The sequence below is a fragment of the Natrix helvetica genome (assembly GCF_964273705.1).
Source record: "Natrix helvetica genome assembly, chromosome: 3".
NCBI lineage: Eukaryota > Metazoa > Chordata > Lepidosauria > Squamata > Natricidae > Natrix > Natrix helvetica.
Genome location: NC_138549.1, coordinates 120,794,335 through 120,858,550, shown reverse-complemented (window position 1 = coordinate 120,858,550; position 64,216 = coordinate 120,794,335). Strand labels below are relative to the sequence as shown.

Genomic DNA, 64,216 nt, shown 5'->3' with positions numbered 1-64,216 from the left:
CAGGAACTTTCTCGGCTACCCTCCAATGTGCCAGGGACCCTGCTGGGGTCCCTGGGCATTACATAAAAACAGAAAATATCTAGACACTTCCCATCCTGACATAAACTGTTTCAACCTCTCTCCTGAGGATGCTGCTATAGGGCACTGCATGCCAAAACAACTAGAGACAGGGATAGTTCTTTCCCCTCATGCCATCATTCTGCTGAACACCTAATCCACACTTTTGTCTTATTTCTACCATGTTTCCCCAAAAATAAAATAGGGTTTTATTTTCTTTTGACCCCTGAAATAAGCACTTGGCCTTATTTTTGGTGAGGTCTTATTATTTTTGAGGTGCAGGAGGCGGCAAGTGTGGTCACCTCATGGCTGTTGCTGCATTGCAATATTTTCAGGGAGGGCTTATTCTCAGGGAAACAGGGTAAGTATATTCATCCATGTTGTATGGCTGTAGTATTATTATTATCTTCTTCTTCTTCTTCTTCTTCTTCTTCTTCTTCTTCTTCTTCTTCTTCTTCTTCTTCTTCTTCTTCTTCTTCTTCTTTTTCTTCTTCCTCTTCTTCTTCTTCTTCTTCTTCTTCTTCTTCTTCTTCTTCTTCTTCTTCTTCTTCTTCTACTACTACTACTACTACTACTACTACTATTACTACTACTATTATTAGCAGGGGCTGGTTGGTAGCTCAACAGCTCGAGTCCTAACCAAGGACCTAAGAACTGTTAAGGTAACATTATTATTATTATTATTATTATTATTATTATTATTATTATTATTATTATTATTATTATTATTATTATTATTGTCTATGGAGAGTCTTGGTCATTCAGGTCAAGGTTGCTCTAAAGGTGCTTTTTGAAGACGCAACTAGACTTTCCGGTTTTTCTTTGAAGACGTTCCGCTTCTCATCCAAGAAGCGAAACTTTCAGAGCTGAAAATTGGATGAGAAGTGAAACATCTTCAAAAAAACATATATCAAAAAGTCCGGTTGCCTCCTGAAAAAGTACCTTTGGGACATTATTACGATTGTTACTCTGTTGCATTTCATGTACATTGAGAGCTTCTTCACTGGAGACAAATTGTGTATCTAATCACACTTGGCCAAATGAAGTCTCCTCTCCTCTCCTCTATTCTCCTCCCCTATCCCATCCCATCCCATCCCATCCAATGAAAACAGAAGGGTGTGCTAGATAATGCTAGGGATCTAATTGCTCCAATTGCTCCTTTCAAAAAGTGGTTGTTTAAAGGCTTCAATGAACCTTATGATCAGTACATAAAATGAGAGTTTATTCACAGTACCAGATGCTGTTACTATTAAATATAATACTGCTCAATATATTTCATTATTTTGCTTAATCCCCCTTTAAATCTGTTAATGCCACCTTTTCTAGGAAAAGAAAATCTTAGAAATTGCTATGTTCTGTCTCAAAAAGTACTTTCTATAGTTCAAAATGAGTTCCCAATTTCACTAACTATTAATTTTAATATTAAGGGGGGAGAGTAATGACTTATACCCACATACTGCATTTACTTATCATCATTTTATAAACTCCTATCAAATCCCTGAATGATATTTTTCTTCCCGAATTAACAAACTCCAATGTTTAATCTTTCGGCATTTTCAGTTCATCGTCAGTAACGGAAGTTGTATATCAGCTTACAGATGCTAATGTAGATTTGCTTATAAATGTGGCTTTCAGCAGGTGGTTATTGCCTAATGTTTGATGAACACTTGGAAAGCATCTCTTAAGGCAGGGATCCCCAACCTTTGGGCCTGTACCCGGTCCCGGTCCATGGCCTGTTAGGAACCAAGCTACGCAAGCTCCAGGCAAGCCAGCAAAGCTTCATCTGCACATGAGTGAGATCTAGGTTGTGCGCAAAACCCCCACCACAGTCCATGGAGGACAATTTTTCTTCCAAAACTGGTCCCTGGTACCAAAAAGATTGTGGATTGCTCGCTCAAGGGATGACACTTCCAGTACTGCCTGCAGCTTTACTGCAGTCATCACTGCAGGTAAATGAAAACAACGATTGTAGCAATTCCCGTATCTTTAACAGATTCTGTTAACAGAATAGAATTCTAATTCTAATTTAACAGAACAACACAAAATATAAAACTATCATTTTTAAAAATTAGACAAGATGGTGAAGCTCCAAAATGGTCCCTGTCTCAAGGAAGCCAGAAATCCTTGTAAAGCCTCATAAAGTAACGATGCTATTTCAGACTGTAGTTTCACAACAGTGCAAAATAGCCTAGGAGAAATGTGTGGGTGTTAATATGTCTCCAACAATTGCAATAAAGATTGTGCAAGGGTGGGTTTCAGAAAGGGAGATTTCTTTTGAGCCAAGGTAGAAACAAACCCTGTTATTAAAGCTCACCACAAGCAGAGTGACATCCTGAAGGAGAAATATTGCTGTTTGGAGACTTTAGCAACAGCTCTTAAAGGGAGAAAATATTCATTAGGAAAAGAGCAAAGTGATGGATGAATTTACTGGACAGGCTGGACAGGAGGATGCTGGCTGGCACACAGGATATTGATCCACAAATGGAGGGAGGGCGTTTGTATAGCAACAGAAAAGCTTCTAGGGATTCAAGGGCTTCCTAGCTTGCAATTCTTCTCAAGCCCAAGGGAGCCTTTTGTCACCGTGACAGAAGATGCAGACCAGCTGAGCCTCAGTGCTCTCAAGAATAGATCAGTTGGGCTGTTTCTCTGAAGAGCAGACTCTTCCATGCACAGGATGAAGGAGAACCGTGATTTCGGCACTTGCGAGCCTTACTTGGAAGACACTCAGGCTGCAATCCCACGTAATTGAGACGAAAATAAGTTCCATTTAAATGCCCAACTCTTACCTACTTCAAAGCAAACATATTATAGGGTTGAAAGTGCTAATGAGGGCCTTGAAGGGTCATCTTCACTGCTTCTGGGTCCTCCCCACCTCTCTCAAGTTCTTTCAACATAATTGGCTGTCCTATTTTGATTTAGCTTGCTGGGTGCAGTGAGTGACTTGCTGCAATGGAAATATTGCATTTGTGCAAAATTACTGTACATACATCCTGTAGATATCTGCAGTCTCCAAGCATAAAGAAATACATGGACTTCTTCTATGAATAAACCTTTCTTGCAGCTTACTTTATGCTTGCTTGTTCAACATCCCATTATATTACTCATTGTTCCCTACTGTAAGATGAATGGGCGTAGAATAACGCTTTGGAAAGCTATATTCAAGAATATGTTCTAGATACCATTGAATGTAACTTTTTCATAGTGGCAGAAAGGGAGCAATTGTTTTAAAAAAGGAGGGGGTCATGTAATAATTCGATTGTTATCTTCAAAATTCAATTTATTCCTCAAGTTGTCCTCCATGTACTATAGCAGTTCTCTTTTAGGTAGGAGGGTTTCACATACTTATTTTGTTTTAAGAGATTACTTAGTTGCATAAATCTTAAGTGCTTCTATATTTGAACAACTACTCTACTGCAAAGACTTTCATTTGTAAGACTATTTAGAAATCAGTACTGAATTTAACTCTTAATATTACTATATAGTATAACAAGTATGCATATGTTTTGTTACATGAATTTAGGATTGGCTAGGTTAGCACATAAAATGTTATGTTTTTATGGGATGTCTCTTCTTTCTTTACATATAACAATTTTATCTACCTCTCTGTCAAACTATTTTTTTCCTTTTTTTTTGGTGACTTCAAGTCAGCTTAGTTTTGATTCCCGGTAGCTGCCTGGAAAAATCTCTGCAGTTTTCTTGGCAAAATTTTGAAAGTAGCTTACTATTGCCTGCTTTTTAGGTAAGAGAAAGAGTGACTGGCTCAAAGTCATCCTGCTGTATTTGTGCCTGACAGGACTAGAACTCAGGGTTTCAGTTTCTGGGGCTCCCCTTGAGATGCACCCGAAGACTACAGCTGGTCCAGAATGCGGCCGCGCAGGCTATCATGGGGAGTAGTAGATACTCCAGTGGTGGGTTCCTGCTGGATCGCACCGGATCGCGCGCGCTCCCTTTCAGCGCTCCACCTGGCTTGCGCGCTCCCTTTCAGCGCTCCACCTGGCTTGCGCGCTCCCTTTCAGCGCTCCACCTGGCTCTCGCGCTCCCTTCCGGCGCTGAAACCGGAAGTACAGTCTTGCCCCGCCCCTGGCGAAGCAACGACGCCTGCCTGCGCTCCACCAGCTCGGCTGGGAACGGAGATGTTTCCTCAGCGGAGCGGAGCGCCTGAAAAGACTTTTCAGGCGCTCCGCTCCGCTGAGGAAACATCTCCGTTCCCAGCCGAGCTGGTGGAGCGCAGACAGGCGTCGTTGCTTCGCCAGGGGCGGGGCAAGACTGTACTTCCGGTTTCAGCGCCGGAAGGGAGCGCGAGAGCCAGGTGGAGCGCTGAAAGGGAGCGCGCAAGCCAGGTGGAGCGCTGAAAGGGAGCGCGCAAGCCAGGTGGAGCGCTGAAAGGGAGCGCGCAAGCCAGGTGGAGCGCTGAAAGGGAGCGCGCGCGATCCGGGAGGAACCCACCACTGAGATACTCCCACATAACACCTCTCCTGCGCGAGCTGCACTGGCTACCTGTGGTTTTTCAGGTGCGTTTCAAGGTGTTGATTACCATCTTTAAAGCGCTCCATGGCACAGGACCTAGTTACCTGCGGGATCGCATCCTACCCCATACATCCCTGCGACCAATTCGCTCTCACAGGGAGGGACTCCTCCGGGTGCTGTCCACCAAGCAATGCCAACGGGCGGCGCCCAGGAGTAGGGCCTTCTCTGTGATGGGCCCAACCCTCTGGAATGACCTCCCCCCCGATATCAGAACCTCCCCCCGATATCAGAACCTCCCCCCCGATATCAGAACCACTACTGACCTCCGCTCCTTCCGTACGAAACTCAAGACCCACCTGTTCCAATTAGCTGGCCTAGCCCATTTATAGTCCCATTCTTATCCTCCTGGCAGTTATTTTAATTCTGGGGTAGTTTTTTAGGGGTAGATTTTAATGTTGCTTTTAATTTTAATTATTATTGTACAGTTTGTATGTCACCTCCTCTATCTACATGTATTTATGTTGTGTTTTTATTATGACTGTACACCGCCCCGAGTCCCTTCGGGGAGAGGGTGCAGTTTATAAATTAAATAAAAGTTAAAGTTAAAGTTAAAAGTCTAGCCTGTGTTTTAACCACCACACCCAACTGGTTCTTATCAGAAGACTACTTCAGGTAGTCCTTTCTTGCCGTGGTTAAGTGAATCACCGCAGTTGTTAAGTTAGTAACATGGTTGTTAAGTGAATTTGGCTTCCCCATTGACTTTCTTGTCAGGTCACAAAAGGGGATCACATGACCCCAGGACACTGCATCCATCATAAATATGCATCAGTTGCAAAAGTCTGAATTTTGATCACATGATGCTGCAACAGTTAAAAGTGTGAAAAAGAGTCATAAGTCACTTTTTCAGTGCTTCAAACAGTCACTAAATGAACTGTTGTATGTCGAGGATTATTTGTATGGTTTCATTTGTTCCTAAAGGATCCAGAATAGAGATGAACAGCAAAACACTTGGTGGATAGTTTGGGAGAATAAAAAAGGGATACCCAACGGGACCTTAAAATATTTCTAACATTCTCTCCAGTCTGGGGAAATGGGCAATAAGATGGTAGAAGAGATTCAGAACTGATTCTTGACAGTACAGTACAGTATCCTATCCTATCTTGGAATGCGGGAAACAGTTGCTCCATCTCAAAAAGGATTCATTTGTGTTAGAAAAAGTGTCACACAGAACAATGAAAATGACCAGTAGATTCTCATGCTACATCTGGAGGAAAAAAAATGTATCATATTCTGACCTTGCTGGGAAAAGATTGCATTGATTTAAAAAAATGATACAAAAGGTGGGGAAAGAGAAGGGAGGGAGTTTTCTCTCCTTCATATTGCTGCAATCTGGTTTGCAGCAGCTCCAGTCGGGACAGACGAATGGGCGAAACATATTTCTTTTCACCCTGGAGATGAGGTTACTATCTCGAGAACCTAGCTGTCAATAGATCGAGTCTAGTCATGTGGTTATTTCTTAGAATAGGATCCCTACTGCGCTGATGGAAAAGTCATAAATTTAGGATTTTTTCTTCCCCAAAGATGGGAATTGCTTAAATTATAGGCGGGGTTGTGGAGTCGTGGGGTGGACGAATAACTGTGGAAAGAAAGAGCGAACATGTCCCTCTCGGTTTTTTTTAATCGCTTTTCTTGGCATGCGCAGAGGAAAGGCGCCATGACCTTGTGAACTACATTTCCCGTGGTGCAAGGAGCAGGGCGCACATGCGCAAGATGCCGGCGGCGACGGGGAGGGCTGCGCGTTCTCGTGCGGTGATGGCGGTGCGTGGACGCGCGGCGATAGTAGCAGCAGTAGCAATGGCTGCTGTGGATCGGCGGCTGCCGAATCTCGATGACTTCGCGGGGCAGAGCTGGAGTGCTTGGGTGGAGAGAGTTGGGCCGCCGACTACCGAGACAGGTGAGCGCGCCTATCCCGCTCATTAACCTTTAGGCAGCGAGGAGCGGCGGGGGGAAGCAGGGGGACACTTCTCAGTCGCCGTTTCTGCTGCTGCCGCCGCCGACGAGCTTCCTCCCTCCCTCTCTCTCTCTCCCTCCCTCCCTTCGCCCGCCCTAAACAAAGGAGCCGCCGGGTCCTAGCGCCGCGGAAGTTCTTGCTTGAAGAATGCTTCTTTTTGCAAAACCACGTTTCCCCAGATCTCCCGAATTCCTAGAATTGATTCCTCTGTCGAGCCTGATGTATTGGAGGGCATACTGTGATCATCTTGGTGTCGACCATAATCTTTGTTCCCCGTAGTTTCCACTCACACAACAGTGTTAGGTGGTTCTGTCCTTTGCTTTGATCCCGCCTGACATGCGGGTACTGTAGTTAGTTATACTCTTATTCACAGGATTCTCCCCGACTTTTGATCTTTAGTTTTTTGAGTCCACAGTTATGTATGAAACAGTTTGTGTAAATTCCCATCAGTATCTTTGAGCCCTGCTTTAATTTCCCCCCTTCGTTTGAGAATTCTTTCCTCTGATTCTTTTACAGTCACTTTTTCTACTTTCTCCAAAATAGCATCCCGTACTTTGATATGCTCCCGTGGGGCTGGCAAGCCACAAAATACCTTGCTGTTCTTGAATTCTCACCTGGGTCCCTCTAGACTTGCTGCTTGGCTTTTTTCTCTAAATGTTCACATTTGCCCTTAACATTCAGCCAGCTAGTATTTTACATTAATTTTATTCTTTAAATCCCCCTATAGCTGCTTCTCAACCAGTTCTTCTAAAGTGTTTTCAGAAATCTGTGTTGGCTTTACCTACAGCTGTGCTGCTTCTCTGGATTTCCTCCTCTTCAAGTTATTCCATTTTATTCAGATCTTTGCCTTGGCCACTGAAACTGGTCCCCGCCCATCCATCTGTTTCGCATTCCTTGCACCTTCCTTCTATCTTCTATAGCAAGCTTCTTCTGCTCTGTTGACTTGGCCACTAAATTATCACCCGCTAGAATTTCCTTTCCTCTCTTACCAACCTGATCCCTGATGTCCTGATTCAGTGTCTCCACGCTCCTCCTCCTTCAATCTGTTGTATCCTTTGCTCTGCTTGCCCTCCCTTGTCAAAGGGGCAGGTTAAAAGTATATTAACATGGTGGGTGGATGGCTCGGCCTCTGGTGATTTTTATCCTTGGGAGCATTGCCTTTAGTCTCTTTGACTTTCTCAAGTGCAACCTGACAGCAGACTCCAGAAGGGGCGGTGAGAGTCTGCGGAGCTGTCCCTGGTGATGCTTTTTATATTGTTGAGCTTCTCCCTTCCCCCACCATTATCTTGATAGAGTTAGTGCCTTCATATAATTCCTGATCTACTTCCAGATCCTGCAGAGAGTTGGTACAATGGCTCCTGTATTTTCAGGGATTTAGAAGCAAGTTATAAAATCCCCTTGCTCACAGCTCTCTATCGAAGTGTTAGTACTTATTTAGCATCCACCTTTTGCCTTAATCCTGTGATTTTTTTTAAAAAAATGACATTAACTATTTTGAATCTCCTCTTCCTGTTTTGATGCTGAAGCAATTGATGCATTTTTAGCAGGTACACCTTGTCTTTGTGAATGCACCAGGTGGAGTGAAATCTATTAGATACAGAGCATTAAATGTTGGTTAAAGTCAGGAGTCTGGTCCTGATGACCATCTCTGTGACACATTCACATTGCTAATTTGAAGTCATATCTTTGATTTTGACCTCATTGCTAGACACTTTTGGGCCTTGCATGAATGTCTCTATAGTGCAAAGAGATTCTCAGGTGGAAAGTAGTAGAAGAAATATTAGTTCTAAATTCATTTATTTTATTCCTCCTGTACATGTGGAGACCGGATATGAGATCACAATATTAGGGTAACTCACATGCACAGTGGTGTAAGAAAATGTCCACTGTAATGAATCCAGAATATTCTGGTTTACAACATGACACCACTGTATTTTAGCATCAGCAAAATTTTGATTCCATGAGCTAAAATCCAGCAGCGTTTATTTACCTTGAAATTTGGGCATTCCATTTTGAAGTCCATCTTAAGGCATCTATTTTTTTTTGAAACTTGGTTTGACTGCTAGAAGAATAGAGATGCTGATCCTAAAAAGTGCATAGGTCAGGTACACAAATGATTGTTTTATGTGATGCAAGCATGCCTCTTTCATATTCATATTCATTTGACATATGTGCTTGTTGAATCCTGGTGGATGATGGCTATTTGAAAACTAAGTGAAAAAGAAAAGAATTTTCAAATGAAGCCTCACCATAGGAGTTGATGTTCTTATTCTATGGCCACATTGTTATAATTTGCAAAGCCTCCATGGCTGGAGCGGTACGCTTGTCACTATCTTCCACACACCTCTTGATTTATATAGATTGGCAGAGCAATTCTGCTGAAACAGCAGGCAGTGAAGTCTGAGATTCAGCAGGTCCACTACTATAAGCTCGCAGAAGCTGGAGAACATCTGCTGTATTAGCAGAGGTGATTTTTGGGATCCTTATTCTCTTGGCAATTTTAAGAACGGCTATGATTATTGCTTTTTATTAAATTAACTCCTTATCTTCGATAAAGCTCAGGGTGACCTTGGGCAAACCAGCCTTACCTTTTGCAAAAGGTGGTTACGAAGGTAAAAATAAGACAACACAGTCCTTTGCTTAAGCTCATTTGGAGGCAAGGTGGTATACAAATGTAATAATTTTCATCAAGAAATCAATTTGATATGCTTTTGAAGGGGAGAGGGTTATTTTTTTAAAAAAAACATCCATTGAACCGCAAATGTACTGGAGACATTGTGTTATCTGCTTGCAGATGGATCTCTTCAGTACAGTACTAGGACCTAATGTAATTGCAGAGTGCTGCATGGCAAGTTTGAGAAGGTGTGATGTGTAAAGGAGACCGAAGTTCCTTTTGCTACTTATTTGTCTTGAAATATGTTGTAAGCCTATTCAACCTACCGGCATAACCGTACAAACCCTAGTACCGTGATGGCGAACCTATGGCATATGTGCCACAGGTGGCATGTGGAGCATATTTGCTGGCATGGCAGCTCTCAGCAGCCCTCAGCTCCGACGCGCATGTGCGTGTGCTGTCCAGCTGATTTTCGGCCTTTCGGAGGGCCGGGGGAGGCCATTTTTGCCCTCCCCTGGCTTCAAGAAAGCCCCCAGAGCCCGGAGAGGGTGCAAATCCCCCCCCCCACGTGGGGGTCGCTCGTGCATGCACACGTGGGTAGTCAAGCGTGCATGCGCCATAGCATGCACACACACAGTTTGGGCACTGTGTAACAAAAAGGTTGTCCATCACTGCCCTAGTAAGCCTTACTATATAGTATGAACTAATTCTAATTGAGTGTGCTTTGAGTTGAACTTTAAGGGGTAGAAAGTATCCATTTTAATGTATCTAGATGCCATTCTTGTTAGCATTGAGAGAGAGAATGTATCTTAAGTAGCTTTAATTTTGGCTGATGGAAACAATTTCTTTTTTTAAATTTGCCTAGTGTCCGATCTGGAAGAAAACAGTCGGAATGGGAGAAAGAAGATTGATGCAATGACCCTCATTAAAGAAGGTAAGAAAACATCAAACACTCTGGTGAAACATGCACTGTAGAAACCTTTGCTCTACAAATATCAAAATCAAATCTTCCGGATTTGTAAATGCCCTGCAAAAAAAAATAAAAAATGAATATCACTATAAGTATTGTATATTCCACTGTCTGGAATGGTAATTATTACATTTTCACACAGCAGGTGATCCTTAACCTAGCCTATACAGACTTCTCAATTCTGCAAACAGAAGACTGTGGTTTTGCCTGCCCATGGAGCAGTAACATGTCCATAACTTTGAGTGACAGCCACAATAGGGTTTGCTGCATTAGGACAACCAACTCTAATTTCTCCAGGACACAAGATTTGTGGGGAAGGGAAAAGTTGGAATTCATAGAACAAATCCTGGGCAAATGCTTTGATATTGGCATTTTTGCCTTGCTACATCTTGGATGGCAGCGGTGGTAAAAGGTGTCTATTCCATGATTTTATTCTTGTATTTCAGGGAGGGCTGATGTTTTGCCCATTTAAAAAGTGATGGATTTTTCCTAATTATGGCATGAAACTTGCCATATCATACAATAAAAAGGAGAAATGCTCCTACCGTGTTTCCCCCAAAATAAGGCAGGGTCTTATTTTCTTTTGACCCCCGAAATAAGCACTTGGCTTTATTTTTGGGGAGGTCTTATTATTTTTGAAGTGCAGGAGGCGGCGAGTGTGGTCACCTCATGGCTACTGCTGTGCTGCAATATTTTCAAATAGGGCTTATTTTGGGGGGAGGGCTTATTGTAGCGCATGCACTCAAAATCCCGATTGGGCTTATTATCTGGGGAGGTCTTATTTTCAGGCAAACAGGGTACAATTTATTACAATTACAATTTATATTATCATCAATTTATAAGTTGATTAGGAAATCAATATAGTCTTGAAGGTACAGTATATCTTCCTTGATATCTCAATCGGTTTGTAGATTTTTGTCTTGAATCTTCCCATCTTGCCTTTGTAACCCTTTTATTGACCAAACACTTAATATGACCTTTCCATAGATTTGAGATAACCTAAACTAGTTTCAAAGCCTCTTTTGTTATGGTTTCATTTCTATGATTTCTAATAAAATGAAGTTGCATGAGCCCCAAGCAAAAGCCACTGACTTCCCACCATATTATGCCTAAAGATCATTTGTCCATAGTTTCCCTTATATTCATATTATACGATCTCGAGCATTTCTTAAAACTGAGTTAAATAGACCTTTATAGAGACTCCAGATGACTCATGCAAATGAGTCAAGGCTGCAGGGAGGGGCCCAATATGTTCTCAGACTGTTCTTTTCTGACCTCAAATATCAATCATACTCTGTACATCAGTTCAGTATTTTAACCAGGGCATTCCAAAGAAATGTTATTAAATGAAAACTATGCTAGAATCCATGCTAGAAGAGATAAAATCAAATCCAACTCATCTTAAGTCCAGTCTCTGTTAATACCAATAGTTAGAAAAATATGCCCTGAGTCACTAACTGCCTGTACTCTCTGCCAAGAAATCAGACAGCTTCCTCTATTTTGTGTGTGTGTGTGTGTGTGTGTGTGTGTACATGTGTTTCTAAAGAAATCCTGTTCTTTATTAGAGTAGAGAAGGCTACAGATGCAGATTAAAGTCCTACTAGAAGGTAAGAATGTTGACATCAGCAATGACATCAGGAACTGAAACCATTTTTGAATTGTTGGGGGCAATATGCTGACTCTGTAAACTGCTTAGGGAGGGCTGTGAAGCACTGTAAAGTGGTATATAAGTCTAAGTACTATTGCTATTTTTTTTTGGCTTTTTTTTTCCAGATTAGATTGATCATACCCCAAATTCTTCCTGCAGCTCCTTCTGCTTCTTTAGCAGACCTTTGGAAACGTGAATTGCATGGGACACCCAAGCCAGAATGTTTAGATGAACTTCTGCTGTGCTTTTGTCTGACTTTTGCAATCACTTTGAACCAGCCAAGCCCTTGGAGAGTCTGCAATTAGTTGGGCCTTGTCCCTCCCTCCTTTTTGGCAGCTTTCCTCTCTTTCCTGCCCTGCTGCCCTGCGTCTTTTCATGGCTTTCTAGCCCGTCTGTGACTCTTTGTTTTCCATTTCAGCTACCCCAGCTGTGCTAGGAGGTGGGGCTGCTTGCTGCCAATGTTACAGAGCATGGGACAGCATGTGAGAACCCCCTTTGCCAGATGATAGCCATTTGTTCTGTCACCTTTTGGGGTGTTTTTTTTTTAAACGTGTGCACATATTAGCAGGGAAAGGCAATATCCAGACTAGATCTGGAGGCCACATCACTAAATGGCACTTTTCTAAACCGAATAGCTGCTTGTGAAAATAACAACCTAAATGTGAATAACACATAAAATATAAAATGCATACAGATTGGAATGCCTAGTTTGGTGGTCCAGCATTAGATCTGTCTTTTTTCAACCTAATGCCCTCCACATACAATTGCTTTCAAGTCCCATTATCATCGGCTGGTATTATCAGGATATCATAAGAATCGTAGTCAACACTGAGGGGGGTGATGAGTTGGGCAATGTTGCTTTAAGGTACTGATCATTTAGCCTTTCAACTAAGAACTGGCACTTCTCTTGCTAAGTATCAGAGTATAGGCGCTGCCGTTCAGTGCTTGCAACTCCTGCCATTGTGAGATGACTAGCCAGTTACAGCAAAGGGCATTTGGCTGGTTGGACCATGGCCTGGCTTGATATAAACAACCACTTATTATAACCAAACAATGCACCTTACAAGCATTGGCTGTTCCATCTTGCACCCATACAAAGAATCCAAGAAATGCTAGTGTGTGAAATAATTGTGACAAAAATACAACTTTTTCTTCTCAGCTCCGTCTCTCTCTCTCTATTATTTTAAGTCAAGAGAGAGAGAGAGAGATTCTATGTTTCTCCAGGTGTTGCTGAATTGCCACTTCTTCCAGTTTCTATCAGCGAGCTCAGTGGTGTGGGGTGTTAATAGTTGTAGCTCAGCTGCACACAGACTTAATCTGTCCACTGGGCATCACATTCTGCTCATAGGTTTGCTTACGTGTTTCTTAGACTGCAAAATTAACAGGTTGACATGGGTCTCTTCCTTGAGTGTGCTCTCATCGCTCGCATCTCTTGTCCTTTCAGACATGTCTATCTTTGGTCATTGCCCGGCTCATGATGAGTTCTACCTGGTCGTGTGTAACCACTGTGGCCAAGTGGTCAAACCTCAAGCCTTTCAGAAGCACTGCGGTAAGCTAGGCAGTCGACATGCCAGTTGAGTGTCTGTAGTCTCTCAGGAAGTTTACTTGGGAGTAGTGCTTCTGTCTGTGGGCAAAGGGGATGATAGTGGTGCCTAAAAGGCATTCTTTTTGGTTTCTGTACTGAAGAAGGAAGCGTAAGGAAACTCAGCTAAGGAAATTAAATGTAAGAAATTTCCCTTAGGAAACATCTGTTAATTATTTATCTTCATCTCAATTTTCTACCTTTATCCAGAGCTGGACTGTTGCCTGGAGGGAGATGAGGGGAAGTAGTCATTTCATGAGGATTATCAAAATCTCTTTGCTCGCTACCAACATATGTTCTCAGTTGGAGCAAGCCAAGGGTCTAAATTTGAAGCCCTTTGGCGACTTGGAAAGTTGTAATTTAGCCTGTTGGCAAATAAGAGGTAAATGGGTGAATAGAATGACAGAAGTATCCAGCATGTGAGCAGAAGCCACATGACGCAGTATCCTTGCTGAAGCAAGATAGGTTGGATCTGCTCAGGGTTTCAGTGGGCAACCACATATATCGCTTCAAATTATATGATGGAAGAAATACCATTTTCATTTCTGTTGTACCCTAGGCTTTACGAGTCATGCCTAGAGGGACAGAATAATCCTGTATATGTTGCTAGTGGCAGTCACACAAAGAAAACTGTACGAGGTTTGTCTTTTGAGCCCTATGGTTGTATCTTGGTGGTTGGCTATGTACAGTTAATGAGTACTATTCCTTAACAAACAGGAAAGAGAGAGAGAGAGAGTAACCTCTTTTCTATCTCACAGCTATCTGGGACAAATTTGAAAAGGTGCACTTTGAGGGTTGCCAGCAAAAAAGAGCCAACTTGGTGCAGTTGTTAAAAGCACCGGACTAAAAACTGGGAGACCATGAATTCTAGTCTTCCTCCCTTAGGATGAAGCCAGCTGGGTAACCTTGGAGCTATCATTCTCTTTCAGCACTGTAGAAAGAAGCAATCATAACTGTCTTCTGGAAAAAAATGTCAGGAAAACTACGTGGATTTAACTATGTAATAATCAGAAATCAAGATTAGAAGTGACTTGTGCTACTAGTAGTAAAGAGTTAGGCCGAGGAACAGGAAGATACTTTTAATGTGGTTTAGTAAACCGGAGAGGTATGCAAATCTGCTTCTGAATTTTGGGCGCTCCAGACCCAGTTCTAGATGCTTTGGCTCTAAGGTTCTGGGTGAAAGCTCAAATTTAGTGACAACAGGCCTTTCCTAGGGCAGAATTGTATATATAAAATCAAGGGGGGGGGGGTTGTGAATCGATAAGAAAAGGAAAGATCCAGAATTTTGCAGTGAAAACTACCGTGTTTCCCCAAAAATACGGCCTGTCCCAAAACTAACACCTTGCCACATTTTTCGCATGGGCAAAAATATAAGCCCACCCCTGAAAATAACCCCCCTGGACAACCCCCCCCCTCTGGCCACACAGAGCACCGCTCACCGACCTAGTGGTATCCCAAAGTCACCAAGCTGCGGGGGTGGGGGAAAGGCACTCACGTTGCTGCTTTCGGGATACCGCTAGGTTGGGGAGTGGTGTTCTGCCTGGACGGAGGGGGGAGTTGCCGGGCGGCTGCTCCCTTGTGAGCGGGCTCCCAAAGAGCCGGGCGCAGCCTCAGGGGTGAAGCAACCATGAGGTGACCATGCTCACGAGCAGCTGCCCAGCAAATCCCCTCTCCAGCCGGGCAGAGCGCCATTCACTGACCTAGGGGTATCACTAAGGTGCCAAGCCACGTGGCGCTTTGCCCACCCCCCATCTCCCGCGGCTTGGCAAATTCAGGATACCCCCTAGGTCAGTGCTCTTTGGGAGTCCGCTCGCAAGGGAGCAGCCGCCCAGCAACCCCAAAACAATAAGCCCTCCCTGATAATAAGCCCAAGGCCATATTTCGTGGGGCAAAAGAAAATAAGACCCTGTCGTATTTTCGGAGAAACATGGTATCTAAATGATTTTTGACTGCAATGAAATACAGAATTGCATAAGCTCCCTCTGACTTCGTTGGCCTGTTGTGATCCATGGATTCAGTTTTGACTGGGAGGTGAGCGATCAGGCTAAAGTACCTATTATATATTTTTTACGTTGTTTGCATTATTTTTATCCCTGAGTAGCTTTGAGAAGAGAACAATATTTTGTTAATGGCTGATGAAAGAGATTGGGAATCATAGCATATTTGTAGTAGAATAACAGTGGCTAATTATGGAAAATATGCTTTTAAAAAGGCCCTGGCTTATTGTTGTACCTATCCCACTTCATACCTAAGGCAGACCTGCACTTTGCAATCTGATTGCTGATTCCTCACACGCTCCTTCACTCTCTAGCCAAGCCTTTTGGCTAACAGCATTGTTATTCCCACATAGAGAGACGCCATGGACCTCTCAGCAAACTCTGTGGTCGGGTGCAGCCTTCATCCAATTTGCAGAAGTGTCATGCAGTCAATGGGCGACCTCTTGTTGGTGGCAGTCATGGATCGACCAAATCATGGAGGGAAAAATCCCAGAGCTTCTTTAATCAAACCCAACATGTGCCAGAGAAGACAGAGAAGATGCCGAAGGACAACCTATGGTAAGGTTCTTCGTGAGATGAGTCCAACCTTTCTCTTTGAGAAGATCTCAGCTTATTATTCATACTTTAGAGCAGGGGTGTCCAAACTTGGGAACTTTAAGACTTGTGGACTTCAACTCCCAGAATTCCCCAGCCAGCCATGCTGGCTGGGGGATTCTGGGAGTTGAAGTCCACAAGTCTTAAAGTTCCCAAGTTTGGACACCCCTGCTTTAGAGAAAGCAATCCTAGTTATGTGTTTGTTGGTTGAAGTGCGGTAAGAAAGAGAAAAACAATCTCCTTCAGGATAGCTATAAAAACTGAGTCACACAGCTATAGAAAATGAATGAATGAATGAATGAATGAATGAATGTAGAATAACACTTACAATACATTCTGAGGTGACACAGGGAATCTGCAAGTACTTCTATGGTTCATTTATATTCTTGTTCTGTAAGGTTTATATTTCATGTAAATATAAGATATTTTTTTTCTTTGAAGATTTCTGGCTCCGGTACTCGCGTACCGCCTGCAACCCACCACTGAATACTATGTACTTCCTTCATGCCATTATGATACTTCTGTGACTTTCTATTAACTAATTAATGTTATTTATTTAATTACAAGTGCTAATGGAAATTTAGCATGGAAAAGCTAGCATGCAGCAGTTAAAAATGTACAGTCAAAACATAAATCCGTTTTCTGCATGATGGATGGAAACTTGTTCATTTATTTAATGATTAAGGTTGAATTCCATTAGCGAGATAACAGTGTTTGGAATTTTTTTGAAGTGTAGTGAGAAAATACGATTGCTCCCTTGGGTTCAGATGACCCCATGTTTGGTTTCAGAGTGTATTTATATTGAAATGGAGCATATTTACTAACAAGGTGAGCTGTGATATTTATCTAGTGCATTTAAACCAGAGTGTATTTACTAAAAGGTGACGCATGATGGCAAATGTTCTTCTTGGCTTGGTCTTTTGATGGCTGAAAGTGATCTAGAAGACTGTGTTGCTAGGTGCTGGGATCATGTGTGAAGTTATCAATGTTGGTACTCCCCACTTTTCACAGACTCTTGGTTTTTCCATCTGTTGGAAGCTGAGCTTTATTTTCACATCTTTACTTCTTCTACTTTCTCCTGCATCCCTTCTATTTGGCCAGCCTTCTCATGCAATGATTACATGCTCTTGCTTCTTTTTAATCCATAAATAAAATGCTAATAAATGAGGAAGGCAGCTCTGTGAATGAAGCTGCTGCAAGAGTTTGCCGGTATAGAACTCCAACCATCATGAGGGTCTTTACAAGGCCTCCAAGTTACTTTCTTTGGGAATTTAGATGAAGCAAAATTTGAGAAGATTGCATGTGACATCAACACCAAAACACGTGTGCTATTTTGCCCTCCAGCTTATTTGTGCCTGTAGTGAACCTAGAGAAGATCTCCAGCCTTCCAAAGTCCGATGGAGATGGAATCAAAACTCCCGCTCTGCTTTCTGACACGGCCATTCCCAAACAGTCTTCGGTTAATTCAAAAGAGGTTCTAGGCAAACCTTCCTTACTGGCGTCACCAAAAGAACTTCTGACATCAGCCAAATCTGGCAGCACCTCCGTAGTAACGGCTGACACCTTGAACAGGAAACTGGAGAATGCGTCTAGCCTGAGTGAGAAAGAATTGGGTGTTGTAAAATCTCTGAAGAAATTATCTCGTGAGTCTTGCCTTTCTAATTGTGTCATCTTCTGGCTGGAGACAATGTAATAAATAGTTAACCCATCAGAAATGATTACATAATAGTGTCTTTTTAATGGGGGGTATTGTAAAAATGAAAGTTGGTTTGGTAGCCGTATTTCCTAAGCAAAACATTTCCCATAAATCCAACCTTCATTTCATCTGTAAGGAAGGATGGGGTTGCTACCTAGGTCACAGGGCAAAGTTGAAAGAAAGTTCTTTGCGACTTTTGGCTTGCATCCAGCAATCCTGAAGGGAGAGAACCGATGCCAGCCTAGATGCCTCCTCCCATGTATATTTATCACCTCTCCCACTTCATCCTTTGTCAAAAGAAAAAGGGTGTGTCATAACCACTTTGGAATTTTTGCAAAACCAGTGTATCTACTGTGCAAAACCAGTTTATCCAGTTTAATTCCATGAGGTTGAACATTTGTCCCAAAGGCACCTGAGTGGATGGGAAGGGGAAAATAGTGCATGTATCAGCTCACTTTTAGGACCTGGGATTATAGGATTTTGTGAAGGATGTGTGATGTGAGCTACTTAACAGCTAGGGGAAGTGAGTTTGGAGGGAAAGAATATGGTCTTCTCCAAGCCCTCAAAGGATTTCTCTTTTCAGTTAAAGCCATATGATTACAATTCTGGGCAAAGACACAAAGGATGTCACTTCAGTGTCTACCCAAAAAGATATGATTCCATGTAGGCTAACCCTTAAAATAAAGCAAAGAGCTGCAAGAAAATAAATATAAAAATACAAAATGAGACATGCCATTCATTTACATAAAGAATTGTATTTAATGCACCTCTAACAATAAAAAGTGAATAATGGTTCCTTTGTTTTTGAGATACAGGTAGTCCTCGACTTACAACAGTTACAATTCACAATTGCAATGGCGACTTATGACTGTTTTTCACACTTACAACTATTGCAGCCTCTCCATGTCATGTGATCAAAACTCAGACACTTGGCAACTGACTCATATGTGTGACAGTTGGCAATGTTCCAGGGTCACATGATCCCTTTTAGCGACCTTCTGACAAGCAAAGTCAATGGAGAGGCCAAATTCACTTAACAAGTGTATTACTAACTTAACAGCTGCAGGGATTCACTTAACAACTGTGGCAAAATGGGACAAAACTCAGTTAACAAATGTCTCACTTGGCAACAGAAATGTTGGGCTCAATTGTGGTCATAAGTTGAGGACTACCTATACTGCATTTTCAATAAGGGGGCTGCCTTCATAAGGAAATCAAAGGGTTATTGGGTGGGGAGGCATGTCATTAGACCTGCAGAAATGTGACTCTTTGGCATCTAATTCTGTATTTTGTTCCCATAGGGAAAGAATGTGACTTAAACCGCCAATGTGGCGTGGTGAATCCTGAAACCAAGAAAGTTTGCACTCGGTTACTCACTTGCAAGGTAAGACGCTGTGCAATGTAAGTCTGCTTTCTAAAGTGATTGGAGAGATGGGAAATGCAGTGCAGCGAGTTGCCTTTATGACTGCCACTCTCATACTTTCTGGTGGGATAAGTTCCTTCTTTTCAAGAGGCTGCCCTCCTTTGTTTTTAATGGCAATCTGGCCTGGGGATCTCTAGCAGGTGATCTTGTATCGCCATGCAAATAATTGCTTTGTCTGTACATTGGAATAGTGGAGAGGTGCCTTTGTATAGGTCAGTGATGGCGAACCTATGGCACGTGTGCCACAAGTGGCACGCAGAGCCATTTGTCAAGGCACGCGAGGCGCTGCCCTGTCAGCTGGCCAGCGCGCATGCGTGCGCTGGCCAGCTGAGTTCACCTTTTTAAAAGCCATTTTTCACCTTCCCCAGGATCCAGAGGCTTTATAGGAGCCTGGGGAAGGCAAAAAGAGCCTCCCCCGCCCCTCCGGAGACCCTCCGGAGGCTTCAGGGACCGTCAGAGGCTTCCCTGAAGCCTTCGGAGCGCTTAAAACCACCCTCCGAGTGTGATTTTAAGCATTCCGAAGGCTTCAGGGACCGTCCGGAGGCTTCCCTGAAGCCTTCGGAGCGCTTAAAACCACCCTCCGAGCAAACCGGAAGTGACTTCCAGGTTGCTCGGAGGGTCGTTTTAAGCATTCCGAAGGCTTCAGGGACCGTCCAGAGGCTTCCCTGATGCCTTTGGAGCGCTTAAAACCACCCTCCGAGCAACCCGGAAGTCACTTCCGGTTTGCTCGGAGGGTGGTTTTAAGCATTCCGAAGGCTTCAGGGAAGCCTCCGCATGGTCCCTGAAGCCTCCGAACGGTCCCTGAAGCCTCCAGAGGGCCTCCGGGGTGGGGCAGGGGAGGCTCTTTTCGCCCTCCCCAGGCTCCTATAATGCCTCTGGAGCCTGGGGAGGGCGAAAAAAGCATGTAAAAATGGGGGGGTTGCGCGTTGTGCGCGCATGCGCACTATGGGTGCGGCACGCCCGCACACGACCCCCCTGCGCTCCCCCCACTTGTGACACGCGAGCCAAAAAAGGTTCGCCATCGCTGGTATAGGTGCTATTGTGTCTTCCTCGGGATATCTTATTGGATTGCCAGCAGGGATGTTCATATGGGAAATCAAAAAAATCGAAACGATGGTTTCAACCATGGGATCAAAGCCCTTGCACTTTGCGTGTGCAGGCAGTGTTGATGCAGATGTGCTTTGATTGTGTGTGGTAGTTGTGGTATGCAGACGGCAATTACTGATTTAGACAAAATATGTTATAAAGTGAATCTGCTTGAATGAATGTGGATATTCATTCAATATTTTTTGTGAAAATATGGAGTAGAAGATTATTTACTGATGGTGATAAGAGAGGTATATGAGGGAAACAAAACGTGTGTTAAAATAAATATGCTTGGAGAATGATTCAACCATAACTGGAGGTAAGACAACGATACAGGACTTCTCTAGGTTGCTTAATGTATTTATCGATAAATGTATAAGGAATGCTTGCAGTGACATTAGAGGAGTGTTGCTTTGGGCACATGAATATACATGTACTTTTGTATGCAGATGATGCTGTGTTAACTGAGAACAGAATAATTTGCAGTGAATGTTAGAGTGTATGATGCAGGGAGCAGTGTGAATGTGGCAATTATGTTTGACAAGGAAATGGAGTGAATGATTTTAAGTTATACATACATGGGGGGAAGAACTAGAGGAAGTAGATGGATTTGTGACCTTGGTAGGATGATTATTAAAGACAGGGAAATGGCTTGAGAAATTTTAAGATGTGTAAATACTGATAGAAACATGGTGCATACTGTGTATTCTGTGTGAGAAATCAAATACTTGTTGAAAGAATGAAGGTAGCTAGGAATAAAAGCATGCTTCTACTTGATTGGTTATATGAAAATGAGTGTTAGATATTTCAGGAGTAAAATATAAGGAAGTTGAATGGGGGGTTTAAGAAGGGCATAGGGTGAAACGAGAACACAACAGAGTTGAAAATGAATGCATGCTGAGTTTGGAATAAATATGAAAGTCAGTAACTGGTCCATAACATAGGCACTGTGGTGGCTTGATCGCTTAGAATGAAGGAGGATTGACTTGCAAGTAATACATGAAGGAAGAGCAAATAGATTAAGACAAAGGGGGAAATTAAGAAAGTTCTGGCACTCTGACAAATCAGTCATCAATAGACATATAGACATTAACAACTTCTATAGACTATGCAAAAGAGACAATCACCCAGCCCAAAAAGGAACAAAAAGACCCAAGCATCTCTCCACCAGCTATCAGCACCCAAGTCACCATAGATTAACTCCATCGTTAACATTAGATCAACTATCAAGTAAACAATACCCCATTCAAGAAACTGGCAAAGAAGCCAACAGCAAACAGCTCAACCAAGAATTTCTAAGACTGCCTCCACCAATACTGACAGGACAAGCCACCAGAATATAAACTGATAGCATATTGCACTCCTTACTAGCATTGATGAAGTTACCTAATTTGGGTAATGAAACATCTGCAAGAAAACAAGCCAGCTCAGAGAGCACCAAGTCATGTCAACCCTGAGCTACAAATATTCTCCTTTATTAACATGTTTCCCCGAAAATAAGACGGGGTCTTTTTTTTGACCCCCAAAATATGGCCTTGGCCTTATTATTTGGGGGCTTATTGTTTTGGGGTTGCTGGGTGGCTTCTCTCTTGCGAGCAGCTGCCCCCCCCCCGGCTCCTGTGGCTTGGCACCTTTGGGATACTGCTAGGTCAGTGAGTGGCGCTCTACCCGGCTGGAGAGGGGGATTGCCGGGCGGCTCCTTGTAAGCACGGTCACCTCACGGCTGCTCTGTTGCACTGCTGCGACAGTTGTTCACCCCTGAGGCTGTGCCAAGCTCTTTGGGGGAGGGCTTATGTTTTTGTCCACCCCAAAAATCTGGCACGGCCTTATTTTCAGGACATGTCATATTTTTGGGGAAACATGGTAGATATGTGTATGCTTAGTTATATTTTTCTTAGTTCATACCTTCTTTGTCTTTGTCTTACTGTTGCTTATTCCTAACACAACACAACACAACATAACCTAAACGTGTTACAGGTACAATGAATATATCTCCTTAACATAGCTTTGGATAAGTTCTCAGACCCTGTAATAATAATATGTTAGTATATGCAACTGTATGTAATCAATTTTTCTCTGCTTTGTAACAATAAACCAGAGGGGTTTGTTTCCTGCCAAACCTTTAGTAATTCCTATTTAATTTAGTATCTGTCAGAAGCCATGTGCATTCTCAGCAAGTCTTGGATTCAGATTAAGAACAAAATATGCTACTGAACTGTCATGTCTAATTGTGGCGGAAATGGAAAATTATTAAACGTAGGGTGCGGTTAATGTTTGAATTGAATGACATTAAGTTTGGCTTTGTCTTCGTTTTGATTCTAGTTTCAAGCAATCCCTGGAGTATGACCTCCTGGGAGCCCATTAAATTATCAGATGAGGTCTTCACCCCAAGAAAAGATTTATCTACTCCCATAGCAATAATGCTTTTCTAACCATAATGTCTGCTTCAGGGCCAGTCTCTCGGAGACTGGTTAAAATATTCACTAGAGAAATGGCACACATACTTTTCATAAGATTGTACCACTCATGGGGTTTTATGTGGGATGTTCTTTATTTGAAATTGGCCTGTCATCACATCCTCTCTCTGAGCTTGCTATTCCACCCGCCAGCTAATAAACCGAACCTGCCTCTCTCGCCTGTACTCCAGATCCATTCTGTGCATCAGCGTCGAGAGGTTCAAGGCCGCACAAAGGACTTCGATGTCTTAGTAGCCGAACTGAAGGCCAGCACCAAGAAAGGCGAGTCTCCCAAAGACAAGAGTCCAGTGAGGAAAGACATAGCTAGCGAACGGCTGTTGCAGGACTTCTCTTCCATGTCACAGACTTCCTTGGTTCTGTCCAATGTTTCTGCTTCTTCTTGTCACGCGAAACAACCGTATTCCCACTGTGCACTTTCCAGGTAACACACACTTGGGATGAGGGAGCAGATATGGTGGTTTCCACCGTACCTTCTGGAAATTCAATTCTCAGAAAGCTCAGCTTTTACTCTCTTTCTGCTGCTTCCAGGTCTGGGGTTTCCTCCGAGAGTGACCCTGATGACGTGCCTATATCTTCTAGTGAAATTGACAACCGTCTCTACCGTTCCCCAGCATCGAAGAGCACGGGCCGGGTGACAAGCGAGGAGAGTGAAGAGGATGCCACAGATGATTCCCGCAAGTTAGATTGCCGTTATGCAACACGACGACCCCATCCCCAGGCAGTAAGTGACAGACCGAGACCCGCCCTGCTCTTTTTCTTCGTTGTTTTGGGGCTTTGATGGGAGATACTTGGCAGGTGTTAAAAGTGGAGCTATGGGGGAATGGAGAGTTGTACTTGTGAAGCTGTGAGATGGTCTTCTGATGCCTGGGTTCACATGTCACTCTTAAGTCATCCTGTGATGTAGAGGTGGGTTCCTACTGGTTCGGATCGGTTTGGGCGAACAGGTAGTTATTTGGCTGCCTGGGTCACTGGAACTGACAGTGACCCAGGTCTGTCACGCCCCGAACTGGTTATCTCGCGGTGCCATGGGCAGCGCCATCTTGTTTTTGGCTTCTGCGCATGCACATAAGCATTTCTTTAGTACTGTGCATGGGTGCAAAGCGTGCATCAAGCGCGAATGCGTGCGGCGCATCCCTGAGTGAACTGACAGTGACAACAGCTGGAACCCACTCCTGCTGTGATGTATTTTGTTTTTGGCTTAACGTGATCTCTAAATCCAGACATTTTATGTTTGTTCAATAATGCTTAGCCCGATGTGTAAATTAAATCAATATGTCAAGCCCTTAGTCTACCTAGGCTGGTGTTTTGAAGGGCAGGAAGTAACTCTCCAAAGAAAAGGAACTCCTCTTGGCTTTGAGATTCAGTCAACCAGATCTTGAGTATTGGGATTAACGAATGCAAAGCTTCTCTGCTATACAGGTAGTCCTCGACTTAGAACAGTTGGTTTAGTGACTGTTCAAAGTTACAACAGCACAGAAAAAAGTGACTTATGACCGTTTTTCACTGTTATGACCTTTTCAGCACCCCCCCCCATGATCATGTGATCAAAATTCAGATTCTCGGCACCTGGTATTCATATTTATGACCGTTGTTGTGTCCCAAGATCATGTCATCACCTTTTGCGACCTTCTGAGAAGCAAAGTCAATGGGGAAGCAAGATTCACTTAACAACCGAGTTACTAACTTACCAACTGCAGGGATTCATTTAACAACTGGGACAAGAAAGGTTGTAAAATTTACTTAACAAATGTCTCATTTAACAACCGAAATTTTGAGCTCAGTTGTGGTCATAAATCGAGGACTACCTGTACTAATGAAACGTGGGTTGAATCCATACAAAATTAATTGTTCTTAGAAATTAAGATGATGGAGGTGACTTAATTTCTCTTTCTCACTAGCTGAAGAAATGGGGGCTAGAATGAATAACTTCCTTGATGTAAACTCTGTCTCCTGTTTGTCACTGTAGAATTTGAGAGTGTGCTCTTTGCATGATTGTGAGTTTCTAACACTTTGATCCTTCCATTAATCCTCCCCCCACCACAACAGTTCTGCACTTTTGGAAGCAGATTGATGAGCCCAGGTTGTTATGTGTTCAGTCGACGACTGGATCGGTTCTGCTCTGCACTCAGTTCCATGCTGGAGAGACATCTTAGCTCGCACATGTGGAAGTAAGTTACCCTAGGACAACGGCAAACAAATTGGGGAAATATTTGGAATGTGCTTCTGCCTTTGCACAGTCGTATGCATGAATTTGGGCATGGCATGCAATGAAAGAGAATTATGAAGTTTTTCTATATAAGAAGTCCATTCTAAGTCACGATATAATCTTGCATATTTCTTAAAACCAGTCCTGGTTTATTTATTTACATAGTTTGTATCTCACCTAACAGACTCTTGAGGGGTGACATAAAATTGTATTACTAAATTTGTACTCTTAAACAAGATTTAACAGCATCTATCAAACAAACACTAGAAATGTTTAGAGGTTGGGCCTGTAAGACACGAGAAGAAGAAAAAAGGGAAAATTGCAAAAACAGCACAGACCCTCCTTATTCCTGAAAATTCAATTATATCTACCGTTATTTGTTCATTTCTTTTTAAAACTACTATTTTTTCTGTCCAGTTATGGCTTAAAGACATATAACAGTTACAATGAAACTGGTTTGTAAAAAAAAAAAAACAGAATAAAACCACTAACAATTTAATTTAAAAAACAGCACTGGTAAAATGGTGCACAGATTAAAAGGCACCCAAAACAATTGTTGGAAAACTGAGAAATTGTCTTTACCTAGTACTATCAAAAAAAGCCCACGCAACAACAGAACATTGGTGGATTTTCATATAGAATATTGTTCCGCAATCCATTCATCATAAGTACAGAACGATAGTTTTACACTCTTCGTTATCATTGTGAAAACGTGAGAGAGGTGTCATTTTGGAAGAGAGTTTTTCATTTTCATCCCAAGCAAGACTGAAATTGTTGTATTGTACAGTTTTGTATCTCTTTGACAGAAATGGCATCTGAGAATATAAAAGGATATCTGGATCCTTGGAAACAAATAAGGATCAGTTAAATATTTCTTGTGTTCCAATAGGTAGGCTCACCTTTACATGTCATACATGTGTTTGATAGGAGGTGGTCATGTGTTTTTAGCTTTTTTTCCTCTGCTTCATCATCAGTCCTTTTTAAGCCTGTAGAAATATTTGTTGAGTCTCTGCTGCTGGGGGGGCGGGGGGGGATTCTCCAGTAGATGGCACTGGATTACCAAGTTTGATGGTATATCCTTCGCAGACAGAAAACCTATCTGAACAATGAGTGAGCCTCGCAGAGGAAGAGGTTGCGAGATGATGGAGAAGATACATGTATTTTCAGGCATCTGTTTTTGTAAAGACCTTTGAATTTGACAGCAAATAGAGGCAAAAGAAAAGAAAGAAAAGTTTTGAATCGGAAGGACAACAGAGATCCTTTATAATTTGGATATACTGTATGAAAAAACTAAAGCATAATGAAAAAGAAAAAAGTAGAAAGAAAAAGGCAACAAAGAAAATAATAAAGACGTTTTGTTTGTCCAGGATAGAATAAAGACACCTTCCCTGAGCAGATGACTGGACTAGGCCACCAAGGTCCCTTCCAGCCCAAAGATTCTATGATTCAGTACTGATATTTGGGTAGAGTAATTGAAAGCTGGTATGTTAAACAAGCTTTGTTTCTTAACTCTTGTTTTCTTGCTTCGACCCACCCAGAAGGATTCCTCCAGCTGCTGATCATCCAATTTCCACATCATCTCCAATGCTTTTGGGCTTCTCTACATCCAATACATCCCCAAATTACAATTCCTCCCTGGTTTGCAGCCTTCCCCACAGTACCCCAAGCAGGACCTCTGTATCCTGGGCAACTTCAGTAACCATGGCATCCAGAGACAGCCGTAACCACCATAGTGTGAACTATGCAGTTGGTTCACCCCATGCCGCAGCTGCCTGTAGCCAGTCAGACTGCATGGGTGGAAGCCAATCCATCACCTCCCCACTCCCAGCCAATACCCCATCACCATCATTCAGCAAGTTGCCTTCGAACAAGGCCAGCAAGTCCTCCAAAGCCAAGGAGATGGCTGGTAATGTGGAGCCAGAAGCCTTAGCTCGGAAGCGCAAACAATCTCCCAGTGTCCCTGCTAGCCCACCTTATAAACAATCTTGTTTCCTTGATCTGGGCAAGAACAAAGCAGTTGGCTGCCAGGTGTCCCATCCATCTGCCAAGGCCAAGACATCTGTGGTGGCTTCCTCCAACCTTTCCCTGAATGGGACAGTCTCTTCAGGGGCCAGGGTCAAGAGAGTCAACCATCTGGATTGCAGTGCACCTAGCCACATGCCAGTCAAAGCCTCATCACTGGAGAACCAGGGCTGCTCATTGAATGGTCCAAAAACACTGCTGACCAATTGCATCTCAGATGAAGAGGCCAAGAGACGCAAAAATTCAGCCACCTACTGTAGGCCAGTGAAGACCAAACATTTGCCCTCATCCATGCCTTCTTGTTCCTCATCTGATTTGGGCGGCACAATCAGAAGGAAGAAGCCAGTTGTCTCCTTTGAGGAAAAGCAGAACACAATGAAGGTAAGCTCATGCCTTGGACTTACTTCCTGCACTTACATACATGTACTGTAAGCGTATGGCTGTATTTTCCTCCACCTTGGAAGAGCTGTATTGGCGTTCTTTGTCTTCATCAGCTTTGTTTGCAAAGTCTGCATTCTGCCATTACAAGGCTGACTTTTTCATCAACAGGTAAACAGGTGTAACACTCCAAAACAAATAAAATCCGTATTGAAGGGGATAGTACCACATGCCATTTAGTTTCTGCTGTAGTGATATTTAAAGTATTCAGATGTGGTATTTTCTTAGGTGTGTTTGCATATATTTATTTATTAAATTTATATGCCACCTATCTTCTTGATAGAATGATCCCTGCATTGTTACATATTTGAAAAATAATGCACCAACACCGGACACCAATGAATGGTCACCATTTCAAGTCTGTATTTTTTTATTAGTATGGTAAGCTTTATTTAGTAAATTACCCAACTGAACCATGAGAAATAAGGACATGGAGCAGATAAGTGTGATTTTTATTTTCACGTAGTAAGAATAGGATTTTTAAGCAATGTTGTTATTATTTTGGTTATTGTTGAACTATTTTTAGAATTTCTGTACCACTCAATAACAAATATTTTGAATAGTTGTGTTTTTAAAATATTTTTTAAAAATCAGCAACATTGGTAGAGTAAGTCAGTTGACAATTACTGAAAAGTCAAATGATCATGGAAACTAATTTTATTGCTGGGGGAAATCTATGTCTTATTAAATTCTCAGGAGGGTTGTTTATTTTAAATAATAAATACAGAGGAAATCTGTGGCTAATGTGTGGAATACTAGCTTTCAAGCCATATAAAAGTGTTTTACTTCTGCACAACTTTGTAGAACAGAATACAGAGACATAATGGCTAAAATCACAAATCATACCAAGTTTTAGTGTGCTTCAGTTCTGGGCCATCCTGAATTATTTCTAAAACAGTTTATGGCTTGGCATTGTGTGTTCAATAACCATGGTTAAAACAAACCCGGGCTGTGATGTGTATAAAATAAGCACTACGGCCTTTCTTATTCTGCTCTTCAGTTTTATGCAGACTTTAGCATGTGCTAAAGATCCGGTTCTGATTCCTAACAGGATTGCTTGAGCATAAGAGCTGTACAGGAAGCAGCAGTTCACAAATGCAGTTTTTTCATCATATGAAATAGAAAAGCAGCTTTGTCTGCTGAATGTTCTTCTGTTCAGTTGCTGTCATCCTGAGGAATGGGTGGCAGAAAAATGGCAGCTAAGAGCTGTAAGAAGGGACAGGAATATATTTAGTCAAATATATTGGGAGAGTCAGGTTTTGATCAAGGAGACCAGGTTATACATTTTCCTGGAAACACAACTGAAGAAAAGAGACCGCACAAGACATTAGAAATGAACCTTTAATTTAAAGACTACATTTTTGTCTCTGGTATAATTCATATCTCATAACAACTTGCTGAAATCAAGCCTCCGGATACACTGATAGATGTTACTGCAATGTTGCAAATTAGTTAAATTTATCTTAAAATGAGCCGAGTGGAATGGGGAATGAAACCCCAACTAATGATCAGCAGCCCTTTTGATGTTTCTGTTTCTGCCAGGCACACCTCTGTTTTCTGCAACTCAAAGAGCTGTTAAGTTTCCTTTTGGGAGAAAGACATCTGAGCATTCAAGGCATCTGAGCATAGCTAATAATGGTGGTTTTATGGCGGGGTGTGAGTAAAATTACCATATTTTCCGGAGTATAAGACACACCTTTTTCCCTCAAAAAAGAGGCTGAAAATCTGGGTGTGTCTTATACACTAAATACAGCATTTTTTTTGCCTCCTGAAACCCCACCCCCTGCACCAAAATGGCCATGCATAGCTTGTAGAAAGCTTTCAGAGAGCTCCTGGGGGCTGGGGAGGGCAAAAATGACCCCAAAAGGGCTGCTTTTTGCTCAATTTCCACCCCCCCAGCCTCCAAGGTTCCTAATGCCCTTTTGTTTGACAAAAGACAGGTCCGTTTTCATGAAAAACGGCCTGGTTTTTGCTCATCTCCCCCCCCCCTCCCGAGGAACACTCTACAAGCCTCCTAACGGCTATTCATGCCCTTTTTTTGAAAAAAAAAAAAGCCCGTTTTCAAGTAAAAGGCCATTTTTGGGAGGTTTGCAGAGTGCAAAACCTTTTTTTAAAATTTGCCTCTTCAAAACCTTGGTGCATCTTATACGGTGCATCTTATACTCCGAAAAATATGGTATGCTTTGTTCTCCTGCTAAAAACGAAAAAAAACCTGCTTCTAAAACTTTTTATGAAAGGCCAAACAGATGCAGGTATTTTCAAATGATACTTAGATTAAGCTTACCTTCAGATAACTGATTTGAAGAAATGCTGGTATCGTATTCAGTTTTAAAGTAAGAAGGCTCTTGTCAGAGTTCATTGCATAAATTCAAATCCAGAAGCACACACAGATAACTCATGCAGCAGGATTCATGAACTTATTTTATATACATAAAGATAGATTAATAAATATACAATACCAACAGGTGGTTCTTCCAAGTGAACACAAGGCAGGAGAGTTACAGGCAAACACAAGCAGCTAGATTCATTTCAGCAGACAAGCCCAGATAGATTGCTTAAGTTTCTGTTTCAATTCCCTGCACAGACTCAGATCTGTTTAAACTCCCATTGGCTGACTTAGTTGCTATGCCTATTGATTGGTTGACCTTGTTCCCCTGTCTCTCTCAGTCATGAATATTTTAACAGACCTGCACATTCCTTATTGTCGATTTAAGGATCATATAATCCAACCCTCTGTTTGGTACCACCAGCCAGAGTTCCCAAAAGCTGAATTATATATTTATTAAATATATTATGCCACCAACTGTCGTTACATTGTGTTATGCTAAAACGGTTACCGATTGCCAACTCAGGAAGAGATAGGGATTCTTTCTGCTTTGAGTTAGTTTATTTCATTTGTCATGGCAATATATAAACTAAATCTAGTAGGGATTTTATTTTAAAACTTGGTTGTTCCTGAAAAATTAAGCTGCAGTTGCTCCTGATGTTCTCTGAGTGGGATTCCAGCCACTAGTGACTTGGAGGTTCAGTATATATGTCAGAAGAACATCCTCCCAGGTCCCCAGGCTCACTCTACTACATTTCAATTGAACACATCTCCCTACACTCAGAATTTCATATACTGTATGTTCAACATGTTCTTCCCATTCAGTTTAAGTCCCCTTGGTTAAGCAAAGTGGACTGGAAAAATCTTTCAAATGTTTTTGCAGTCACATGGAAGAACTATGTGGAAATAACTGTTTGCTTGCTGGAGTACGATGTGAGTTTTTTTGTGGGTTTTTTTTTTGTCTCTCTGGATTACTATGAACCTCTAATTATGGTCAATAAGGGAGTAATTCCTTGCTATATTATAGTCCAATGTATGCACATGTTGCAGAGAGTAGAATGGGGAGCATGTTTATTTGAAGCCTGATCCAATTTTTTTCAGCTAAATATCCTTGGTGCTATGACAATATACATCAAGTCCATTTGAGTTTCATAAAAAGTTATTAATAGGTATAGCTGATTGTCCTTTGGTCATTTCAAAACAACACTGGCTATACACTAAGCCACAGTAGATACATTTTTCTGTGGTTGGGATGACACGAACTGCCATATTCTGCATTGACTCTCTCTTTTTTTCTTGTCTTGACAGTCAAAAGCACATTAACAGCAAGTGCCTGCGTTCTGCAGAAGCCAGCAGTCTGAGAACTCTGTCCATGGATCCAATTCGAAGCCTCTTTGCTTTTTATAACTTTATAGTATTTTTTTAAAGAAAAAAAATGCTCTAAAATACCCAAAGACTGTGATTGGTTTGGTATTTTTTGGTGTTGTGGTGGTTTTCCCTAGAGAAATAAATAAATAAGCAAGTAAATAAGTACATAAGCAAGTAAATAAATAAGTAAGGAAAGAAGTAAGGAAAGAAAGACAGACAAAAACTGAATCAAAGGACACTGACAAAAATGCAGAATCCCTTTCCCAACTATATAATGACCGGAGGGGTACAGAAGCAGGGACCCCATAATTAGGATTACAGGAGATATTAATATTTTGCCATCTTCCTGCGTATGTCGTGGCACTTAACTTACAAGTCTGTTAATCAGTCCACCTTTGTACTCCAGATTTCCCCATCTAGGTCTCCTTGTCAAATTTTAGCAATAAATTTAGCCAGCACCATAGAACTTGTGGTTCAGCACATCTGGAAGGAGGCTGGTTTGAAAAATATATTCAGTGGCTCTGGATGCCTCTACAGTACGGGTGTCAAATTCAAGACCCAGGGGCTGGATCCGCCCTGTGGAGTACTTAGATCTGGCCCATGGGGCTGCCCTGGAAACAGTGAAGGACCAGCCGTGGTGCTTCTGCCAGCAAAAATGGGCTCCTGAGCTCCATTTTTACTGCAGGAGGCTGTGGCAGCTGAAAACGGAACTTGGGAGCCTGTTTTCACTGGCAGAGCTCTTGGGCCACCACAGGCGCCATGACAAGAGTGATGTTGAACTGGCCACACACCTCCAGGTCAAACACAACCCAGATGTGGCCTTCAATGAAATTGAGTTTGACACCCTCTGCTCTAGAGTAAGGGTCCTCAACCCCCGGTCCATGGACCGGCACTGGTCTGTGGCATGACAGAAACTGGGTCGTACAAACAAGCAAAGCCCCATCTTTGGGATGCAGGCAGCACATGAAACCATGCTCCCTCCAGTCCACAGCAAAACCTCTCTCCATGGAACTGGTCTCTGGTGGTCAAAAGGTTGGGGGCCACTGCTAGAGAGTGTTGCTAGTTGTGAAGTCGTGTCTGACCCATCACGACCCCATGGACAATGTTCCTCCAGGCCTTCCTGTCCTCTACCATCCTCTGCAGTCCATTTAAGCTCATGCCTACTGCTTCGGTGACACCATCCTGCCACCTCATTCTCTCTCATCCCCTTCTTTTGCCCTCAATCGTTCCCAGCATTAGGCTCTTCTCCATTGAGTCCTTCCTTCTCATTAGGTGGCCAACATATTTGAGTTTCATCTTCAGGATCTAAACTCAAAGATGAAACTTAAGAGTAATGTAAAGCTCTAGAGTAATGTACATTATTTGCCAAAGGAATACCAAAACTTCTATTTTTTATGCATACCTTTTTCTTAGTAACAATAGGGCTGGGCCAAAACATTACAGTGACAATGGCTTAACCCAATAATGAGAGATTTTTCACTCTACAATACGTCTAATTCTTGAGCTGCAGAAAACTTGTAAGAATTTGAGGAATATCTTATTGAGCCTTAATTAATTGGGGTTTGCGCCAGAGAAACTCAGGTAAAGGAGTACTCCTTTACTGCTTAAAGTTCTAGATACTGAACATAGCTTAAATGTCAGCAAAGATTAAGAGATGTGGGAACTGTCATTAATAGAAAAATATGTGTGAACAAAGATGCTAAATTCCAGAAGCAAGAAATACCTCAGTTTTCAGAAGTTGTGGAAGGCACCAGATAGTGTTGGAAGTGTGACTTGAAGGAGTAGAACCCAGAAACGCTGAATATACATAACTTACAATGCAGTAGTAATATATACAAATGGCCATTTAACTGGTAATGTGGCTTCTACTTTGTTTCACTGAACTTCGGAGTAAAAAGTTAGATAAATCTCACTTGGCCATTTGTAAAGGCAGAACTGATCTTTTCAGGCAAATCTACACCCCACTGCTTCATTGTTTCTCAGGCACAGAGAAGTGACCTAGAGCTTTCAAAAACAGCAGGAAGAATACAGATGGATGCTTTCCGTGTAGCTTTATCCATATCATGAAGTTGAGGGAAGAGAAGAAAGATACATATGCTCCCTGCTAGTGTGTAAGAAAATACAGATATTTTATTAATCATTTTTTATATGCCGCACCCTCTCCACCAAGGGACTCGGGGCGGCGTACAATTTACTACATACAATTTACTAGATACACACTTAGAGATGTTCACCTGGAAAATTATGAAACTGACATTTAGAAGTATCAGGTAAGAAACTCCAGAATAATCCCAATTCTTGGGATCTGCAACATCTTCCTTAAAAAGTGTAGCTTGAAAAGAGGAGATGTTAGAATGACATTAAAAAGGGAATGATGCTTAGGCTAACTCCAAGCCAGGGTAGGTTGGGTTCAGGTAGTCCTTGACTTCCAACTGCAATTGAGCTGAAAATTTCTGTGGCTAAGTGAGACATTTGTTAAGTGAGTAATACCCCATTTTATTACCTTTCTTGCCACAGTTAAGTGAATCAATGCAATTGTTAAGTTAGCAACACGGCTGTTAAGTAAATCTGGTTTCCCCATTGACGTTGGATCTTGGATCCAACTAGGATCTTGGAGTCCTAGTGGACAACCATTTAAATATGAGCCAGCAGTGTGCAGCAGCTGCCAAAAAAGCCAACACAGTTTCTAGGCTGCATCAACAGAGGGATAGAATCAAGATCACGTGAAGTGTTAATACCACTTTATAATGCCTTGGTAAGGCCACACTTGGAATACTGCATTCAGTTCTGGTCGCCACGATGTAAAAAAGATGTGGAGACTCTAGAAAGAGTGCAGAGAAGAGCAACAAAGATGATTAGGGGACTGGAGACTAAAACATATGAAGAACGGTTGCAGGAACTGGGTATGTCTAGCTTAAGAGAAAGAAGGACTAGGGGAGACATGATAGCATTGTTCCAATATCTCAGAGGTTGCCACAAAGAAGAGGGAGTCAAACTATTCTCCAAAGCACCTGAGGGTAGAAGAAGCAGCAATGGGTGGAAACTAATCAAGGAGAGAAGCAGCTTAGAACTGAGGAGACATTTCCTGACAGTTAGAACAATTAATCAATGGAACAGCTTGCCTCCAGAAGTTGTGAATGCCCCAACACTGGAAGTCTTTAAGAAGATGTTGGATAGCTATTTGTCTGAAATGGTATAGGGTTTCCTGCCTAGGGAGGGGGTTGGACTAGAAGACCTCCAAGGTCCCTTCCAACTCTACTATTGTATTGTATTATTGTATTGTTGCTTGTCAGAAGATTGCACAAGGTGATCGCATGACCCCAGGACACTGCAATCATCGTAAATATGAGTCAGTTCACGTGACCACAGGAATGCTACAATGGTCATAAGTGTGGAAAATGATCATAAGGTATCTTTTTCAGTGCCATTGTGACTTGAAACAATCACTTAAATGAACTGTTGTTAAGTGGTCTACAAATAGATGATGGTTTACAAGTCATCTGATTGACACATTGCCCTCTTCAATGTATTTTAAATTTTGGGTGCATCCCAAACCAACTCATCCTATTTTTGCCCGACATGGGAGAATACTGATAAGTAGGCTTACTTGGGCAAGTGGGTCCTGAGAACCTAGCCTGGGTGAGACGGTAGCGGGCATTGCATTCCAACTCATATCAACTACATATTGGACATTAACCCAATTGAGCCAGAGGTGGGTTCCGGCAGGCACTATTGCCGGTTTGCTTGTATGCACGCTGTGCATGCACGCACATGTGCAATGCAATTAAAATTGTTCTGCGGATGCGCAGAAGCGAAAAACAAGATGGCAGCGCTTACGGTGGCGCCCAGAAAACCAGTTCAGGGGCATGGCGGGCCTGGGTTGCTGCTGGTTCCATCCACCCAGGCTGTCAAACCACTACTGGTCTGAACCGGTCTGAACTGGTAGGAACCTATCTCTGAATTGAGCGAGTCCAGAGATATTTCATGAGAAGAGTCTTCCATTCCACTGCTCGCAACAGAATACCTTATGCCACCAGACTTGAAATTTTGGGCTTAAGACAACTTAGAACTATGGTCTGACCTTAAGCATAGTACATACAATTATCTATTACAATGTCCTGTCAATGACTACTTCAGCTTCAACCACGACGACACACAACAGTACATAATAGATACAAACTTAAGGTAAACCATACCAAACTTGATTGCAGAAAATACGACTTCAGCAACAGAGTGGTCAATGCTGGAATGTGTTACCTGACTCAGTGGTTTCTTCCCCAAATCCCCACAACTTTAACCTTAGATCAGTGGTTCCCAACATGAGATCCACGCCCCACAGGGGGGCAATTTGATTTTTAATGGGGGCAATTTGAACCTTATTTAAACCAAGTTAATGGTCTTTTAGGCTTCCTCCATGTGAATAAAGTTCACTTTTTGAGTGAAGTAAGAATTATATGTGGGGGGGGGGGTAATCAGGATTTTAGAGGTGCTTAGGTGGGGCATGGTCAAAAAATGGTTGGGAACCATTGCCTGGTGTATAGTGGAAGTCAGGGGGGGGGGTTGAGTGGGAGGTGGGGGTGGGTTAGGGTGGAGGGTGGGGCAATATATATGCATAAATATACTAGAAGATGGGATTAATGAAATATTATTTTAAGAGAAATTTATATTATGATTTATATATGTTAAATTAGTTTAGAAGAAGGGATTGATGGGCTATTATTATTTTAAGAGAAATTTATATTGTGATTGCTGGGAAGAGAGGGGGTACAATATGTGAATGAGTAATTTACTTTTAGACGGGGAGGGGAGGGGGTAAAATAATTGGTATAATATTTGAATTTCCTTTTTTTAGGGGGGGCTGGGGGGAGGGGAGGGGGTATAGTATCTGTATGGGATTTTTACTGTATGGTGGGGGGGTTAAAAGGGGAAAATATGTTTGTATAAAACTTTTTCAATTTAAAAAAATGGTTGGGAACCATTGCCTTAGACCAGGGGTGTCCAAACTTGAGAACTTTAAGACTTGTGGACTTCAATTCCCAGAATTCCCCAGCCAGCATGGCTGGCTGGGGAATTCTAAGAGTTGAAGTCCACAAGTCTTAAAGTTCCCAAGTTTGGACACCCCTGCCTTAGACCGTCTACTGTTGACCTCCCCCCATTCCTAAGAGGTCTGTAAGGGCGGTGCATAAGCGCAGCAAAGTGCCCACCGTCCCTGTCCTAACAACCCCATTTATTCGTATCCATTTCATGTAATCACAATCTTGTATATACTTCATCTTGTATAACTCCCTCCCTCCTCCTCGACCATTTCTCCACACCTTAGGGCCGAAAGATTATTAGGGCCTGGCGATTTCCAAACAAACCACAGGAATCCTTTAAAAAAAGACGGCAAAGAAGCCTCGTGGGCCGTCCCGTAAGAAGAGACTACTGGAAGCGGAATGGAACGAACGAGGCGCCCAAGCAGCGCTTCCCAGGTTGCCACGCCCGGGAAGCCCTCCTAGCCTTTGCTCCCGGGCGACGGCCCGCCCAACAGGTGCTTCTGCGTCGCGGGAGGCTGCAAACCACACCCAGCCCTTTCCCTTCCTTAGAGTAAAACGCCGGAGGGGAAGGCGGCAGGGGAGGGGAGGGGAAGGCTTCGCCATGTCGGACGCCCCCGCCGGCTGCCGCGCGTTTGTTTGGCTGCGGCGCGGCTGCGGGGCCCTGGCCCACCTGGCGGCTTGGGGAATGACCGTTTTTCTGCTCCTGCTCTCCAGGCCTGGCACTAGTGAGTGAATCCCGTGTTTCCGGTTACTCCCAGCACAGGCTGATCCCGCTAGGGACTCTTTCCTTGAAAGCGGCAGCTCGTCTCTTTCCCTCCCCCCAAAAGGCTCTTCTTTTCTGGGTTGTCCTGGGTCGCATCTCCGTACTTGGGTCGCTCCCGGGGCCATCGGTTCAGAACCTTAGAGATAGGGCAGCGGGAGGGCCCGCCTAATAATCTCGGCCGAGTGACTTAGTCTTGCCCTCAACTTTTATTTATTCACACACGAGCTTAAGAATTAAGCAGTGAGTATATCAGGCTGGCCGATCGCGTCACATCGGTGGGACGAGCCAGAAATCAGGGGGAAAAAATAGTCCCAAGGCAGTGGGGGAAGAATTACACAGGTCAACCGAGAGAGTTATAAAGGGGGGGTGGGTAAACTAGGACGCTTTTAACGACGGAGAAAACCTGTGAAAATCTATCTACACCATCACCGAAGCAAGAAGCGCTTTTTTTTTTTGTGAACATCACTGCATGAACGTGATTTTTTCTTTTCTTCTCCAGGTGCTGGATTTGGGGTTTTAGTTCATCTATTTTTGTTTTGCGCTTTTGGTGAGAAAGAGTAGACTGTATTAAACTGCGGTATATAAAAATAGCTGATAGAGAGAGAGAGAGGGAGAGAGAGAAATTCTTTATATAGCTTAGTTTATGAAAATTGGCTTCTCTTGCCCCAATGTACATGGAGATGGAGAAGGAAGCCTTTTTAAACATTTGTAGGATGTTGCTATTTTAATATAAAGGTAGGAGAAATGGTAATTAAACAATCTTGGGCATCTGCAGAGGATGTAAAAAAAGATATCTGATTACTGTACAGTTCGTAGTATACATTATTTAAAGGGAAATACTGATTAAACTTTCATTTTCTCCCACATTAATTACCTAGAATTACAGTAGTGTACAGCATTTCTTTCAACTGCAGGTTAACACTGATGCTTTGAAGTGTCTTGGATTCTGAACTAGGGAAATGGGGATGTGAGGCTCTTCCTATGAGTGGTAGGTAATGTTAGAATTAGCTAAGTATTAACATGGAAGATAGGTATCACAGGACAACTGTCCCACAGTTGATTTTGATTGGCTACTTGTCTCATAGTAATGGAATCATATGGTACTTTGGTGACAGCTAGATTATGTTTGGGAGTTATGAGAGTTGAAAGGCAAGATAGAATCAGGTTGAATTTAATGGATGGTTGACCATTTAGATCACTTACAGTTCCAAGAGAGTGAGAGCTGGCACATGCAAAGGGAATCATTTAAGAAGTTCATCCAAAGCAAGAACGATAAAGAACAAACATATTTAATAGATTAATGATACTGTACAAGTTACTGGTTTGTAATTTAGTATCTTGTGTGGCTGCAATTCTCATTTGTAACAATTTAATTGTACCCAGAACTAAAGGTATAAATCAGTGATAGCTAACCTTTTTGTTGTCGTGTGCTGAACGTGTGCACGCAACAATGCACGCATGTGCCTGCAACAATGCACATATGTTGCAGGCACATGCGTGCATTGTTGTGCATATCCTGGCACAGGACCCAGGTATTTGCGGGATCGCATCCTGCCCCATACATCCCTTCGGCCGATTCGCTCTCACAGGGAGGGACTCCTCCGGGTGCCGTCCACTAGGCAGTGCCAGCGGGTGGCGCCCAGGAGCAGGGCCTTCTCTGTGATGGGCCCGACCCTCTGGATTAACTTCCCCCCCCCCGATATCAGAACAGCCACCGATCTCTGCTCCTTCCGTAAGAAGCTTAAGACCCACCTGTTCAATTTAGCTGGCCTGGCCTAACCGCAGTTTTAGTCCCTCAAGTCTGTATTTTAAATTTTTAGGGGGTGGGTTTTTAGGTTGTTTTTTAATTTTTATCACTTTGTACAGCCTATTGTTTAATTCGATTTTTTGGGAATTTAAGGGTATTTATTTCTGTATACGGTTTTTATTGAGATGTCTGTACACCGCCCCGAGTCCCTTTGGGGAGAGGGGGCAGTCTATAAATCTAATAAAACTTAAACTTAAACTTAAACATATGTGCCTGCAACAATGCACGCATGTGCCCGCAACTGCATGCATGTGCCCATGTTCATAATGCAATGCACATGTGACATCGCCCTGCACCCTGCCACCCTGTGCATGTGCACATGACCTTTTAAAACTTGACAGCTCTCCGGTATATAACAGATGTTTCTTATTTTGGAATCCAACAGCATCAGTAAAGACACTACAGTTCTATGGTTACTGGATTGTTTCTGTTTCTTTTATGTGTAGAAAAAAAGCCACGTCTGTATGAAAGCTTTCTTATATTTGCAATAACTATCGGTAGGCATGATTCAACCAGAGTTGAGCACTTTTAAGTGGAGCAGATTTCCATTAGGTTTAACCTGTTTAATGTATTTCTATTGAAAGCAACAGGGCTGGTATGCTCTGTATATTTTCAGAGCCTGTTTAAGATTTAGGAATGGGAGATGGGGAGAGACACAGTGGAGTGTTTCTTTTTGTGAAATCCCATTAAAGTCAGCAGCCCAGTAAAGGAAAAGGCATGGGAAATCTCAGAATACTATCATTGGATTTTGCAAATCTAATTTTTTGAATGAAAAATATTAATTCATTTGTTTATTTCAAATACGGGAACGTATTATGGCAAAGCTCATTTGTTTCCATGCCTCTGTACATAGCTCGAAGAGACAGTCTATGAATTTCTACTAAGTTTAATCTCTAAGTTTCTCATCGAGTATTCCTCCGTATATTTCAATATACCCGTTCAAAAGAACTAAAACTTACTCCGGAGATTTGGATAATGGTTAAGTTAGTACATTGTATTTGTTGAGGAGCAAATGATACAGTATTTCAATATGCAGAATTCTCCCCTATACTTCTGAATTGCTGTATCTTCCTTCTAGGCCCGGGATGGCGAACCTATGGCATGCGTAGCCATTTGTCAGGGCACGTGAGGCATTGCCCTGTCAGCTGGCCAGCACGCATGCGCGCACTGGCCAACTGAGTTCAGCCTTTTTTAAAGGCATTTTTCACTCTCCCCAGGCTCCAGAGGCTTTATAGGAGCCTGGGGAGGGTGAAACGAGCCTCCCCGGCCTCCCCGGAGGCCCTCTGGAGGCTTCAGGAGCTTCCCTGAAGACTCCGGAGTGCAAAAAACTGCCCCTATGGGTAAACTGGAAGTTCGGGAACAGACTTCCGGTTTGCTCGTAGGATCGGTTTAAGCCCTCTGGAGGCTTCAGGGACCTTCAGGAGGCTTCCCTGGAGCCTCCGGAGGACTAAAAACCACCCTATGAGCAAACTGGAAGTCACTTCCAGTTTGCTCGTAGGGTTGTTTTTTGCCCTTCGGAGGCTTCAGGGAAGTCTCTTGAAGGTCCCTGAAGCCTCCGGAGGGCCTCTGGGGGGGCAGGGGGGCTTTTTCCGCCCTCCCCAGGCTCCTATAAAGCCTCTGAAGCCTGGGGAGAGCGAAAAATGCATGGAAAAAATGGGGGTCGCGTGTTGCATTATGGGTGTGGCACACCCGTGCACAACCCCCCTGTGCTCCCCCCCTTATGGCACGCGAGCCAAAAAAAGGTTTGCCATTGCTGTTCTAGGCCAATTCAGTTCTGATTTTTGTTAAACTGATCACTATAGATTTTTTGGTTGCTATGGAGAGATATCCATTTCACAATGCTACATAGTCCAAAATCTCTTTTTCCAGGCGACAGATTTATGATCCTCTGCAGTGGTTGTTGCAAATTAATGTCTACAATTTAACTGCCAAAAATGGATATGATACTACACTACCATTTTAAGAGTGGAAACACAGTGGCATGAGCTTTGTAATGTATTTAATGCAGTACATTTCTACTTTATTAAGTTCAAGGCTCACACAGGCTTCTCTCTCTCTAATACAAAAGAAGAAAGACAATCCAGGACCGAATGAGATGTGTGAAATAACCAAATTCCTTTGATTCATTGTTCCACCTCTTGCAATCTTCTATTCCAGGGGTCACCAACATTTCGGACCTCAGGAATCACTAAATTCATAATTTTAAATTCTCCGGATCACTAATATGATCTATCTAATGACCGGCTGGGTGGGCATGGCTAGGTGGTCACGTGACTGCATGGGCATGGCCAATTCGATATCACTCACATCGAGGGGCGCCTCGAGAGCCTCTACTCGCTCCTCCCCTCCCAGCCATTCTTTGCCTCCCTGCCCGGACTCCTTAGGGCCCAATAGGAAGCAGTTATTGGAGCTAAAAAAGAGTTGGCAAAACAGCTCATTTCAAATTGGATCTGACCAAAGCACCTCACTGAGGACTATGAGCTTAGGCTTTCCAAGCAAAGGAAAGACCTGCAGGACTGCAAGGCCAGGTACCAGCACCCGGAGACTCAGCAAGACAATTAAGCCAGTTCCAGGCCATGATGCAGTCCCACTGGAACAAGGTCCTCTGGCTCTTCGCCACCAGTGGCACTTCCCTCCAGCCTTCGGCCAAAGCCCTGCACCAGGAGGCCGAAGCAGACCCCAAGTTGGAATTTATGCCCCCCTCTGACCCACAGAAAAAAAAACCAAAGGGAGAGACACTCTGTAGCAACACAAGCATTCATTGCACATATCCATCCCAGGGGGCGTAGTTTGAGGACCCCTGATTTAGTGCAATATAAAAAATACAAATAATTTTTCCTGGGAACACCAACATTTTCTCACAGACCACCAGTGGCCCACAGACCACAAGTTGGTGGCCGCTGTTCTAATCCCCCCTTCTTCAACCACTGGAATCAAAAAATGCTGAGCATTAGTGTGTATAGCCTAGAAATTTTAGTAGACTTAGAAGTCTACTGCTTAGAAAAAACAACACTTGAAGAATCTCTTCTTCATAGAAAACCCATTAAGATTAAATGTGTCCAGTGTCTCTGGGATGTGTTCATTGGAAGTCGGGAAACCAAGACAGGTATTCAGTGAAACACCTTCAGTCTTGAACCCTAGGCATTCTATTTGCCCTCCAATTTGGTGTTTTGTCTGAAAAGTGCTGCCTTTTCAGTTGGTAGAAGATTTGGCACACAACTGTAGTTCCTCCCCTTCCTTCCCTCTTCCCCTCCCCACCCTGCAATTCCCTGCACAAATTGAAAAAAAAAATATGTCGTTATGAAAGGGACATTTTGGTAAAGGTATCACCAGAGGTAACATCTTCAATTTCTGAAATTCTTAGCCCTACTAAAAGAAAAATCCCCAAACCCTGTAGCTGTATCTTTTGTGATCTGATCCAAGATAGTGGATCCTAGACGATGAGAGGTACTGTAGATTGACTTAAAAAGACTAAAAGTGAGTTTGGTGTAGTGATTAAGGCATCAAGCTAGGAACCTGGAGACTGTTGGTTTTAGGCTCCTCTTAGGCACAAAGCCATCTTCATGACCTTGCACTAGTCATTCTCTCTCAGCCCTAGGAAGAAGGCTAAGCCCTTCTAAAATCTTTCCAAGAAACCTGCAGGGACTTGTCCAGGCAGGAGCCAGGAGTCAGTACTGAACTGACTTGAAGTGTGATTGTGTGCATACACCCAAATGATGGATGAAGATAACTGAAACCAACTTGACAAGGAGAGGGGATTTTGAGGTCTATACATTTTTGTTCACTTATTTCCCTGACATGAAGAATAAGAATATATTAAAAGAACATGGAATGCCTGACATTAAATTGTCCCTGGCTATTGTGAAGGCAGCTTACTGCCTTTCCTTGTTCTGTGTCAAAAGCCATAGTTATTGATCCTTGCCAGACAAATTGGGGTGAGCAGTGAATCATTCTTGAAGCAATGTTTGGGGCCTGCCCTACTACAGTTGGCCACTAGAGGAGAATGAAGGAATACATGTCCTATCATCCCAAACCACTGATTTTTAAAGTCATTCACTGGTAGCAAGGAATCAGTGCTATTCAACTCTGCCCCAAATTCTCTCACGCTTCAATTGCTCACCTGTGCATGATGGGAATAAAAAGAGAAGGAGGAGAAGCAAATTTGGAGGTTGCCTGAAGTTCTGCTTTCTCTACTTTCCTTCTCCAGGTGAAGCCTGCTGAATAGGTGTCGAGCTTCCTGATCTGAGCTTTGGCTCAAGAGTATCAAATATGTTCAGTAGTCTTCAAGGCTGAAGCTTCATATGGCAGGTGTACCATGGGAAGCACATAAGACCTATGCAACTCAGCTTCAGAAGCTGGGGCAACCATATTTCTAGAGGGCTTCAAGAAGCCCAGTAGAAATAGGCATAAATATAATGGGCTGGAAGAGTAAACCTGAAGACCTGGAGGAAGAGAGATGACCAAGACATCAGCCAGACAAAATAAACTTGAATCTGAAGCAGAAATGCAATTTGAGAAGCATCTCAGGCTTGACCCTCTCCAATTCTTTTGCAGATAAAGGGAAGGAGAGGGAGGCACATTCTGACTTAAAAGATTCTGTTGGTATAACTCTATAAAAGAGGTATTAAGATTCATAGCTTGGGTTTCTTAGTGTGGTCTACCTTGAAAGGTGGACAATAAATCGCCTCTCCCATAGTACCCAAGCACAGGGAGGCTGTCTCACACGTAAAAGAGGAGCAAGGCTTTGATCATACAGTCACAATTGCTATCTTGAGTTTTTGGTCTTCCCCCTGCCCCCCTCCCTTTCCTCGGCTATGAATGCCCCAGGTTGATTGGGATAACAAGACTGCTTTTCAGTTCTGCTATAATAAGGCTTATGAATGATAAAGAGAGGGTGTGAAGTCTTACATGTGACAAAAAGAAGAAGAAAGCGCCTGTGTACGGGTAAATGATGGAAGAGGAAATGATAGAAGGTGTTGAAGCCATAGGAACCCTGGGGGCAAGTGACCATGCAATATTGGAATTCAACATTATCCAAACACAAGTAGTAGAACAAAGTCAAACTAGAGTCTTGGACTTTAAGAAAGCTAATTTCAATAAACTTAGAGAGAGCTTGGGAAAAATTCCATGGATGAGAATCCTCGAGGGGAAAACAACTCAAGAAGCTTGGGAAATTTTGAAAAATGAGATTAGAAAAGCCCAGTCTAACACAATACCAATGAAGAAGAAAAACAACAGCTCCCAAAAGAAACCAGCATGGCTGCATAAACAACTATCTGACAAACTGAAAGACAAAAAAAGTAAGTATAAAAAGTGGAAGGAGGGGGACATAACTAAGGCAGAATATCAGCAAATAGCCCGAGCCTGTAAAGATGAAGTGAGGAAAGCTAAGGCTCACAATGAAGAAAGGCTTGCCACAAAAGTAAAAATTAACAAAAAAAGCTTCTTCCAACATATTAAAAACAAGAAAAAAGTTAAGGAAACAATTGGTCCATTGCTAGGAGAAAGTGGCAAGAAGGTGACAAGCAACAGGGAGAAAGCAGAACTATTTAACTCATGTTTTGCATCTGTCTTTACACAAAGGAATAAAACAGTCCAACCTATCAAAAGCAGCACCACAAAATTAGGAACACAAATTGAAATAGGGAAGAAAATGGTAAGTGAGCACCTGTCTACCCTAGACGAGTTCAAATCACCAGGACCGGATGGATTACACCCCAGAGTTCTGAAGGAACTAGCAGACGAGATCTCAGAACCACTGAATTATATCTTTCAGAGATCCTGGAACACCGGGGAACTACCAGAGGACTGGAAAAGAACTGATGTGGTTCCCATCTTCAAAAAAGGGAAAAAATTAGATCCAGGAAACTACAGACCTATCAGCCTAACCTCAATACCAGGAAAGATTCTGGAAAAAATAATCAAGCAACGAATTTGCGAACACCTAGAAGCAAACAAAGTAATAGCCAAAAGCCAACATGGATTTGTCAAAAACAGATCATGCCAGACTAATCTTATTGCATTCTTTGATAATGTGACAAAATTAGTGGACCAGAGGAATGCCGTTGATATAGTTTACTTGGACTTCAGTAAGGCTTTTGATAAGGTAGACCATAACCTACTACTAGATAAAGTAGAAGAATGTGGGTTAGACAGCATCACCACCAGATGGATTGGTAACTGGCTGACCAACCGCACTCAACGTGTAGTTCTCAATGGAACTGCATCTACATGGAGGGAAGTATGCAGTGGAGTACCCCAAGGCTCTATTTTAGGCCCAGTACTCTTCAACATCTTCATCAATGATTTGGATGAGGGAATAAATGGGGAACTCATCAAATTTGCAGATGATACCAAGCTGGCAGGAATAGCCAACACTCCAGAAGATAGGCTTAAGATACAGAAGGATCTTGACAAACTTGAACATTGGGCACTATCTAATAAAATGAAATTCAATGGTGAAAAGAGTAAGGTTCTACATTTAGGCAACAAAAATGGAATGCACAGGTACAGTATAGGTGATACCTTACTCAGTAGTAGTAACTGTGAAAGGGATCTTGGAGTCCTAGTGGACAACCATTTAAATATGAGCCAGCAGTGTGCAGCAGCTGCCAAAAAAGCCAACACAGTTCTAGGCTGCATCAACAGAGGGATAGAATCAAGATCACGTGAAGTGTTAATACCACTTTATAATGCCTTGGTAAGGCCACACTTGGAATACTGCATTCAGTTCTGGTCGCCACGATGTAAAAAAGATGTGGAGACTCTAGAAAGAGTGCAGAGAAGAGCAACAAAGATGATTAGGGGACTGGAGACTAAAACATATGAAGAACGGTTGCAGGAACTGGGTACGTTTAGCTTAAGAGAAAGAAGGACTAGGGGAGACATGATAGCAGTGTTCCAATATCTCAGGGGTTGCCACAAAGAAGAGGGAGTCAAACTATTCTCCAAAGCACCTGAGGGTAGAACAAGAAGCAATGGGTGGAAACTAATCAAGGAGAGAAGCAACTTAGAACTGAGGAGAAATTTCCTGACAGTAAGAACAATTAATCAGTGGAACAGCTTGCCTCCAGAAGTTGTGAATGCCCCAACACTGGAAGTCTTTAAGAAGATGTTGGATAGCTATTTGTCTGAAACGGTATAGGGTTTCCTGCCTAGGCAGGGGGTTGGACTAGAAGACCTCCAAGGTCCCTTCCAACTCTACTATTGTATTGTATTGTATAAATTTCTTGTGTGGTGAGAGCTTTTCCTCTCGTACGTAAGCATGGTACAAAATACCATAGTAAGATTATTTTGGGAGGGGTCGTGGGGGGAGAAATTGTCCTGATTCCATGCCATCATCTTCATCTCATCCCTAATCCTCGAGTGAGACACAGGTTTTCCCTCAGAAGCCGACAGCATCAAGCAGGCCGCAATATCAGCAGAGTAAGGCTTTGCTACCTATTACATTGGAGGCAAAGCCATGTCAGTAGCAAATAGGGTTAGTGGTTTTTGAGATGGGCGTGGCCTTTCTTCTGTATTATGCTGGCTGTGGAATTCTGGGAACTGAAGTCCCCATGTCTTTTAAGTTGCCAAGCTTGAGAACTATTGTGCTTCACCATAGACAGCTGTTTTACTGTTACCACCCTAAAAAGCAGTGCTAGAGAGCTGTCAGAGCCATGCAGTAACCCTAGAAAGCTCAATCAATGGTACTGCTTTGAACCTGGCTGTTACTAGTTTAGCATAAGGCTGAAATACTAGAATAAGGATGGCCCCTTGTTAAATGGAAAAGGCCTTGGCTGCTTTTTGCTCTTTTCTTGTGCTGCGTTTCATCCACATTCCACCACAGGCAGTGGTGGAAATTCAGGAAAGGGAGATTTTCCAGGTCCCAAGTACATCCAATACTTTCTCCCCCAAATATAAAAATACAACACAACATGTAACTAGTGCTAGACATATTAAAATGGCCCTGCACCTTAAAGCTGCTTACCGTTTTAGCAAAATATGAGGCCTGGGAATTGTGATAGCCAATAGTACTTGCAGGTATGTATATTTGGAAAAATCTACCAGATGTGCCACTTGTATAACATCATGCACAAAATAAGGGTTGGATTTGCAAATTATTGGCGGAACCAATTGTTGCCTAAATTAGATAATTCTCCTGGCTACGACAGAATTGGGTGTAAGGGGGGGTAGGATGGGATGGTCAAGAAGCAATATAGAGTTGACATACATAATCCTACTGCTCAATATGTCCTATTACTGATGCAGTGGCTTGATTGGCAGGTGTTTTTGCCCTCAGCTATTGACGTGCAAAAGAGGGAGGATAGCAAAGCTGGAAGAGTGAAGTAATTGCTTTGCATACTGTGCACTGTGCATGCAAAATCAGGAGAGCCCATTTGGGAGACACAATAGAGGCAGGAATAGGGATTGGCAATGAGGGTTGAACATTTCTTGCTGGTTTTCTATTGCCTAAATAATGGGCGAATAGCACTTTAACTTAGCAGTAGGAAAAGGGTCTGGGGGAAGACTTAATAAATTTAGAGAACTTGAAGAAATTGTGGGAAAGCATTAAAACTGCAAGTGGAAACCTAAAAAACAGTCACTTCTCTAGAGGTGTAGGTATGCTGGTTTTGTTGTATTCGGGTCTTTTCCCGTGTAAGGTTGAGAATGTCTTTGCAACGTTTCGGCAGGATCTCACCTGCCATCTTCAAGCTTGAAGATGGCAGGTGAGATCCTGCCGAAACGTTGCAAAGACAATCTCAACCTTACACGGGAAAAGACCCGAATACAACAAAACCAGCATATACATACATACATACATACATACATACATACATACATACATACATACATACATATAATATTTGTGGAACAAATCTTGAAAATGCTTTAAGACAGGGGTTTGCTAAAAGGAGTATTTAGGGGGGAATGGGTTATCTTTTTAGAGAGTGGAAATGCTGCATTATGCTTGGAGTCTTTGATTCTTCCCAAGCTGTCTTAGATATTTATTGCAAGATAACCTACCATCCTTGCTAAAATGTTTGAAACACTGAAAGACAATGTTGTAAATGTTATAATGACAAATCATAACAAATCATACTTCCTGAAACCAGAATACATATATGGAGTTTACATACAGAACATTTTGAGAAAGACAGAGAAGTCAGACTGAGAATTTGTAATTAAACCATAGCATATTTTCTTTGCATCATTTTAGCACTGGCAACTGTTGGCTGGATATGCATAGGCTGTTATCCAGAACCTTCCATAGCCAAGATACAAAGGTGTCCCTCACTTGTTTGAATGCAGTCACAACTTTATAATAAATGTATATTTGATTTTATATCTCTCCCACTTAGCACATGATTGAGAGAAGCAAACATTAGTAAATCCTAAAAACAAAACAAAATATAAAAACATCAGAAACAGCAACATAGAAACGCATAAGATCAGACTTCCTCTGTTACGGTCTCCTGGCATCAAATTGGCTGGTGAAGTCAGGCTTATTTTTAGATTGCTTTGCCAAAGCTGAATAGTCTTCCTTTTTCCCCCTCTTCCTTCCAGGTTTATTTTCCTGGCACCCGGTGTTCATGTCAATTGCAGTAAGTTGTTCTCTTCTTATTTGGTATATCTCAGAATTGTTCATTTTTCCTAGGTTTTATTTATGAGAAAATGAGCATAAATGCTAAGGTTGCATACAGGTTGCCTTTTAGAGAGGCAGAAAGTCCTTTTGTCCTTCTTTTGCAGATGACAGGACTCATTCAACATCCAAACCTTTCTAGATAGGTGTGTTTTCATTCAGACAAGTACTGTGTCTAGACACCTGTTGAATAATACTTGAGCCATCCAGCAAGAACATAACAGTCATAATGGGTGTGGTTTGCTTGAATCTTAAACATTTTCTGTCTTATAAAAACTCAGCATTTAGCTGTTGAAGCAGAATAGTGATTTTTTTTTAAAAAAGAAAGCTTTGCAGTTTCTTTTTATCAGTTCAAATCCTTTCTCTTTAAAATTCAACATTTTAAATTACGTATGTCCTCCCCCTAGATTACACCCCCATTCCCTGTTAAACGTATGGAGAATATTAGTAGTTAAAATTAAATCAAATATAGTTGTCAGTGCTTTTGGCTCTGCCTGGCTTTTTCCCATCACACTTTTCAAAGTCCAAATGTTACCTTTGAAGTACAAAATACAGGTAGTCCTTTACTTACGACCACAATTGAGCCCAACATTTCTGTTGCTAAATGAGACATTTGTTAAGTGAGTCTTGCCCTTTTATGACCTTTCTTGCCACAATTGTTAAGTGAATCACTGCAGTTGTTGAGTTAGTAACACAGTTGTTAAGTGAATCTGGCTTCCCCATTGACATTTCTAGTTAGAACAGTGTTTCTCAACCTTGGTCACCTGAAGATGCATGGACTTCAACTCCCAGAATCCCCCAGCTGGGGAATTCTGGGAGTTGAAGTCCACACATCTTCAGGTGGGCCAAGGTTGAGAAGCTCTGAGTTAGAAGGTCTCAAAAAGTGATCATATGACCCCCCAAGACACTGCAATCGTCCCAAATATGAGTCAGTTGCCAAGCATCCAAATTTTGATCATGTGACCATGGGGATGCTGCAGTGGTCTTAAGTGTGAAAAATAGTAATAAGTCACTTTTTTCATTGCTGTTGTTGTATCTTCTAATGGTCACTAAACAAAATGTTGTAATTTGAGGACTACCTGTACAGTGCATGTCTGGTTAAGGTGTAAACTGCAGATCACCTGGGTTGGGGAGGGGGGAGAAAGAGAAAGGGAAGAGTGATGTTCTGCTTTCTCTTGTTTCTGCTTGCATGCTAGGAGGGCTGCCCGAGTGGCAATGACAGCATAGGACAACAGAGGAGGAAGATTTCAAGATCAGCCTTTATTCCATCCTCTCCAGTTTTTGCAGATGCTCATTAACAAAACCTAAGTGAGTTTACTGAGTACCATCCACAGTGTAAACAGTCAGTGCCCAGTCCTTGTCTCACAACAAGCAAGGACAGATCTGATTAGTCCTGGGATAGGAGATGACCAGGAAATCCCAGCACTGTAAATTAGGTTAGGGATTTACATAGGTTCCTCTTGGCTTCTAGATGCTTGCTAAGAAAGGATTTTTCGAAATGCCATCTGATCATTAGTATTTCTTATACAGTATTTTATTAACCCGCTCTGTTGCTAAGGAGTTAGACATTCTACTCCCCCCCCCCCACCTAAAAAGAACTCTGTTCCAATTGCCAGTTGCCTTATATTAACACGCTCTGATGCTACCCCTTCACTAAACTTGGAGTGAGCATGACCAGTACGTGACTCATCCGGTCTGCGGGCTGGGAGTTTAGACATTCTACTCCCCCTCCCCACCTGAAAAGAACTCTTTTCCAACTGCCAGTTGCTTTATATTAACCAAGCCCAATCACATAGTTTTGTAGCAAAGCACGGATATTCAGCTAGTTATTTATAAAATCAATAAGAGCAAGATTTTTAAAAAAGTCCTTGAAAAAACAAACCATTGTGTATAAGTGGCCAGAAAACTGAATAGGCATGTCTATGAAATTACCAAGAGTTGAGCTTGACTTGAAGGAAACTCACCTCTTATTCTTCATGTGAAAGTATTTCCCCCCCCCTCTCATGTCACTCCAGATCAGTTAACTGCTTTTTAACTGCTTTTCTATTATGGACCACCTTATCATTTACTGCATATTGAAAACCTGCACCAGGAAAGGTTAAGCTGAACCTGACATGTCCATTATCTGTGTGGGGGGAGTATATTAGGAGCTGGACCATTGGGGACAACTATTATCTGTCCCAAAGATTGCAAATGGAATAAAGGTGTAGGGTATTTTTTTTAAAAATCACTTAAGGGCAAAATAAATATTTTTTTTAACCTCAGTTGTTACTGTCAAGTAGAAGTAGCCTTGTTACTAATGGGTTCCTATGTTCTCAGTTCTGCCTCTGCCTGACGGAAGCCATCCTGATCTTCTCTCCAGAGGGCACTCTTTTCTTCTGCTCCCACAAAGTAAAAGTGCAGCTGCATTGGATCGCACAAATGTTGGCCCTCGTGGCTGCCACCTTGGGATTGGTCTTCATTTTCTCCAGCAAGAACCGGAGTGAACTCCCACACTTCATCTCCTGGCACAGCACCCTGGGTCTTGTGACCATATTGGCCACCTGCGGGCAAGTCCTGTGTGGATTGGGCCTGCTGTTTCCACAGCTACTAAGGATTTCATTAGTGGCTCAGCTCCGGAGGTGCCACACCGTGTACGGACTAATAGTTTACTTGCTGTCCACTTTTACTATAGTACTGGGCATTTGCTCTGACTGGTTTCAGGCCCAGATCAAAGGCGTGGCTTGGTATTTATGTCTGGGATTGATCTTCTGTCCAGCCCTGGTCATTGTGAACCAGACTTCTAGAACTTGTTTGTCGAAGAAGAGACAGTATGTTTGAGAACTGATCTCAATAGGACGCCCGGGAATCAACATTTCAACACTATTATTTGTATGTTCTCTTTTTATCATGATCTTTATTACATTCCCCTTTGATTGTCTATGCATTCTGCTTCTTTTGTTCCATAGGTTGGTTGGGAAATTACTAGAGGAAATTACAAGCTAGAATTCACTCAGGCAAGGGATTATTTTCTTAACGTACAGCAATGCGTGTATCCAATTATACCGGAAATGTTAACATTATTTTTTTTAAATGCTTTATTAAAGTTTATTGCAAGATAAAAATACAAAAAGAAAAAAGTTAGAAAGACAAAAGAAGGAAGATGGGGGGAAAGTGACTTCAGGATTTGTTCAGTGTAGAATACAAAAAAAAAAAATAATAATTACCTCAATTTTTGCTTTGCATTTCTAAATGGCTCAAGCCATTTCTATAACAAAGTCATTCTAATTATCGAAACCTAAAATCAAAGGTTTTTTTTTACATTTTGAGCAAAAGGTCCAGTAGTGGTTTCCAAATAGAAGCAAATCTAGATAGGGTCTTCTCTAAATAAAACAGTCAATTTTGCCGTTTCTGTTTATCGCATCATGCCAGTTTTCTTTCTAGCTCATTGACCAAGTCAACATGGATATTTAACTGGTGCTCAACCTTGAATCCACAATGCTGTTGTGTTGAGAAGCACAGGGTGGCCACAGTTGCTCATTTGCTTTCTTCTTGTAAAGAAGTACTAGAGCTTACCGCAGTATCTATTACTCTCAGTCCTACAGGCCCTTCCGTAAGTGGACCAGGGACCAATCTGCAGTAGCTATTATTCCCTTCAGCCCACTCTGTAGGCTTATTTATGTATCGAATGACACATCTCAGTCTTATCCTGAAAGTATGTCATTTTTTCCAAATTCCTTCCAGGATCCTGTATTCTACCCACTTACATTGAATACTTCTGATCTGATGAAATTACCGTATATTACTGGGAATGGCTTCAGAATATGTTTTGCAATGTTTTTCACCACCAACTATGCCTTTCCATATAAAGGTTAAAATATTTAGTCAAGAAATAGCAGGTTTCTTCTTTTAGAAGATTGGGAAGATACATCTTAGCCCGATTTCCAACTGTGGAGACCCACAATCCGATACTTTTGAGGTTTTTTTTTTTTTAAAGAAAGCATGACCACATCTGGTTAATTTAAAAATAAAAGAGAAAAAAGAAACTGAAATGGCTCACAATCTTCTGCCTGTTCAGTTATAGAACTGCTTGTACCACTTTCTCCTGTGACACACACAAAGTGTTTATGGCCTTTTAAATTCATTTAGCAATTACAATATTAATAAGTAACTGCAGGGCAATGATTTCATGTGGGAGGGAGGGGGGGAGTTCCAGCACAGCATTGCCTCAGAAGCAAAGAGAGTCATTGGCCTGTCTCTTCCTGGCAGCTGTATGAAGTATATAGATCACGAAACTGATTTCACAGGAATAATGGAATTATACTTTATTGACACAGATTAGATTAGAATAACAGAATCTTGCATGTCTGCTTTGTTTTCCCTCTTATACCCCACAGAGTCCAGTCTGAGTCTGTTTCTAATACTTTCCTGTTCACAGCAAATAGCAACAAATTTTTGCTCTTTTGTTGCGTTAATGGCATTCTGGATGACTTTTCCAAGGTAATCTCCATGGCTCCCTATACTTCTTATCAACATCAACTGAAACCAACCACAGAGAAAGGAGAATTATTGCACCTTAATACCATGTCTCCCTCTCCCGCTCCCCATAGTCCAGAAGGATACCAAGACCAAAATATCAAAAACTGCTAAGAGATCGAGAAAAAACATTCTTCTTGTGCTCCCCATCTCTGCCACAAGTCATCCACAAGTGTGATCAGTGCATCCCTGAATTAAATATACATCTGTCCTGGGACTTGTGCTGCCTCAGTACTATGGCTCCTGTACTTTTTCCATTGTTTTATATTGCCAAATGTTTTTCTATTATTCTCTGCCGCAACTACCTTCATTTCCTTGTCTTTTGATTTCATTAAAGTAGCAGGCTAAGATAAGTTATCACATTTCCACCTTTTGGAATATAAAGTGTGATCCCAACAGAGTGCATTTCTCCGAACATGTCTCTATTAAATAGGTGCCTACAATACTTATAGATAAGTCTTAGAGAGTAAATTTTGTAACTCTGGTCTTGTGTCTTGTATCCCCCCTCACTACTTACAGTTGTGATTGTCATGCAAATTTAAAAAAAAAACAGTTTAGAGAGTGGTGAATCAGAAGATCTGAAGAAAATTCTAAGTCATGCAAAAGAGGTTTTTGTGTTCTCATATTTTTCATGTAATATTAGCAATATTTTGACAGCAAGTAAAATTTTGTTGAATGTAATTCAGATTTTTTTTGCTTTGATGTTCCATGTCTTCTATTGTCTCAGGTTATTTTGTGATTGAGGAAATTGTCTAATTTTATCCTTTGTTCTTATTGTATGTATAGCATACTGTATATCTGTACTGCAGCCTTCCCAAACTGCTTGTCTTCCAGATATGCTAGAATACTGTAACGCTCAGAATTATAGTATACTATAATATTATGATAATTCTATAGTATACTATAGAATTATGATAGTATGATAGGAATATTTGGAAGGCACCAATTAGAGCAGTAGTTCCCAACCTTTTTTTGGCCATCCCCCTCCTAAGCATCCCTAAAATCCTGATCCCCCCCCCATGACATATAATTCTTATTTTACTCAAAAAGTGAACTCCACTGACCCGGAGGAAGCCTAAAAGGCTTGTTTTAAACAAGGTTCAAATTTCCCCCACTAAAAATCAAATTTCTCTCCCTGTGAAGTGTGGGCCCCACATTGGGAACCACTGAATTAGAGGAAGTTTATTCTATTGTCCTTGCTTGTAACTGGCAACATAGTTTGATGTTCTGAGTTAGCTTGCTGAAATTGCAGCAGCACATTTCTGATTTGCTATGCTATTGGCCTGGCAGGAGTCTGGAATGGAAAATGAAAAGTAGCTGGAAAAAAAGCCTGGAAGTTTAGGTTATGGTACAGGTAGTCCTTGACTTACAACAGTTCGTTCACTGACCATTCCAAGTTACAATGGCACCTGACATGATTTATAACTGTTTTTCACACTTGCAACCATTGATGCATTTCCATGGCCATCAAATTTTAGATGCTTGGCACCTGGCTCATATTTATGATGGTGCCATGGACATATGATCCCCTTTTGCGACCTTCTGACAAGCAAAATCAGTGAGGGAACCACATTCATTTAGCCGTGTTACTAACTCAACAACTGCAGTGATTCACTTAACAACCGTGGCAAGAAAAGTCGTAAAGTGGGGCAAATTCACTCAGTCGCAGAAATGTTGCTCAGTAGCAGAAATGTTCGATTCAATTGGGTTGTAAGACAAAGATTACCTGTCCTTTAAATAAGTGAAAAAATACAAATGAACTGGACTAAGCAGAGCTTACTTTCTAGGTGCTTATTCTCCTGGAATAGATGACAGTAATTTAATGCTTCTATATTGAGGTGTGTTAATGTTCTGAATCTTTGATTTTCTTGTTTCATGCATTCGCTTGCTTAGTTTTCTGATTAACGTCAAGGAAACTTCTCTGAAACTAAGTCTTCATATACTGATAATGTAAACCTATATAGCACCAACTCTGTTGTCCTGTTTATTTTCTGGGCACACAGATGGTATGTGGGTGGGAGTGCATGTGTGTAAACAAACGTAATTGAGTGATTTCCTCGGTGGGATGGAAGCTTAGAATTTGATGTGCCAAACCCATGTACAATAAATCTTGCTTCTGAGCATGTCAAACCCATTGGTCTGGAATGCAGAGAATCCCCACTGTTATTTATCACCAAATACTCTAGAGCTATTCTGATACACCCTTCCGGGTTGCATGTAATTGGGTGGCTATATAAATAGATTAAATAAACACTCTATAATTTCCTTCTTGATACATTTTGGTTGATTGGAAAAATGACAAAAATAACGTTAGGAAAACATAAGACCTCGGTAGGAAGGCAGTTCCTGGATCCCTTCTCTACAACAGACTCCCAACAGCAAACGCTTCATGTAAAAATTAAAATGTTTGCTAGTTTTAGATACATTTAATCTTACCAAAGGCTAAACTTCAATTTTGCCTGAACCTATAATTGTACCACCTTTTCATAGAAAACTTTTTATAGAATTTATTCTCTCTTTCTCTCTCTCCCTCCCTCCCTCCCTCTCTCTCCGCCTCTCTCTTTCTCTGTATTTTCACATGACCCTTTTAATATGCACCCCCCTTCACCCAACCAGGGTCTGGCAGCATTTTTTTTGCTGTAATAAATTAATAAATTACCATATTTAGAATTGCTAATAATACACTGACATTAACTTCATAATTTTGTTTGGTGAAGACGTTCCCTTTTATCACTAGTTTCATTTTTTTCTTATTGATACTGGATGGTACTTCAAAAGACCAGGATCTGAATTGCAATTCCCCTATAAAAATTTTGCATTTACAGTAACAGATCTGTTGATCTGTTTAGCTGCACTTCCCACCTGCTTTGTAGCACTTAGCACTTAGACTTATATACTGCTTCACAGTTCTTTCCAGCCCTCTCTAAGTGGTTTACAGAGTCAGCCTATGGCCCCCAACAATCTGGGTCCTCATTTTACCCTCTTCAGAAGGATGGAAGGCTGAGTCAACCTTGAGCCTGATGAGATTCGATCTGCCCAATTGCAAGCAGCCGGCAGTCAGCAGAAGTAGCCTGCAGTACTGCACTCTCACCACTGCCCCACCGCTGCTCTTATGTTCACCTTTCCCAGAAAATTAAACTATATACCTGTATAGATTCAGCTTGATTATTGCTATAAAACTGTTGATTAATGAATGGTGTGTGGAAGGGAGCACATACTTTCATAACAGATGATACCTCTGTTATATATGATACATGATATATCCACCTATCGAGTCCTTTCTGACCTGGGCTAGGCAGAGTTTGTTTGATTGTATAAGTAGTATTGTCGCAGGATGTAAGCTATTCCAAATAAAACTACTTTTTGCAATTGACTGATGGTGATTTTGTCAGTCTGATGGTGTTCAAGCAGAGGTGGGCTGCTGCTGGTTCAGACCGGTTTGGGTGAACTGGTAGTTCTGACCAGCAGCTGGGCCCACCAACCCATCCCAGCGCTATCACATCCTATATAATTGCTGTATTTTTGAAGCCGTGCGCATGCTCACATTTTCGGTGCTGGGTAAACACCTCTGTGTTCAAGTGGTGCTCCAGATACTTTTGGACAGTATCCAAGGGGTCCATTACTATTGGTACTCTCTCTGCTTTCTTTTCTAGTGGTCATTTGCTCAGTCAGCCAGGTGTTTAGACTGGATTTGGTGTTTTTACCCACCAATTATTTGTTTGCTTATTTGTTTCCCACCTTTAATATGTAGCTATAGTTCTTCAAATTCCTAAAGAGACATCGTAGTCAAAAAGGCCAAGATTCCAGAGTGATGGCTGCGACATAATGGGTTTAAGTTATAGGAAAACAATAAAAGACCATTGAATGCAAAGCTTCCTTGCAGAAGGAGCAATTCGACAATGGAACCTACTCCTTGGAGCAGAGGAATGAATTCTTTTTCATTCAATGGGTTCCAGTAGAGACTAGACAGCACCTTAATCTGAAGTCCAATATGGATTAAGTGTTGCATTTGACACTAGATGGTTCCTTACAGCTTTATGATTTTGCTATCTTATTTGCCTATATAATCTACCTGCGTATTTTCTCATTTCAAAATCATATAACAATGCTGATTCTGAGTAGAGGAATCAGCTTGGTGAAGCAGTTATGACTCTTTAATAGATAAGGTTTTTGCCCTACAAAGCAATGATTCAGTTTTTTTATATGTTGTTCTTCCTGAGCTGATCTCACGAAATGCATTATTGATTACTTCCTTGTGAATGATTGTTTACTTCATTGTTACAGAACACAAGAATACCAATGTTATAAATGAGTAAGGGAGAACTGAAAGTAAAGACAATTTGAGGTTAGTAGATCGGTATAGCTGCCATTAATGTGACTAAATCAGTGGTTCCCAACCTTTTTTTGGCCATGCCCCACCTAAGCATCTCTAAAATCCTGATGCCGCCCCCCTCCCGCATGACATATAATTCTTACTTTACTCAAAAAGTGAATTCTACTCGGAGGAAGCCTAAAAGGCCATTAACTTGATTTAAACAAGGTTCAAATTGCCCCCATTAAAAATCTAATTGCCACCCTGTGGGACGTGGGCCCCATGTTGGGAACCACTGGACTAGATATATTAGTTTCTTAAAACACATTACCAAAAAAATGATGTACTTTTTTTTTTACAATTCTGGAATAAACACTATAAAAGCAGTTGTGCTAATATATATATACTGCATACTGCTTCCCTTTTGCCTTTCAGCTCCACCCTAGGAGCCTTCCAGGCAGGAAACCATTTTTGTGTTGCATTTGTGCTGATAAATAAATAAAGGGAGACCAAAGGCAAAAGGGAAGCAGTATGCTCCCTCCCATATTTGGGCATACCAGGTGCTTTGACATAACACTTACTTATTTCCTTGGCTCAGCTGATAAGGGAGGAGAGCTTGTGGCTTAGTTGCTAATACAACTGTCTAACATGTAAAAACAGCCCAGGTTCAAATCCCAGTAAGGGTATGGCTAGCTGTTGAGAGTTAAATAGCTTGAAATAGATCTATACTAGTCTCCCTTTATTTATGTATCAGCACAAATGCAATATATATATGTATGTATGTATGTATGTATGTATGTATGTATGTATGTATGTATGTCTATATATATATATGTATGTCTTTGGTTGTTCGGGTTTTCTCCCGCGTAGAATTGGAAGTATCTTCATGACGTTTCGATGAAGTCTCATTCATCATCTTCAGGCTGGTGCTTCCGGCTTGGTGCTTCCGGCTTGGTGCTTCCAGGAGCAATGTGAGATCTCAGCCGGTTCCTCCTTTTAACTGCCAGTGGGGGTTTGTGCTGATTGGGTGTATATATATGTATGTGTGTGTGTGTGTGTGTGTCACAACACTCTCTTGTGAACTGTTTACTTTGAAACTAAGATGTGTTATTCCAATATAGAAATAAATATCACTAAAGCCTGTATTATTGCCTGATTATTTGATGTTAGCTGTGGAACAAGATGAACAGAAAAACCACTTGTATCATTAGTCTATCAATTGGGAATGACCAATTTACAATATGTGGGAGTTCTGGCAATGCCCAAATCCAGTCTCCGTGATCTATTTCCTTCCAGCTGTGCTGGGATTCAGCTCTCATAATGACATTTAACTGGCAATTATGGAGAACAAAATCAAACTATCTAGAAAGCACCAAACTGTCCTCCTGCTTTTTTGACTGAGAGACTCTGTGAGTGTTGCCCTTCGCATTAAGTTATGCTGTGCTTCTTAACATGGCAGGCTCATGCTTTAAAAATTGCTAGTAAAAGCTGCCTGCACGTAAAATGTTCTCCAATCAGTTTTACTGAAGCAGCTTTGGGGGAAGCAGCATTTTCTCCCACCAATGACAGGCTATGCCAGTGATGGCGAACCTATGGCACGCGTGCCACAAGTGGCACGCGGAGCCATTTGTCAAGGCACGCGAGGCACTGCCCTGTCAGCTGGCCAGTGCGCATGTGCGTGCTGGCCAGCTGAGTTCACCTTTTTAAAAGCCATTTTTCGCCTTCCTCAGGCTCCAGAGGCTTTATAGAAGCCTGGGGAGGGCAAAAAGAGCCCCCCCGCCCTCCCGGAGGCTTCAGGGACTGTCCAGAGGCTTCCCTGACGCCTCCGGAATGCTTAAAACGACCCTCCAAGCAACGCGGAAGTCACTTGAACCCCCTGAAGCCTACGGAGGGCCTCTGGGGGGGGTGGGGGAGGCTCTTTTCGCCCTCCCCAGGCTCCTATAAAGCCTCTGGAGCCTGGGGAGGGCGAAAAAAGCATGTAAAAATGGGGGGGTCGCACTTTGCATTATGGGTGCGGCATGCCCGCACATGACCTCCCTGTGCTCCCCCCACTTGTGGCACGCGAGCCAAAAAAGGTTCGCCATCGCTGGGCTATGCTGTACCCAAGGAATCCAAAGTATATGGCAGTTTCTCCACTTCACTAAAATTGTTAGCCAAAAATACAGCACTGATTCTGTGATACAAATGTTTTCATAAGGGATACTCAGGTCACTAAACGCATTAGTCTTTTAGTCTTTTCAATTCAAGAGATCAGCAGTACCAACTAGTGTTTTATTTGTGGATTAATAATCCACAAGGGGGAGCCATGTGCAAGTCTTCCTCTAAAAACAGTAATATTCTTTATTACTAGGGAGGACCAGGTAAAAATAATTCAGGGTACAGAAAGTAGCTATTCTATTGGCACTACCCATCCTAATGCAATTACAGTGAGATACTTCTTAACTTGTGTGGGCGTGGCCAGTATGTGACTCATCCTGCCTGTGAGTTTGACAGCCCTGTTTTAAATGGTGGCCCAATCAGGCTCAAGGCAACTGTACCCAGTTGGGGAAGATTAAGACTCGTTCCAATTATTTCAACCTAACCTCCACATACTCAGTAAGGTTAAGAAAAAAAACTTGATAGTGGTGAAAATGCTGCTGTTGGAGCATTTCTGTGTCGGTTCCTGTCTTCCACTTCTTCACTTGGAGGCTAAAAGGGGAAATTAATTTAATGTTACCCTTTTAATTAATTTATTTATTTATTAAATTTCTAGACCGCCCCCTCTCCCTGGAGGGACTCGGGGCGGTGTACAGGAATAAATTTAAAACATACAAACAATCATTCACATAGGTAAAATCAAATTAAACAACCCCTGTACAATTTATAAAAATTAAAAAACAGACCTTAAAACCAATCTTAAAAATTTAGAAATAGAACTGAGGTGGGATAGGTGGAATTAGGCCAAGCCGGCTAGCTGGAATAGGTGGGTTTTAAGTTTCTGACGGAAGGAGCGGAGATCCGTAGTCATTCTAATGTCGGGGGGAAGGTCATTCCAGAGGGTCGGGCCCATCACAGAGAAGGCCCTTCCCCTAGGCGTCACCCGCTGGCACAGCCTAGTAGACGGCACCCGGAGGAGTCCCTCTCTGTGTGAGCGAATCGGCCGGAGGGATGTATGGGGCAGGATACGATCCCGCAAATAACTAGGTTCTGTGCCATGGAGCGCCTTAAAAATGATGGTCAACACCTTGAAGCGCACCCGAAAAGCCACAGGTAGCCAGTGTAGCCCACGCAGAAGAGGTGTTACGTGGGAGTAGCTAGAGACTCCCGAGACTGCCCGCACGGCTGCATTCTGAACCAGCTGCAGCCTTCGGGTGCATCTCAAGGGGAGCCCCATGTAGAGAGCGTTACAGTAGTCTAGCCGGGACGTCACAAGCGCATGAGTGACTGTGCGAAGGGCGCTCCGGTCCAATAGGGGACGCAATTGGCGCACCAGGTGAACCTGGTGCAACGCCCCCCTGGCCACGGCTGTCACATGGTCATCCATGGACAGCCGGGTATCCAGAAGGACGCCCAAATTGCGTACCCGATCCACGGGGGCCAGACGTTCACCCCCAATGGCCAGTGATGGAGTGAGCTGGTTGAACCGGGGCGCCGGTAGCCACAGCCACTCAGTCTTGGACGGGTGAGCTTGAGTCTGTTACTTCCCATCCAGATCCGTACGGCTTTCAGACACCGGGACATCACTTTGATGGCATCGTTGGGGTGGTTTGGGGTAGAAATGTACAGCTGGGTATCATCCGCGTACAGATGGTAGTCTACCCCAAACCCACGAATGATCTCGGCCAGTGGCTTCATATATGTATTGTACAGGAGAGGCGAGAGGACCGACCCTTGTGGCACCCCACAAGAGAGCGGCCTCGAGGTCGACCTCTGCCCCCCTGCCAATACAAATTGCACTCGGCCAGAGAGGTAGGAGGAGAACCACCACAAAACGGTGCCCCTCAGCCCCAACCCCTCCAGTCGATGCAATAGTATACCATGGTCGATGGTATCGAAAGCCGCCGAGAGATCTAATAGGACCAGGATGGAGGAGCAACCCCCATCTCTGGCCCTCCAGAGATCATCCACCAACGCGACCAATGCCGTCTCCATGCTGTGGCCGGGCCGGAAACCAGACTGGCGTGGGTCCAGATAATCATTTTCCTCCAAGTGGTGCGGAAACTGTTGTGCCACCACACTCTCTACAACCTTCGCCAGAAAGCAGAGGTTGGAGATGGGACAGTAGTTGGCTAACAGAGCTGGGTCCAGGGAAGGCTTCTTGAGGAGGGGCCTCACCACCGCCTCTTTCAGGGCGGCCGGCAGAAACCCTTCACTCAAGGAAGCGTTGACTAACTCCTGGAGCCAGCCTCGTGTGACCTCCCAGGATGCCAGTACAAGCCAGGAGGGACACGGGTCCAATAAACATGTGGTGGCTCGCAGTCGCCTACGCAACCTGTCCATATCTTCGGAAGTAACAGAGTCAAACTCCTCCCAGAATGGGACCTCACAACCCGCCTCCGACATCCCTTCCAGACCACTAGTAGGGACCAACTCGCTTCGAATCTGAGCGATTTTGTCCTGCATATATTCCCCAAATTCCTCTGCTCTGCCCTGCAGAGGAGCTTCCCGCGGCCTCTGTTGGAGGAGGGAGCGGGTCACCCCAAACAGGGCGGCAGGGCGGTTATCTGCGGACGCAATAAGAGTGGCACAATACTGATGCTTGGCCACTCTTAACGCCACAAGGTAAGTCCGTAAATGGGCTCTTACCTGAGTTCGGTCAGATTCAGAGTGTGATGATCTCCATCTGCTCTCTAGGCGTCTCTTGTGGCCTTCATCACCCTCAGCTCCTCGGTGAACCAAGGAGCCTGGGTGGTTCGCTGCCACAAGAGAGGCCGCAGAGGCGCCACCTGGTCCAAGGCCCCAGCGGCCGCACTATTCCATGCAGCCACTAGGTCCTCCGAACGGGTGTGGGTCAGGGCTACAGGAAATGGCTCGAGCTCCATCTGGAACCTATCAGGTTCCATCAGGCGCCATCTTGGGCACTCTGGTTCCGCCTCCCCGCGGTGGGGAGTAGCGGCTGGAAAGTCGAGCCGGAGCAGGAGTGATCAGACCATGACAGGGGGGGTGATAGCTAAATCCCCTACTCCCAGATCACTCCTCCATTGGCCAGAGACAAAAATAAGATCCAGTGTGTGTCCTCCCTCATGTGTGGGGGCCTGAATTATTTGGGTCAGGTCCATGGCTGTCATGGAAGCCATGAACTCCCGAGCTACTCCGGATGCCTCCCCTACCGATGGCAGGTTGAAGTCACCCATGACCAATAGTCTAGGCGTTTCAACTGCCATCTCGGCGATCACCCCAAGGAGCTCGGGCAGGGCTGCTGATGCATAGCGAAGAGCCAGGTATACAATTAGCAAGCCCAACTGCTTCCCTGGGCCCCACTTCACACACAGGGACTCACAACCGGCTATCTGTGGCACAGTGGTCTGTCTCGGCTCAAGACCTTCCCTCACAATGACCGCTACCCCACCACCCCTGCCTAGTGCCCAAGACTGATGAAATGCGTGGTAGCCTGGTGGGCACATTTTCACAAGGGGGAAGCCTCCCTCGTGGCCCAGCCAGGTCTCCGTAATTCCTGCCAGGTCCAGCTCCCCCTCCGACACCAGGCCGTTAATGAGGGGGGCTTTGTTGACAACGGACCTGGCATTGCATAGCATCAGCCTCAGGCCCTGGCTCTGTAGGTCCTAACCACCTAGATTGCGGGGGTTGGGACATATGACCGGCCGTACCCAATGACTGCGGTCTCCCAACGGGTGATGCGATCTCTGTCTACCCTCGCACCTGCCCCTCCCCACGACCGTTGGAATGAAAAGACCCTCTCTTGGAGTATCGCTACTCCCCCCCTTAATGGCTCCGCTCCTTTCCTTAACTCCACCCGCCGGCTTGGCACTGGTCCCTCCCTCAGCCCGGCTAACCCTTCCCCCCACCCTAGAACCCCCTAAAAAACAAATTAAAAATTTAACTAAAAACCCCCTGAGGCCAAAATCAATTAATTTTCTAAATCAGGCAACATCATGGAGCTATACATCAATTAATTAAACCTAGAAACCAGGAGCACAATTTTCATCACTCATGTATACCTCTGGGAAATGCTCTAATGCTGGAAAAAGTGGGAGGAAAGGGAAGAGCAAGACAACCAACAACAGGGTGAATAGACTCAATTACAGTTGCAATGAATGTACCATTGGAAGATCTGAACGGCCAGCTGAGGGACAGATCATCCTAGAGAAAATCTAAGTAGTTGCTGGAATCAAAACTTGAAGGCAGATAATGAATCCACATATCCTCTACATACCAAAGAACAAAAATAGCAAAGAGAGAAGAACCTTTAACTGTCGTTTTACTGGAGTCAAACATTGTATGTGACAATGTGGCTTATTTTCAAAATGATAGTTGGAGATATAATGTTTAGAACAGTAAAAGAATCTTTCGGCCTAACTCATATTCAGTAGTACTGTGTTTCCCCGAAAATAAGACAGGGTCTTATTTTCTTTTGACACCCCCCCCCTCAAATAAGCGCTTGGCCTTTATTATTTTTATTTTTGAGGTGCAGGAGGCAGTGAGTGTGGTCACCTCATGGCTGCTGCTGTGTTGCAATATTTTCAGGGAGGCCTTATTTTCAGGGGAGGGCTTATTTTAGCCCTCCCCTGAAAATAAGCCCTCCCTGAAAATATTGTCCTTAATAAGACCTCCTCGGATAATAAGCCCAATTGGGCATGCACTCAAAAGCCCAATTGGTCTTATTATCCAAGGAGGTCTTATTTTCGGGAAAACAAGGTATATGTTCAGAGCTAGTTCCAAGAAAATTATGCTCAATCTAGAAGCTTTAGAATCTTCCTTCAGGTTGGATTGAAAGTAAGAAAGTAGCTTACAGAAATCTTGTCATCTTTGTTATTATCCCTACATTGCAGCTTGACTAACATAGGTTTATACATCTGCGCTATAGTTCACTGTTACGGACCCTTTACTCCAGATGAATGGAAAAGAGTAGTTACAGTACATAGCAATGTACACCACTGTTTATACTTACAAGCCAGAAGTAGGCTCTTTAAAATGTCTTCTCAGATATCCTCCAAAACCCAATTAAGCATTTAATTGCAT

The 64,216-nt window shown here is 42.8% G+C and overlaps 2 protein-coding genes across 5 annotated transcripts; both read left to right on the top strand.

Annotated features, from left to right (window-relative positions):
* Positions 1-6,306: 6,306 nt before the first annotated feature.
* Positions 6,307-31,068, top strand: ATXN7L2 (ataxin 7 like 2). Of its 3 annotated transcripts, none has more exons than XM_081947264.1 (11): positions 6,307-6,478; positions 10,015-10,083; positions 13,212-13,316; positions 15,700-15,904; positions 17,285-17,583; positions 18,938-19,020; positions 22,793-23,043; positions 23,151-23,343; positions 24,669-24,790; positions 26,370-27,231; positions 30,923-31,068. In XM_081947264.1, exons 1-11 carry the CDS (start codon positions 6,337-6,339, stop codon positions 30,935-30,937), a joined length of 2,346 nt encoding a protein of 781 aa, XP_081803390.1. In that variant the 5' UTR covers positions 6,307-6,336; the 3' UTR covers positions 30,938-31,068. The 3 variants fall into 3 exon arrangements, with proteins under 3 accessions (XP_081803390.1, XP_081803389.1, XP_081803391.1); XM_081947263.1 differs by having other exon boundaries at positions 6,308-6,478; positions 26,367-27,231; XM_081947265.1 differs by lacking the exon at positions 13,212-13,316 and having other exon boundaries at positions 6,308-6,478; positions 26,367-27,231.
* A 5,338-nt stretch (positions 31,069-36,406) lies between these two features.
* On the top strand, positions 36,407-51,130 carry CYB561D1 (cytochrome b561 family member D1). 2 transcript variants are annotated; one of them, XM_081947778.1, is made up of 3 exons: positions 36,407-36,512; positions 48,135-48,172; positions 50,530-51,130. In XM_081947778.1, exons 2-3 carry the CDS (start codon positions 48,161-48,163, stop codon positions 51,028-51,030), a joined length of 513 nt encoding a protein of 170 aa, XP_081803904.1. In that variant the 5' UTR covers positions 36,407-36,512; positions 48,135-48,160; the 3' UTR covers positions 51,031-51,130. The 2 variants fall into 2 exon arrangements, with proteins under 2 accessions (XP_081803904.1, XP_081803903.1); XM_081947777.1 differs by lacking the exon at positions 36,407-36,512 and adding an exon at positions 36,534-36,743.
* Positions 51,131-64,216: the final 13,086 nt, after the last annotated feature.

Coding starts and splice junctions, on each gene's coding strand:
- CYB561D1 (XM_081947777.1), top strand. CDS start 36,620: ATGTCGGACGCCCCCGCCGGCTGCCGCGCGTTTGTTTGGCTGCGGCGC. Junction 36,744..48,134: donor GCTCTCCAGGCCTGGCACTA/GTGAGTGAATCC, acceptor TCTTCCTTCCAG/GTTTATTTTCCTGGCACCCG. Junction 48,173..50,529: donor CGGTGTTCATGTCAATTGCA/GTAAGTTGTTCT, acceptor CTATGTTCTCAG/TTCTGCCTCTGCCTGACGGA.
- ATXN7L2 (XM_081947263.1), top strand. CDS start 6,337: ATGGCGGTGCGTGGACGCGCGGCGATAGTAGCAGCAGTAGCAATGGCT. Junction 13,317..15,699: donor AGCCTTTCAGAAGCACTGCG/GTAAGCTAGGCA, acceptor ATTCCCACATAG/AGAGACGCCATGGACCTCTC. Junction 23,044..23,150: donor TCCCACTGTGCACTTTCCAG/GTAACACACACT, acceptor TGCTGCTTCCAG/GTCTGGGGTTTCCTCCGAGA.